This window comes from Cynocephalus volans, chromosome 4 (genome assembly GCF_027409185.1).
Source record: "Cynocephalus volans isolate mCynVol1 chromosome 4, mCynVol1.pri, whole genome shotgun sequence".
In the NCBI taxonomy this organism is placed as follows: Eukaryota; Metazoa; Chordata; class Mammalia; order Dermoptera; family Cynocephalidae; genus Cynocephalus; species Cynocephalus volans.
The window spans coordinates 153,859,827-153,931,915 of NC_084463.1; the positions used below are offsets into that span (position 1 = coordinate 153,859,827).

The 72,089-nt window shown below is 38.0% G+C and overlaps 2 protein-coding genes and 1 pseudogene across 5 annotated transcripts in view; 2 read left to right on the forward strand and 1 right to left on the reverse strand.

Annotated features, from left to right (window-relative positions):
• Positions 1–8,719: 8,719 nt before the first annotated feature.
• GLYATL2 (glycine-N-acyltransferase like 2) lies at positions 8,720–19,145 on the reverse strand. Of its 4 annotated transcripts, none has more exons than XM_063095413.1 (6): positions 18,930–19,145; positions 15,705–15,822; positions 14,162–14,269; positions 13,155–13,281; positions 12,881–13,061; positions 8,720–9,477 (listed from the first exon to the last, which is right to left on the reverse strand). In XM_063095413.1, the coding sequence occupies exons 2-6, from the start codon at positions 15,780–15,782 to the stop codon at positions 9,069–9,071; spliced, it is 903 nt and encodes a 300-aa protein (XP_062951483.1). In that variant the 5' UTR covers positions 15,783–15,822; positions 18,930–19,145; the 3' UTR covers positions 8,720–9,068. The 4 variants fall into 4 exon arrangements, with proteins under 4 accessions (XP_062951483.1, XP_062951481.1, XP_062951484.1 ...); XM_063095411.1 differs by having other exon boundaries at positions 15,705–15,841; XM_063095414.1 differs by having other exon boundaries at positions 15,705–15,845.
• Positions 19,146–34,598: 15,453 nt separating this feature from the next.
• On the forward strand, positions 34,599–35,174 carry LOC134376620 (thyroid transcription factor 1-associated protein 26-like; annotated as a pseudogene).
• Positions 35,175–71,306: 36,132 nt separating this feature from the next.
• Positions 71,307–72,089, forward strand: part of FAM111B (FAM111 trypsin like peptidase B) — a 3,854-nt gene continuing 3,071 nt past the window's right edge. Inside the window, exon 1 of the mRNA XM_063095108.1 lies at positions 71,307–71,354. Within this exon, the coding sequence (XP_062951178.1) occupies positions 71,307–71,354 (48 nt within the window). The remainder of the gene's footprint in view (positions 71,355–72,089) is intronic.

Sequence of the window (72,089 nt, forward strand, 5' to 3'; positions counted from 1 at the left end):
AGGTGCTACTGGCATCTAGTGAAAAAAGGCCAGTGATACTGTTGAACATTCTACAATGCACAGAACAGTCACAGCAACAAAGAATTAGCTATTCTAAGATGTCAATAGTACTTAGGTCAAAAAATTCTGACTTAGTCTAAACAATTTAGATGCATACATGCTATTCCATGTATCAGTAATGGTTCCTTTTCATTGCTTGCTAGTATTACAATAAGCAGATACAAAATTTATTTATTTATTTAAATTTATTTTTTCTTAATTGACACATAATAATTGGATGTATTTATGGGGTACATTGTATCGTTGGATATATGCAGCCAATGTGCAATGATCAAATTAGAGTAACTTGTGTATTTATCACCACAAACATATGTCATTTCTTTATATTGGGAATATTCAAAATCCTCTCTATTAATTATTTGAAATTTTACAATAAATTGTTAACTGTAGTCTCCCTACAGTGCTATTGAACACTAAAACTTCTTATCTAACTGCAATTTTGTATCCATTGACCACCCTCTCCTTATCTCCCCCCTGTTATTTGTCTCTAGTAACAGTTATTCTACTCTCTACTTCTATGACATCAACTTTTTTAGCTTCCACTAAAAGTGAAGCAAGTTATGCCGAACATCCTGCTTTCTGCATAGCAGGTACTCAGCTTATTTTTTAGTTTATTGAAGAATTTTGTCTAATATTGTGTAGTTATTGTATTCAGTGGTTTCATTCTTTTACAAATATTTTTTATTGAAGCATAATTGATTATACATATTTGTGGGGTACCGAGTTGGCTATCAGTATTTGTGTACAATATGTGATGATCAAATCAGGATAGTTGGCATATTCATCATTACAAAATATAAAATGTAGTTTTTTTGGGGGGGCACAAAATAGGTCTTAAAACATTTAACAAGACTAAGATCATAGAAAATATGTTCTCTGACCACAGTAACAGAAGGAAATTTAGAAAACTCACAAAGGTGTGGAAATTAAACAACACTCTCTTAATTAAACCATGGATAAAAAGAAAAAAATCACGGGGAAATTAGACAGTACTTTGAGATAAAAACTGAAGTGGAACATATCAAAAATTATAGTATGCAGCGCTCACGCAGTGCTTAGAGGAAAATTTATACTTGTGAACACCTATATTAAAAATAAGAAAACATCTCAAATCAGTAATGCAAACTTCTACCTTAAGAAAATAGAAAAAGAATAAACTAAATCTAAAGCAAAGATTACAAAAAAAATAAATGAAATAGGGAACTAAAAAACAATAGACAAAATCAACAAAACCAAAAGTTGATTTATTAAAAAGATCAACAAAATTTGCAAACCTTTATCTAGATTGACCAAGAAAAAAGAGAGAAGACTGAAATTATTAAAATCAGAAATAAAGCATGGCATTATTGCATTGTCATTATGGCTTTTGTGGTGTCAAGATTGAGTTTCTTTCTCTTTCTCATTTGCATTTTTTGTTTTACCAGTGGGTTTTGTTCTTTCTTGTGTATTTGTGGTAGTGATTATTGTTTTTCAGATTTCAGATTCAGTATGTCCTTGAGAACTTTTTATAGGGCTGGTTGTGTGGTGGTGAACTCCCACAGTTTTTGTTTGCCTGGAAAATACACTATTTTCCCCTTATTTCTGAAGGATAGCCTTGCTGGGTATAGTATTCTTGGTTGGCAGTTTCTTTCTTTTAATATCTTGAATATATAATCCCATTTCTTCTGGCCTGTAGAGTTTCTATTAAGATGTCTGTGGGTAGTCTGTTAGGAGCTCCTTTATATGTGACTTGACGCTTCTCTCTTTCTGTTTTTAAGACTCCCTCTTTGTTTTTGCACTTTGCCAGTTTGACTATAATGTGTCTTGGAAAGGATCTTTTTGTGTTGCATCTGTTTGGGGATCTTTGAGCCTCCTGGATCTGAAAGTCCATTTCTCTCCCCTATACCTGGGAAGTTTTCTCACTGAATAGGTTTTCCATGCCTTTTCCTTTCTCCTCCCCTTCTGGAACACCCATGATTTGAATGTTTGTGCTCTTAAGGTTGTCTGTTAACTCTCTTAGATTTTCTTAATTTTTTAAAATAATTTTTTCCTTTTTTTTGTCCCCATGGGCTATTTCAAAAGGACTATCTTCAAGATCATAAATTCTTTCTTCTGCTTGTCCTAGCCTGCTGTTTAAGCTACTGGTTGTGTTTTTTATTTTGTTGAGTGGATCTTTCAGTTCCATGAATTCTGCTACATTCTTTTTTAAGGTATTTAATCTCTTCGTAAATTTCTTCCTTCATAGCCTGGATTTTTTTTCTTGTTTTATTATGTCATCTGACTGAGTCTGCTTGTATCTCAGTGATTTTGCTTAAGATTGTTGCTCTGAATTCTTTTTCAATCAGTTCAAGGGATTCCTGCTCTATAGGGTCTGGTATCTGAGAATTTCTGTATACTGTACTCTATGGGCGGTGTCATATTTTCTTGGGTTTTTGTATTTCTAGTATCTCTACATTGATGTCTGGTCATCTGGTAGAGAAGTTGCTTCTTCTATTACTCTGGAGTGGGCTTTAAGGAGAGAGACTTCCTCTTCTTTTCCCATTCTCCGCTAGTGATCCTCCTTGTGTCACTGCTGTTGAGTGTCTGGCAAGCCTCCTGCATGGTGGATGTGGCTACTGCTCTGGCATCAAGCTGCTTTTGTGGCAGCTGTGGCTGTGGTGGGCCATTAGTATGGAAGTGGTGTTTTTAGCCTGTTTCTGGGAAGAGAGTGCTGCCCTTGGTTCCTGTCCTGGACATTGCTCTCTTGCCTGCTTCTGTGCAGAGGGAGCTGCCATTGTTTCCTACATAGGACCCTGGGCATTGCTCTCTTGCCTGCTTCCAGGTGGAGGGACTTCAGTGGTTTTATTCTAATCCAAGTAAGGCAAAATAAATAAAAAAGAAATTTTGTTAGTTTTTGTTTTTTTCAGACCAAAATTGTTTATTCTTCTCTGCTAACCTCTTTCCTCAGCCACTCTGTTATACCCACAGGGGCACCAGGGAGTCCCAGTATACATGCACATATACATATACGAATATATACTTATGTATATACTGCATACATATGCACATCTGTGTATACATATAATATACACACATGTAAAATCTACACAGTGTATGTGTGTCTGTGTATATATACACATATACATATATATTGTTGCTTTGCCTCCCATGGATTGGTCACCCCTTTTCCCCTGGGCGACAGAGCCACAAAGGATTACTCAAAGCCCATCTCTTCTGAGCAGTGAGAAGCCCCAAAGTGGTTAATCTCCCATAACCCTCAAGAGAGAGGCGTTCCTTTCATTTGGGAAGTTAACCATGAATTGGGGTTCTCTTCCCACATTTATTCTCCAGACCAGGAAGTTACAGAAAGAGAACATAGGTGGGGTTATAGTTTAATAATATAGGCCGGTAACATTCAGTAAAACAAGCAAAGTGACATTCCATAAGGTAATTTAAGTGATCCACCAACAAAAGCTTGATCTTAGCAAACATTCTCTTCTTACAGCAATTTCCCAGTATCTTTACGTATCAATCAGTAACTTGTCTGTCTTTGAACCAGCAACCTTGCTGTGTTACAATTCTTTATCTTACAACAGAGACTATAGCCTGGGGAAAATTTCCTGTTTTTTGAAAGGTCAACATTTTATATATACTTGTAAGAAGTTAAGCTAAACCTGAAAGTACAGGAAACTAGGCCCTGTGAAATATATTTGCTTTATAGTATACTCCACAATATATATTTATGTACACATATTTAAATCTGTCTTTCCAGAGAAAACAAATATAGAGAAAGTGTCATCTTTGAGTCCCTGGAATCTTTCCATTTCTAGGGTCTATTCTTTTTCCTAGAATCAATATATATTCTTCCCTTTATATTTTTTTACTTATACTTACATAAATAAAACATTTTACTGTAGCTCAGAGTAGCTCAAGTTGATCATTATTCCTTGGACCTGAATAATCTCAACCAACTTCGATAAACTTTTAGCAACCATTTGTTGTTTTTGAGACTGCTCATATTCTTCTCCTAAGTGTTAGCTAGGTTCCAGAGATCAAAGACAACACAAAGCAATTTCTACATTCCCGTATCTCGTGTTCCCTAAAGGAGCAAGGTTTGGATCATCTTCTAGTTTTAACTTTACATGGAATTATTGACACTATAAGGATCCCAGGGAAGCAGAAATACCAATAAATGCTCTATTTCTTGGTTCAGGATTTTGTGTTGACACCACCTACTGAAGGCATCCACCCAATGAAAGTCTAGCATGTAGCCTAGGTTATTGGACTGAATACCTGAGTTTTGTGCAATAGATTCTAGAGCTATTTTTATCTATGGAATCCATCAGAATTGATTGATTAAAGGGATATGCTACAGGTCAAATGTGTCCCCAAACAGTTTATGTATTGGAAACTTTATCTCCACTGTAACAGGTTAAGAGGGTGGTAATTGAAAGGTGGGGCTTTTAAGAGGTGATTAGATTTTGACAACTGCACCCTTGTGAATGGATTGATCCATTCACGGAGTAATGAGCTTGGTTCTAATGGCTTTATAAGGAAAGCGAGTGAAAAGGTTAACTCTCTCTGTTCCTCGGGCCATTCTCTTCATGTGACACCCTTTGTCACTATAGAGAATCACCAAGCAGAAAAAGGCCCTCCCCAGGTGTGTTCCCTGAAGTTTGGACTTCCCAGCCCCCATACTGTAAGCAACAAATTTCATTTCTTTATGATTTGCCAAGTTTCAGATTTTCTGTTACAAGCAACAGGAACAACTAATACAGGGTATCAACTAAGTTAAATGACTCCCCGGTTTTTATTTCTTTTTAGAAATGGGGAGTGGTGGTATAGAATCACACAATGGATCATAGTCCACAAGAGAATATTGTTGTTCAGAGCCTGATATCACTAGAATGTAATTATTCCAGACCCAAAAAGAAAGAATGTTTAAGAAGTACTTTTAATCTTCCAAGCTATACAGTGGTAAGCACTTTATTTGGTTTTTTTCCTTTAATTCTAACATGATTCTACAAAATAAAATTATACTGTTATTCTTATTATTCTTTCCAATTATAGATCAGACACTGAGACAATGGTCAGAAACCCCTACAGCATTTTCAGAAGTAGCCTCATATATCTGTCATGAGACATATCCCAGAGGTTCAGAGTCCTAGCGTGGGAGTCATAATAACTGAGTTCAGATTCTGAATTGGCCACTTACTAGTTGAGTGGCCTTGGACAAAAGGCGTAAATGCTCTCTAGTGTGGTTTTCTTTTCTATATGACCATGTCTACCCTCAGAGTAGTTATCAGTACTAAATGAGTTAAAGTTTGTGAAGCACTTAGAATGCTGCTGGAACATTTTAAGTGCTGTCTAAATGGGAGCTATTATTATTGTGTGGCCATTTCTCCCTCCCTTTATTGTGTCTCTGTGATTCCTTTAATACTGTCTTAAATCAGAGCTTTCTGCTTTGTTATACAACCAAGTTGTGTCACAGCTGCCAGAGGAGTTGGTCACAAGGACCAATTCCTGGATTGTAAATTAGAATAGGAAAAGTGGAGAACAGAGAAGAGCTAGATTCCTAAGTTGCTGTCTCAATGTGAAGGCAGGCTGTCTGAGAGCCTCTGTTTATTCAGAGAATGAGCTATTGAGGCAGTGGTCCACTGTTATAGGTTGACAACGACATCATTTTTCAGCCTGGCTGGGCACCTGTCTTCAAACACCACCAATACTTTGAAAATGAAGTAGTTGATTTTATTTTGCCTAAAGTTATTTATTTATTTTAGTTGAAACATGAATAATTATACATATTTATGGGGTACACAGTTGACTACTGGTATTGGCGTACAATATGTGATGATCAACTCAATATTACTACCATGTTCATTATTGCAAATTTTAATTACTCTTTGTGTCCCTTACCCAATTTCTCCCTCAGCCCTCTCCACCCGCTTTCCCACCTCTAGCGTTCTCTCCTTCTGAAAGTTCAACATATTATTGTGGTCTTTCTTTCTTTCTTTCTTAGCTCTCAGTTATGAGTGAGGACATGTGGTACTTCTTTTTCTGTGCCTGGCTTATTTCATTTAATATAATTTTCTCCAAGATCATCTGTGTTGCTGTGAATGTCAGAGTTTCATTCCTTTTATGGCAGAGCAGTATTCCATGGTGTATATATACCACATTTTCCTTTGCCAGTCATCCATCAACAGACATTTAGGTTGGTTCCATATTTTAGCTGTTGTAAATAGAGCTGTGATGAACATGGGAGTGCAGGTATCCCTTCGACATGATGATTTTCATTCCTTTGGGAATATACCCAGAAGTGGGTTTGTTGTATCATATGGTAGATCTGTCTGTAGTTGTTTGAAAAACCTCCGTACTGTTTTCCATAATGGCTGTACTAATTTATAGTCCCACCAACAGTGTAGACGATTCCCCCTTTCTCCACCTCCTCACCAGCATTTGTTAGTCTGTCTTTTTTATTATCACCACTCTAACTGGGGTGAGATGATATCTAAATGTGGTTTTGATTTGCATTTCTCCAATGATTAGTGATTTTGAGCATTTTTTTTCATGTGCCTGTTGGCCACTTTTATGTCTTCTTTTGAAATAAAGGACATCCAGATAGGAAAAGATGAAGTCAAGTTGTCCCTATTTGCAGATGACATGATCCTATATGTGGAAAAACCTAAAGACTCTAACAAAGGACTCTTAGAGCTGATAAACAACTTCAGTAAAGTTGCAAGATACAAAATCAATACCCCCAAATCAGTGGCATGTTTATTCTCTAATAACAAACTTGCTGGAAATGAAATCAAGAAAGCAAGTCTATTTACAATAGCAACCAAAAAAATAAAACACCTAGGAATCAATTTAACCAAGGAGGTGGAAGATCTCTATAATGAGAACTACAAATCATTGCAGAAAGAAATTAAAGACACAAAAGACAGATATTCTATGCTCTTGGATTAGAAGAATCAACACTGTGAAAATGTCCATACTATCCAAAGCGATCTACAGATTCAATGCAATTCCCATCAAAATACCAATGACATTCTTCACAGAAATAGAAAAAACACCCTAACATTCATACAGAACAACAAAAGACCCCAAATAGCCAAAGAAATCCTGAGCAAAACAAACAAACAAACAAACAAACAAACAAACAAATAAATAAATAAATAAAGCCAAAGGCATAACACTACCTGATTTCAAGTTTATACTACAAGGCAAAACAAAACAGCATGTTACTAGCATCAAAACAGACACATGGACCAATGGAATAGAATAGAGAACCCAGAAATCAACCCACATACTTATACAATGAACTGATCTTTGACAAAGGCAACAAGAACATACACTGGGGAAAAGACTGCCTTTTCAATATATGGTGCCAGGACATCTGGACATCCATATGAAAAGAATGAAACTAGACCTGTACCTCTTGCCATATATTAAATCAACTCAAAATGGATTAAAGAATTAAGTATAAGACTGAAAACTATAAAATTACTAAAAGATAATACAGATGAAATGCTCCAGCAAGTAGGACTTGGCAAAGACTTTAGGATTAAGACCCCAAAAGCACAAGCAACAAAAGAAAAATTAAATAAATGGGATTATATCAAACTAAAAAGCTTCTGCATAGCAAAAGAAACAATCAACAGAGTGAAGACAACCTATTTTGCCTAAATTTAATAAATTTCATAGATTAAACATTATCTATGGTGTCTTTTCCCCAAATTCTTTACATGAATATGCTTTGACTACCAATTTCTATACATGTCTTAACCCTTAAGTCATAGTTGATAGGATTTGAGATAGACAAGGACTCACTTTAAGTTTTTTCTTCCATGAATTTGGGCCTGGAATATAGAAATGCTAGTCAGTCTTGGACTGAGAACATGTAAAGTGTGAGGTAACTTGGCTCATGGAGAAACATATACTCTGGATATTCATATGTGACAGGCTGCATAAAACCCCTCAAAGATATCCAGGTCCTAATCTCTAGAATCTTTGTGTGTTACATTATATGGCAAAGGGACTTTACAGATGGGATTAAGTTAAGGATTTTGAAGTGGGGATATCATCCTGGATTATCTAGATGGTCCCTAAATATAATCACATGTCCTTATAGGAGGGAGGCAGAGGGAGATTTGGCTGCAGAAGAGAAAAAGGTGATGTGATAATGATGGAAGCAGAGTGAGGAAAGGTAACATCATGTAGAGTCACAAGCCAAGGAGTGAAGGCAGACTCTACAAGCCAGAAAAGGCGAGGAAACTGACTCTCCCTTAGAACCTCTAAAAGAAACCGGCCCTGTTGACCCCTTGATTTTAGCCACATTTGGACTTCGACTGCCATAAATATAATACATTGTGTTGCTTTAAGTCACTAAATTTGTAATAATTTGTCATAGCAGCAATAGGAAACTAATATATCAGAGATATAAAAATCATATTGAAAATCTAATGTTAAGCCACACAACTCAACCTAGCAAACCCCCGTGAGAAAAAACTGGTTAGAAAACCAAACTTTCACTGATGGTCACATAATTTAATTTAATAGAATGGCTCAAAGCTCCTCAGAGGGTACCCAGGATCAAAAGCAATGAAGCTAAGGGATTTTGACAGATCCTTTGGAGCACTTTGTAGGAGAAAGGGAAGGATACCAGAGAAGACACTTTTCAAAGTAGACTTTATTTTCAGACACATAAACAAAGCATAAACAAAGAGAATTCTTTCATCAAAGAAGTCTTCAAGGAAAGAAAGTATTCCTTTTAAAGAGTTCTCTTGGTACTCATGATTGGCAGTGGGTGATTTGAAATCCAAAATCTCTGTAACTATAAAGGAAAAGTATGACCCTAAAGAGGGGCGCTTCTAATTTTCTGTGAGCATATGAAAAAGGAGGACAAAAAATGTTATATAAGGGTGGGCTTAAGGAACACACAGACCCCAGATAATTGGATGCCGTTTGTGGCTAATGTAGATCACCATGCTCATGTTTGTATGAATATGTTTCCACTGATAGGAAAGGTGTGAAATGAACAATGGCTCTAATCAACAATATTTCTCGGGGGTACATTTCCACTGATGCCAGCCACAAGGGCTAACCATTAACCCGAAACCTTTCGCTATATCTTGCACTTTCTCTTTATTATCTGCTACATGTAAATAAATTGGTGACTTCTTCTGAAAAAAATACTTTTCCAGCTGACAACCTATTTGCCACATGTTGCCTTGTCCTCGATATTTGGGGACAGTGTAACCCATTCTCAATTCACAGGACTGTTCCATGACAAGCCAAGAGATAGGCTGCCCCTCCGGACCCAGCACACCAAATCCTGGAAAATTCTGGAGGCAGCGTTCAATGTATTTCAAGCTCCTCTCATTTTTCCCAAATTCCCACTGTTGATTTACAAGGCCTGCATGTGAGGGATCCAAGAAAATATTCAGAGAGTTTCCCTTCCTGTCAAGAAAAAAAGTGCATTTATTCGGTCAATATTTACCAAATACTGGGATTGCAGAAAATAAACAAGATGCCATCCATTCACTTGAGGATCCTACAGCCTAGAGGAGAAATCATTTATGTGTCACTTAAAGACAGGAATACATTCTGAGAAATGCATTCTTAGGAGTCTTCATAGTGTGCCAACACCATACATCATACTTACATGAACCCAGATAGCATGGTCTACATACCTAGGCTGTGTGGTATAGCTTATTGCTCCTACATGAGTAATGCATTGCACTACAATGTTATAACTGCTATGTTGTCACTGTGTGATAGGAATTTTTCAGCTTCATTATAATTTTATGGGACCACCACTGTATATGTGGCCCATTGTTGACCGAAATGTTGTTATGCAACACATGACAGCAGTGATATGTATGCTTCTAAATGTCCCCAAATAATTGAAGGCAGGGAGTGAGACACTGTGTACCTTACATTTGATAGCAGACAGTCAACATGACATAGTAGAGCACATCTCAAAAAGTCCAAATACCCTAAGGAAGATGAACACATGTTCCTAAAGAAGCTAGGATATAAACTACGTGGCTGACTCTTCTTTGAAGACCTATGTATGAAATATGTGGATTTCGAATCTTACTTCACAAAGTATCTAAATATTCAAGTAATATTTCTTTCAACAGATATTCCAATAAAATGTACGCCACAGGAAGGTGAGAGGCATGTTGATCTTCATGTGTACCAAAGGCCATCACCATATACCTCTAGGGAAGTAGTAAAAATGCATTTAAGAAACACCAATGTAGGAAAAAGAATATTAGATTTTTGGCGCTAACTACTGGGATTCTAACCACTGATTCTCTTATTGGACAAGTTATTTGAGACTCAGTTTTCTCATCTGTAAAGTCACAATAACATCCGCTGAGTGGAAAATGGAGAAAATCTCAAAGGTTTACCCCTGTCCGGGGAGGAAGAATTTTGAGAAATTTGTCCATTTCAGAATCACTCCATGTTTGCTAGAGGGCAGTCACAAGACACTAAATTTTCTACATGTCGTGAACCTTTTTTTTTTTCTCTTCCATGTCTGACCTGATCCTGGACCTGCTTCCTCAAAGATCTTAAGCATCCTCACCTGCCCTCCCTCCTGCATAACTAAATGTAGAGTGGCAAGATATCAAGACATACGCATTTGGGCTTAGAGGAAAGAGTCACTTTAGAGCAGGTACTTCATTACAGATTTCCAGATTTTTAATGTTAGGTATTATTTAATTTCAATTTACCATTTTCTCCTGTGCATATGTTTCTCTTAAGAGTCTTAGGGGAACACAGGTGGGCCAAAGCAGAATTTGAATATTGTTAGCTCTCCTGGCTAAATCAGTTGAATGTGTGACTGTGTGTTTAGATTTTAATTAACTTTTTTGAATTAGTAATACAACTATTTAGCATAAATAGACTGTTAATGTGAAGTATGTCTCTCTTCTTTCTCTCATGTCTTATTATCCAGTTAGCTTCTCTAGAGGCAACCACGAATACCAACATATTTTGTGTAAACTTCCAGATGTATTTTATGCAATTTTAGATGTGTACATAAATTTGTTTATTTATACAAGTGATAACATGCTATATATGCTATCTGTCCACCTTAGTCATCTTTCTTTTCACTTGGCAATATATTTTGGAAGTCTTTTTTTATAAGTTCACATATTGCTGCTCCATTCTTTTTGATGGCTGCATAGTATTCCAATTTGGTGATATACCATAATAAATTGTTTTCATTTTTCTATTAATGGATATTTAGGTTGTTTCATATGTTATGCTATTGCATATCAAATTCATCAAAGTCTCACCATCTAGTTTGGTAATATCTTTCATTTAATATACATATTCTTTGACCCAACCATTTCAATTCTAGGACTTTGGCTTTTGGAAATATTTATACAACTCTACAATGATCTGTTTACGAGTATATTCATTGCAGAAGTTGCAGTAAAGTATATTCATATGTTGTGAAAAAAATAAAATAAAAACAACTCACACACACAGAGTATTAAAAACTTACATACCAGAGTCAAGAATATTTACTCCTGGCAGTAAGAAGGGAACCTAAGTGGACAGACTTCTACATTTTACTTTGTATACTTGTGTATTTTCTGTAGTATGTAGTACATTTGTAAAACAGAAAATTTCAGTAAACATTTTTAAGTGTCATCATAATGTCCAATACCCTCTCAGAAGGACTCTTGTGAGGCCTAAGTGAGTTAATATATGTAAAGGATCTTATCTAATGAAGGCTTTGCCCATGCTCAGCAAACATTAACTAACATAGTTCCCTTCTTTACCTATGCAACTGTATACCCCTTCATAATTTAGTCTCAGATACTACATTTCCAAGTATAGTCTTTATGCATCTGTCAAGGGATTAATATGCATAATATATAAGGAACTCAAGCAATTCTACTGTAAAGAAAACAAATAAAGTAAAAAATGGGCAAAGGAGCTGAATAGACATTTTTCAAAGAAAGACATACAAATGGCCAACAGGTACATGAAAAAAATGCTCAACATCACTAGTCAACAGGGAAATGCAAATTAAAACCATATTGAGATGCCACCTCACACCAGTTAGACTGGCTATAATCAAAAAGATGGTGAATAACAAATACTGGTGAGGGTGTGGAGAGAACTCCTGCACTGTTGGTGGGACTGTAAATTAGTACAATCACTATGGAAAACAGTATGGAGTTTTCTCAAACAACTACAGATAGGTCTTCCACATGATCCAGCAATCCCACTGTTGGGTATATACCCAGAGGAATAGAAATCATCATGTCAAAGGGAAACCTGCACTCCCATGTTCATTGCAGCTCTGTTTACAATAGCCAAGACATGGAACCAACCTAAATGTCCATCAATGGATAATTGGATAAGGAAACTGTGGTATATATACACCATGGAATACTACTCAGCCATAAAAAAGAATGAAGTACTTCTATTTGCAACAACATGGATGAACCTGGAGAAACTTATGTTGAGTGAAATAAGCAAAGCACAGAGGGATAAATACCACATGTTCTCACCCATATGTGGAAGCTAAGAGAGAAAGAAGGAAGGAAAGAAAGACCACAGTGGTACATTGGACCTGCAGAGGGAGAGAACGTTCCTTGGGCTACAAAGTGGAGTGGGGGGTAAAAGGGGACAGAGAAGGAGGTTGTGGATAAGTGGGTGGGGGACATGGGTAAAAATGCAATTTGTGGTGATGGGTATGCTGCCAGTATGAATCTGGCCCTTACATCATGGGCATGAGGTGTGACAATCAGCTTTGTATCTCATGAATATTCATAACCAATAAAAAAATGAATTAATGTATCTGGAATTTGGGAAGTAAAAGATAAAATCTCACTTCTTATCTTCATCCACTTTATGCATTTTAAATAGCTCAGTCAATTCCATCTTTTCATCACTTGAAGTCTTGTGTTTCCTTGGTGTTTCTAGCCTGAAGAGTGCAGTCTTCAAGTAATCCACCTGCACTGATTTTGAGGCTGAAATCTTTCTTATTGCCTCACCCAAGGTCCCCTGGCAACCTGGAGAGAGAAGAAGGACAGGTACTGCTTCGCCCCTTCCACAACTGCTCTGAATGGAACATGGGTCTTTGCCTTTTAACTTGGACTAGTTACCTTGGATCTGGAAGACTTGTTCCCAGTTGATAACCTGGGGGCATGCTAGGACTTCTTCTAACTTGTCAGGAGCTTTGGTGAAGATGTGGTAAGTGTTGGTATAATGATCCAAGTCATCCTTCATCTCCTGATATAACAAATATCAATTATATTTACATAGCACTATAATTCACAAAATGTTCTTGCATAGGTCTAGAGTGCTAGTGATGTTTGATACCCTCTATTTTTTTCTGATAGAGGTGCAGAAAACGGCCTTGGAATCACTTGAAAAAATAAACTGCTATTGATACACTGAAGATGGTTCCTTTCTGATGAAGTACTTAGGTCAGCCATCCTTGGGAGGGTGAGTAAGTAGCTCCATTGTCTGGGATGGAAAATGTACCAGAAATGGTGTATGTTAAGGGTCTAAAAGAGAGGGAGCCTAACATCATACAAGAAAAGTACAGGGATAAGGGTTGGGCTCAAGGCTCTGAGCTTTTGATGAGCCAGCACCTGGGAAAATTCTGACTCAGCACTCTGGGGCTGGCACAGTGATTGGCTCATGTTTTGCATGTGAATAGACAGAGTGGACTTTTGGAAAGAGCCATCCTGCCAGAACTCACAGTAGTACCTGAGCCCAAGTCTGCCTTCAGAAGCCTTTTTACCCTCTGCTGTTGGCACTTCCCCTTGGGAGTCCCTGCGCACAAAAACACTTCTTAACCATTTCCAACTACAGGAGTCTATGTTGAAATATATGCCTATGATCAGAACCATGATGGAAAAGATTGACCATATGCGATCCTAATGTTATTTACAAGTCCTGGATTATTGTCCACTGAATCAAAGTCCAAGCTTTATCTCACTATCTTACACCCTCCCCCAAGCATTCCCCAAACAGCTCTTCCAAAACCTGTATGCATCAGAGGTGCCAAGGTTCTTTCTCCAGCCCCAAGCTTCAATTCCTTCATTGCCACACAGATAACATCCTGTGAGTGACTGGCCTGGTATTCAGTAACTATTGCTCCCACCTCTTTCTGAGGCCGAGTAATGACCATCTGATAATCTGGCCAGGCATCCACCAGCACCTCCATGTTGAATGGGTTTTTATTTTTAATGTTGAAAATGGCACCATATACCTGTAAGAGCAACAGAACAAAACAGGAGAAGATGAATTTTTTCTCTGAGATAACCAAGAGCTAGAAGGACTTGACAGGACAGAGCCCAGACTTCCAGGTTACCTAATTGGTCTCCTCAGTGGAAGGTGTTGTGCCACAAGAAGGCACAATGAGTGTCCACAAAAATCCAAATTAATACTTGGATCATCAGGAACTGGCTTTTCTGACATTCACTCATTCATTTTTTAAAATTCACGCCATTTTTTCTCTTTTAAAAAAATTTCATATCATACAATTTATTTGCTATCTGCTATATATCAGACTTGTGTTAAGTAGGGTGAATGCAAAGATGAATATAAAATGGTCACTGCCTTCAAGTTAAGTTTAGAAGTATAGAGAGACACATGGTTCATTCACAATTGGACACGTGTTCTGATAGATGGATGCACATGGTGGTGTTGGATCCCAAGAAGGAAATGCACTACTTGTCTAAGAAGTGGAGAGATTTACATAAGAAATTATATTTAATTCACTTAGGGTAGATAACATATCTATCCCCTGAACATTTATATTTTCTTTGAACAATACATGCATGTATTGAACAACGCCTCACAAATATGTGCAATTTAATTTTAAATTAAAAAAAATAAAAAATTAGAAAAAAGAAACAATATTTGAATTGGGTCTTGATAGAGAGCAAAGTATTTTCATGACAAAATAAAGATAGAATGAAGGAAAGTTATTTTAGGTAGTAAAAAAAGCATGAGTGAAATACTTGGAGGTGTGGCCCATGATATCATAACTGCTGAACTGTGAGGACTCCATGGTGGTAGCATGTGGTATAAGGCAGGGGAATGTTGGGAGATGAAGTATAAAAGGCTGGGGAATTTTATGACAAACTCTGTAACCCAGCGAAAGAGGGAGGACTTTATGACTTGGAGATGAACTGCAACTGTAAATTTTTTTTTTTTTTTTTGTCTTTTTCACGACCAGCACTCAGCCAGTGAGTGCACCGGCCATTCCTGTATAGGATCCGAACCCGCGGCGGGGAGCGTCGCTGCGCTCCCAGCGCTGCACTCTCCCGAGTGCACCACGGGCTCGGCCCTCAACTGTAAATTTTAAAACAAGGGAGTGCTATGATCACTTTTGTGTCAGAGAGGTGACTCTTATCACCAAGCTGCAGGTGGGCTAGTAAGATTAAAGACAGGGAGATATTGCAATTACATGGAGGGGATAAGGAAATCTGCTAGAGATAACAGTAAAATGGATTCAAAAGATGATTAAAAGTTCAAAAAAGAAGCGACATAGGTGATTGACTGGATATGAATGTTGACATCATCCATGCAGACAAGTTCTAACTTTACACTTGGATTTCCATCTGTCCAGGATGATTCTGAGCCCTGAATCATCCTCACAGCTCAGCCCTCTCTTCTCAGCTCTTCCCCTTCTCCCTTACCTTCAGGGACTCAGGGATGTTCTTTTCCAAGGATTCATACAGAATCTGAAGATTCTGGGATCCACGAAGCACAAACATCTTGTGTGGCACTTGGGCTTCCTTCCCTTGGGAAGATGATCTAAGAAACACAAACAAAACTGCCTGGAGAAATAAGACAGGTGTCCAGGAAGAGGAAGAATAAAAGTAACTTGGGACAACATTGGTAGTGGTGAGGGGCTTCAGAAATTACCTAGTGCAAACTTTTTATTTTACAAATGAGAAACTAACTCCCAGAGCTGCAACAAGACCTCAGGACTCCTTAGTGATCTTGCAATCCCATGGTAAGAAGTATCCTAACATGTCTGGTGAAACGAATCTCCCCATGCCCATTCGATTCAAATCAGGTCAAGAATCTGAGAATTAAATGTCTTCAGCTGTCCAGATGCAAACAAAAAGTGCATCTCTTCAGGAAATGTTTTTGGGGACCCTAGAGGTCCCGAGGCATTGAAACACTTGCTCTAATGTTGCCATAGCAAGGGTGGTATTTTCAGCCTTTATGAAAGAATGCAACCACCTGTAAAAGATCCTGAAGACCATATTGGGGCTAGTCCCTTTATCCTGAAGGAAAATACCATAGGAAGAAATATTGTTGATTAGTGGTGATACTATCCAACATAAATTGGCAAAATCTAGAAACTGGGATTATATCTAAGCCACTTTAAAAACAGAGGAAACCCTTTTATTCAATAATTCCACATGTAGAAACTCATCCCAAGGAAACAATAATACATATGCATAAAGATGTAAACACAAGGAAATTTATTGTAGTACAACATTTGGCATAGTGTAGACATTAATAAACTTTTTTTCAGTGAATGAATCGATGGGATCAGTGAGGAGTAGAAATGTGGCCCTTGGAATACTTTTTCTTGAAGCCTAAGAAATCAACTCTCTTTGCTTCAGATATAGTCAGCTCTCCAGATTTAGTCAAAAATGTGGCTGCTAACAGAATCTTTAAAATAAAAAAGAAAATGTCCAACAGTAGTTTTATTTGAACTCCTAAAATCACATAGGTAAGATGTGTGTGTGTTGGGGGGGGGTGTAGTTGCACAAAAGGGATGGAATAAAGGTTGGGCATAGCCAATATTCCCTGTTTCCACCATCTATAGCACATACTCTTCCACCCCTTTGCCATGCCACAGTCAGCTTCCCTCCATGCAGGACCCTGGCCCAGCTCCCTCCAACGGGATGCACCTCTTTCCAACTCACCCTGGAACTCCCAGGTAGTAGAATCCTTCTGGCTTAACCTGATCCAATAGTCACCCTATTATAATTATCCACTAAAATATATTGGAGAATATAGATGTTTAACAACATCAGAGAGGAAGAGGCTGGTACATGGTCAGAATGTGAAAAACAAGAGAAGTATCATAAAAGTAAAATAGGAAAAACTTTCAAGGAGAAAGTGACCACAGGAGAAAAGTCTGCTGAGAAACTGAGAGATGAATATAAGAAAGCCAGTGTCTTTTGGAGTTAGGAGTTTATTACTGACTTGGTAAGAGATCTGTTTGGAAATGATGGAGAAGAAACCAGGTTAAGGGAATTGGGGACTAAATGAAATGTGAGGAGATGAAGATAACTTTTTCAAAGAGCTTGACCAGAAATGGAAGGAGAAAAACATGAGAATATTAAGGAGGGAAAAAAGGTGCAAGAGCTCAAAGAAAGGCTTTCTTGTATTAGATGAGACAATTAAGCATATTAATGTAACTATGGTGAGGATGTAAAATGGAAGAAATTGATAGGCTAATGGATATAATAGGAGGTGCAACAGGGAAAGAAAAATCATCTACCTCTTACAAAGTGCCAGCCAACTCAATTAGTCTTCAACCATAATTCTAAGTGTAGGTGTTAGGGTTAGCTCTAGACAGGGAAAAAAATACCTTTTCCAGTGAAATATCAGAGAAAAAAATTAGGATGGGTGTAGATGCAGGTATGTAGGTACATAGGTGAGTACTCAGGGTTAGGAAAAGAGCAGAAAGTTGAGAAATTATCTTTGAACATCTATTTCCTAGAAAATTAGAATTCCTTTCTTTTCCAAAAGTCTCCTTTTGGAAGTGAATGGGAGACAGTGTGCCAGGAAAGTGTAGGAAAAAAGTAAAATTTGATGGGAAATGGTTAGGGGCGTGAAAAAGTGGACTCGGAGGAGAGGAATTGTCAGACATTTCTTAGGACTGTGTGAAGATGAGAAACCATTATTTGGGAGTGGTACTAATCCACATGGGCAAACTCAGCCCCCAGTGGAAAGAAGCAGAGAAGACAAGTTGAAGCAAACCAGAGTTAGGTTTTTCAAGGCAGGAACAGCAAAAAAGATAAGGAGCAAGGTATTTGACAACATAAGAAAGAGATATTTTAAACTGACAAATTGTGGAACCTAGGAGAGAGGGGGGAAAGAAGTAAAGTAGTTTGGGGATCGATCAAGTGGGAAAAAATGGAGAAAGAAGGGATGAAAGTACTTTATAAGATCAAGGAATATCAATGGTAATAGAGAGTTAGAGACTGGGGTCAGAAGTTAGGCTTCTGATGGTCAGAATTTTAGAGGCAGATCAGTTTTGGATGTATGTCTGTTGCCTTCAATTCAAGTCAGTAGAGCAGAAGCCAGTAAGAGACTGGGAGTCTCAGGCATCACAGCCATCACCAGGATGTAACAGGAGTTTGATGGACAGAAAAGTCTGGGAGCCAGGCGCCAAATGCAGTGATTAATGGAGAGGAATTTGGCAGAGAGCAACAGGAAAGGGTGAAGTTTTATTATAGCCATATGGCACCGACTCAAAGAAGGAAGTTTTTTCTATGCAAATAGACAAGTAATATTTTAGAGGCATGGATTGAGGGTCGAGAAAATGATGATTCTTTTCTTCATTTTCAGTGTTATGATGGGGGTCTAGAGGGTGGCAGAGAAAGGTACATGTATATTGATCATTTGTGGCTCAGGAAGCATTTGGACATCTACTGGTCCACAAGGTTGCACACTGACTTTGTTGATTCCTAAAGTACTTCCTAGCTCCAGAGTCCTAAACATTTTTGAAAAATTAGTTCTCAATATTAAGACTCTGGTGAGTGCTCCTTCCAAGGGTTTGCCGGGAAAAAAATGAATTTACAAATAAAAATTGTTTAGAACTAGGATCCTAATTAATTGAAAGACTGAGAAAATAAAACAAGACTCTGTCTGTCCAAACTAATTCTGCTTACCTGAAATTTCTTTGTAGAGCTGTATACACACCACTTCCTGCACTTGTTCAGTCAGGCAATGGAGAGGCTTCTGCAGACACCACCTTGTAGACTAAACCACACGAAACTTGAACTGACTCAAGTTGTCACTGTTTAGCATAAACTTTCAAAAAGTTGTGGATTCTTACAGAGCAAACTGCATGTCCTGTCCATTAACACTGAAGTCAAAGGCTTTGGATCAGAGGAAGACTGTGTTCTCTGCTGAGCAGCCTCTATGGCTATAAGAAGTTTCTCACCGGAAGCTTTTAATTTGTACATTATCACTTGTACCTGATTGGTTATGCTAAAATAATATTAAGGCAACTGTATGGATTTGGCAGAAATTGCCCAACTGCAGCATTATTCAAATGGTGCCATTAGGGCAAACAAAAGAATTGAACATTTTGGCCTCACTGCAAAGTAACTGGACTAATGCCTTTAATCATTTGTGACCTGGAAAAGCCATGAATGCCTCATGGAAATCATTGTAAGTATGAGAATTGAGTTTTATACACTTTGTCTTCCAATGTGAAGGGGCAAACTAGAGGAAGGGGGTTGTAGATGCATGAAAAAGAGAAACAGTTACTAAGACAGAAGTCTGAGGGGAACTAGAATTAGCTTAGGAAAGGAATAGAGGTAAAAATTATTTCTCAATGTGTGCTCCTCAGATTATCCACAACAAGATTAATTGGACTTGCTTGTTACAAACACAGGGACCTCCCCAGAGCAATTGAATCAGAGTCTCCCTGAGTACCTAGGAATCTGTATTTTATAAAAAGCTACCTAAAAGAGTCTGATCTTCATTAACATTTTGAAGACATTGAGATAGAAGAAAAGGAAAGTAAAAGTTATCAGTTTTTACCCACTATCTGCATGGACCAACTACACAAATTTTAATTATTTATGAAATGAGAAACGCAAGAGGAATACCATGCTGAGGGAAAATGAATATCTTCCCCAAGATCACAAAACTAGGCTGCAGTGACACCTGTATCTGAGGCCAAGGATCTTATTTTATTAATAACCCCATTATGCCTCATAGACTGATTCCCTACACTTAGGCAGTTTATATCTTCTTACAACCCTACTTCACTCAATTCTAAGGTCATATTAAAAATTATCGATGAGTCCTTCTTAGCACAGTGATGAGAAGACAAAAAAAAGTTAAAAGAAAAAAAAATCATCAACGAGGATTCAGCACAATCTAGGTATATGCTTGCTATGTAAGGCATCGGATTTAATAGTTTTAGTGACTGTTTTTGAACCGAAAATGGTTCACACAATCTATCAAAGAATTTTTACATATTTAAAATTTTATATAAGTAATTCGTTAATAAAGCTATAATATTAAATTGCATAGAGTTATACAATCAATTAATTCTTCCTTCTTTTTAAAAATGTTGGTCTATTTCCTACCAGTCAATATATAATTTTTTGCATAATTGAGATCACACTGTGGATAGTTGAGATCACACAGTTTTGTATCCTATACTGAGTATTGCATTTTATAAAAATAGCTTATAAAGTTTGTACAATTGAATTGCCCACCTTAGAAAGAATTGTGTTACGTGACATTTAGACTCTTCTAGAAACTCCAGACATGTAAGGGACATAATTGCTAATGTGTGGTTCCTGGATGTATTCTTCCTAACTACCATAGAATACAGAAGTAAATAGGTACCAGGTGGAAAAGGATTGCCAGCGTGTAAGCAGGTGTTGGCAAGCCATTGGGAAGTTGGGACTGGAGAAACATGGTGTGGAATAGGATGTCTGTTAGAGGGACACACACAAGTGATGATGGCCACCGGAGCTAGTGCAATAGCCCACTGAGATGGAAAGAGGTGGATAGATTTGAGATAGTTCAAAGATAGAATTGACAAAATTTGGTGATCGATTGAGACAGAAGGAGAAGATTGACATGTAGTCTCTAGATTGATCTACTAGAAATATTAATAATTTAAATGTAAATAAGATGCCAATTGGTAACAGTTATTTCACTTGAAGACTTTATCATGTTATTGTAGTGAATATAAAACCAAAGGGCTCTCTATATTTATGAATGTGCTTACTTTTGACAGGGCTCAGTGGTCGGTAGGCTCACTCTTTCTAAATTCAGTTCTCCTAATCCTATTTTTCCTTGATGTTTCTTAAGACTAAATTCTTCAGTAAGAATTATTAGATGCCAGCCCCATCTCCATCCTCCTCTCATGCTTCATGAGGAAGAATTTGCTATTTACCAAGGAAGTCTTTTAAATATGCTTATGGATATTCAATTAGCGGACAGTGAGACTGTAACTAACAGAAATTCAAAGATGTCCCCAAGTTGCATGACTACAGGCTTTGAATGACAATGGCTAACATTTCTTCTGCTTCTGATTGCCATCAGCTGTTTGAGACCACGTTATCTGCCAGTTTCCTTGTTGATGTAAAAGCCTGAATTTCCTGAGAGACCATGGAAGGTAAAAATAGATAAATAAATATTCAGTGGTATTTTTTATGCAATTATTAATGAAGTGCCAAAAGTATAAGACAGCACTTGACTCAGGGGGTGGGAAGTAAAAGAACACTTTTGAATCAAGCTGGCTAAGAAAAAAAATATATTGAGGTCCACAATATTTAGGGTTCAATATTTATGGGAGATTCGCAAGTAAACTGTCAGGAACTTGGACTGGAGAGTGCTGCATCCTTCCGTCCTTCCGTGGGCCTCCCTGCCCACTACTGTAGAGATGCAAGATAAGATAATAGTTATGACCAAGAGCTTTGAATGATTGGGCCTGGGTTCCAGTCTAGGTTCTGCAACTTACAATCTGTGTGACTTTGAGCAAGCAATTTAAATCCCCCTAGCACCGATTTACAAAGTTATAACATACAAACAATAATACTGTCTACATTCCAGGGATGTTGTGAGGATGAAATGAAATAATGAATGGGAGGCACTAAGCACACTTTCTGGAACCTATTGCATGTTTTAAAAGTATTAGTATTATCTCTGTCATGATGCCAAGGTGGTATTTATTATTTTATTAGTAGTATTTTCTCTGCCATGATGCCAGGGTGGTATTTATTATCTGGTTGCCCATCATCCATTCTTTCTTCCTAATAATGCCACATTCTTATTCAAGAAAATGATTTACTCTCCAAGTCCTTGGTATGCAGGCAATATCAGCCAATCAGGGGCTTTCCACTATAGATATTGATTCCTGAGTAGGTGATGCAATGACAGAAACGTGCTTGGTAAAGTGCTGTTCTGAGGAGTCTATCGTTGTACTTTTTGCTTCCTGGGCTTCTAGAATTTCCTGTAGTTATTACATCAGGGTACTTCAAAAAGTTCATGGAAAAATAGAATTAAAAGGTAATATGAATCTTTCCATGAACTTTTTGAAGATTCATTGTATTAGTTTGCTTTGGATACCATAACGAAATATCATAGGCTGGGTGGCTTAAACAACAAAAATATTTTTTTTCATAGTTCTGGAGAGAAGTCCAGAGTTGGTTTCTGGTGAGGCTCTCTCCCTGGCTTGAAGACAGCCACCTCCTCATTATGTCCTCACATGGCCTTTTCTCTGTGCACTTGGGGAGAAAGAGATCTCTGGTGTCTCTTCTGTACCCCAAAGGACATTGGTCCCACGGGATAAGGCCCCACCCTTATAACCTCATTCAACCTTAGTTACCTACCCAAAGGTTCAGTCTCCAAATACAGTCACATTGGGGGTTAAACCTTCAACATACAAATTTTGGGGAGACACAATTCAGTTCGTAACAGTTACTCTGTATTCCCAAGCTGAGTTCTAAAGTCTCTTATGCAACAATGTATCTTTATATAATAGCAATACATTTGGTATTCATTCATTTGTTGTTCATTTGATTTAAATATGTATTCAGGACTTCCATTCATTCAGTCGTTTATTCAAGCATACCTCTGCCACATAATTATCTGTGTGACTTCCCACAAATTAATCTAAATCTCAGCTTCTTTTTTCTGTGAAATAGGGACAATTATACCAACCCTGCAAGTTTGTTTGCAGGGTTTCAGGTTATATGAAATATTTTTCAAATATTATTAATCTAGAGCATCCACAGATTGGGAGAGATATGTCTCTTGCTGGAAAGGGAATGCAAAGAGAAGAAAAAACTAATATTTAGTTTCTGGTTTCCAAAACTGGGACTCTCAAGCCAAGCTGTTTTTCTTCTTTTTTTCTCTTAGTGACTTTTAAAAAAAATTATTAACTAATTTATTATTTGACAAATAAAAATCATATATATTTATTGTGTTAAACATGGTGTTTTGAAATACATATACATTATGGAAGGGTTCAATTGATCTAATTAACATATGCATTACTTCACATACTTTTCATTTTTTTCAGTGAAAACACTCAAAAATGTATTTTCTTAGCATTTTTTTATTGTAACAAATTTGATTGTACATATCTGTGGGGTACAGAGTTGAACATCAATACTCGTGTGCAATATGTGATGCTTACTTCAGAATAATTATTATATTCAGTAATGTACACTATCATTGCTATTTGTGGCTTTTTACGCATTCCTCCCTCCCCCTGCCTTCCTGCATCTCGTAACCTCAGTTGTCCTTTTGAAAGATCAATGTATTATTGTGAATGTTGTCTCTTTCTTTATTTATTTTATTTATGTTTACTACTTTAGCTCCCACTTATGAGTGAGAACATATGGTATTTCTTTCTGTGCCTGGCTTATTTCACTTAATATGATTTTCTCTGAGTTCATCCATGTTGCTGCAAATAGCAATATTTCATTCTTTTTTTATGGCAGAGTAATATTCCATTGTGTAGATATACCACATTTTTTTCCTTACCCAGTCATCTGATGATGGACATTTAGGTTGATTCTAACTCTTGTCTATTATAAATAGATCTGCAATAAACATGGGGGTGCAGGTATCTCTTCAACATGATGTTTTCCATCCCTTTGGGTATATACCCAACAGTGGAACTGCTGGATCATATGGCAGTTCTATCTGAAGTTGTTTAAAGAATCCCCATACCATTTTCCATAACAGCTGCACCAATTTACAGTCCCACTAGCAGTGTAGGAGGGTTCCCTTATCTCCACATCCTCACCAGCAATTGTTGTTCTCTGTCTTTTTGATTATAGCCAATCTAACTGGGGTGAGATGCTGTATTAATGTGGTTTTGATTTGCATTTCCCTGATGCTGAGTGAAATTGAGCATTTTTTCATGTGTCTGTTGGCCATTTGTATATCTTCCTTTGAGAGATACCTATTCAGTTCCTTTGGCCATTTTTTAATCGGATTATTATTATTATTATTATTATTATTTTACTGTGTAGTTGTTTAGTTCCTTGTATATTAAGGATATTAAACCATTGTTAAATATATAGTTTGCAAATACTTTATCCCACTCTGTAGGTTGTCTTTTTGCTCTGTTAATTTTCTTTTGCTGTGCAGAAGCTTTGTAGTTTGATTTAATCTCATTTGTCTATTTTTCCTTTAGTTGCCTGTGCTTTGGGGGTCATATTCATGAAGTCCTTGCCCAGTCCTACTCCCTGAAGTGTTTTCCCTGAGCTTTGTCTTAGGAGCTTTACAGTTTTAGGTCTTATATTTAAGTCTTTAATCCATTTTGAGTTGATTTTAGTGTATGGTGAGAGGTCTAGGTCTAGTTTCATTCTTCTGCATATGGATGTCTAGTTTTCCCAGAACCATTTATTGAAGAGGCAGTTTTTCCCCCAATATATGTTCTTGTTGCCTTTGTCAAAGATCAGTTGGCTGTAGGTTTGTGAGTTCATTTCTGGGTTCTCTATTCTGTTCCATTGGTCTGAGTGTCTGTTTTTATGCCAGTACAATGCTGATTTGGTAACTATAGCCTTGTAGTATAGTTTGAAGTCAGGCAGTGTTATGCCTACAGTTTTATTTTTTTTAGTTCAAGATTGCTTTGGCTTTTCGGGGTCTTTTATTGTTCCATATGAATGTTAGGAGTCTTTTTTCTATTTCTGTGAAAAATGTCATTGGTATTTTGATGGAGATTGCATTGAATCTGTAGATCACTTTGGGTAGTATGGACATTTTCACAACATTAATTCTTGCAATCCAAGAGCAAGGAACATCTTTCCATCTTTTTGTGTCCTCTTTAATTTCTTTCAACAGTGATTTGTTGTTTTCATTGTAGAGATCTTTCACCTCCTTGGTTAAGTTGATTCCTAGGTATTTTCCATGTGTGTGTGTGACTATTATAAATGGCTTGCTTCCTTGATTTCTTTTTCTGCTAGTTCATTGTTGTTGTATAAAAATTATCAATTTTTGCATGTTGATTTTGTATCCCACAACTTTACTGAAGTCATTTATCAACTCTAAGAGTTTATTTTGTAGAGATTTTAGGTTGTTCTATGTATAGGATCATGTCATCTGCAAACAGGAACAGTTCGACTTTGTCCTTTGCAACCTGGATGCCCTTTATTTCTTTGTCTTGCCTGATTGCTTGGCTGTAATTCCAGTACTGTACTGAATTGGAGTGGTGAGAGTGGACACCCTTGTCTTGTTCCTGTTCTCAGGAGGAAAGCTTTCAACTTTTCCCCATTCTGGATGATATTGGCAGAGGGTTTGTCATATATGGCTTTTATTATGTTGAGATACTTTCCTTCTATACCTAATTTGCTGAGAGTCTTTATCATGAAGGGATGTTGAATTTTGTCAAATGCTTTTTCTGCATCTATTGAGAAAATTATATGGTTGTTGTCCTTGATTTTGTTGATGTGGTGTATCACATTTATTGATTTGTGTATGTTGAACCATCCTTGCATCCCTGGGATGAATTCCCCTTGATCATGATGTATAGTTTTCTTGATGTGTTGGTGTATTCTGTTTGCTAATATTTTGTTGAGGATTTTCGTGTCTAGGTTCACCAAGAATTTTGTCCTGTAGTTTTCTTTTTTTGTTTAATCTTTGTCTGGTTTTGGTATCAGAATGATACTGGCCTCATAGAATGAGTCTGGGAGAATGGCCTCTGTTTCAATTTTTTTGAATAATTTGAAAAGAATTGCTATTAATTCCTCTTTAAATGTTTGGTAGAATTCAGCAGTATAAGCCATCTGGTCCTGGGCTTATCTTTATTGGAAGACTTCTGATTAGTGCTTCAATCTCTTTCCTTATTATTGATCTGTTCAGGTTTTCTATTTCTTCTTGGTTTAGTCTAGGTAGTTTGTATGCATTCAGAGATTTATCAGTTTCCTCCAGGTTTTCAAATTTGTTGTTGTATGGTTGTTCATAATAGTCTTTAATGATTCTTTGTATTTCTGTAGTATTGGTTGTTATGTCTCTTTTTTCCTCTCTAATTTTTGTTATTTGGGTCTTCTCTCTTCTTTTTTTTTTTGTTAGTCTGGCTAATGGTTTGTCTATTTTATTTATCTTCTCAAAAAACCAACTTTTTGTTTGATTGATCTTTTGCATTGTTTTTTCTGTTGCTGTTTCATTTAGTTCTGCTATGATCTTAATTATTTCTTTGCATCTACTATATTTGGAATTGGATTGTTCTCGTTTTTCTAATTCTTTGAGGTATAGTGCTAGGTTGTTAATTTGAAAACTTTCTATTCTTTTGATGTAAGCATTTAATGCAATAAACTTCCCTCTTAGAACTGCTTTTGTGGCATCCCACATATTTTGGTATAATGCTTCCTTATTTTCATTAGTTTAAAGAAATTTTTGGTTTCCTGTTTAATTTGTTCTTGGACCCACGTGTCATTCAGGAGCATGTTGTTTAATTTCCATGTGTTTGTATAGTTTCTAGAGTTTTGCTTGTTGTTGATTTCTAGTTTTAATATATTGTGGTCTGAAAAGACATTTGAAATGATTTCAATTTTTAAGAATTTGTTGAGGCTTGATTTGTGACCTAGCATGTGGTCTATCCTGGAGAATATTCCATGAACTGGTGAGGAGTATGTATAATCTGTAATTGTGTGGAATGTTCTGTAGATATCTGCCAAGTAGAATTGCTCTAAAGTGTGTATTTATTTATTTATTTATTTATTTATTTATTTATTTATTTATTTATTTATTTATTTATTCATTCATTCATTCATTCAATAAAGTGTGGTTTTTTTATTATAGTTTTAATAATATAATATGGGAGCACTTCAAAAAGTTTATGGAAAGATTTGTATTTTATTTTAATTCTATTCTTCCATGAACTTTTTGAAATGCCCTCGTACATTTTTACTAACTATAGTCAGCATGTTGTGCAACAGATCTCCTGAATGCATTCCTTCTAAGAAACTGAAGTTTTGCAACCTGTGACCAAGATCTCCCTAACTGTCATTCCCCACCCCAAGCCCCTGGTAACCACTGTTCTACTCTCTACTTACATGAGTTTCTCACTTTTCAGATTCCACATAAAACTGAGATCATGTGGTATTTGTCTTTCTGTGCTTGGTTTATTTCACTTATTATAACATCATCCAGGTTTATGCATGTTGTTGCAAATGACATAGTTTCTTTCCTTGGAAAGGCTGAACTGTATTCTATTGTGCATATATCACATTTTCTTCATCCATAAACCTGTTGATGGGGACTTAGGCTGATTCCATACCTTGGCTCTTGTGAATAATTCTGTAATGTACATGGAAGTGCAAATATCTCCTCAACATATTGATTTCATTTCCTTTGGATATATACCCATTAGTGGGATGGCTGGATCATATGGTAGTTCTATTGTTAATTGTTTGAGGATCCTTCATACTGTTTTCCATAAGGGCTGTACAAATTTACATTTCTACAAACAGTGTCCTCGAATTCCTTTTTCCCCACATCCTCGCCAGCACTTATGTTTCATCGTCTTGGTAACAGTAATTCTGAAAGATATGATGTAATATATCATTGTGTTTTAAATTTGCATTTCCCTGACGATTTTTGACATTGAGCATTTTTTCATATACCTGTTGGCCATTTGTATATCTTCTTTTAAGAAACATACATTCAGCTTCTTTGCCTGTTTTTTTAATTAGTTGTTTGTTTTCTTGCTATTGAGTTGCATGAGCTCCTTATATATTTTGGATATGGACCCCTTATCAGATATATGGTTTACAAATATTTTCTCCCATTTCAGGGGTTGACTATTCACCCTATTGGTTGTTTCCTTTGCAGAAAAGTATGAAAACTTTTTAGTTTAATGTTATCCTATTTGTCTATTTTTGCTTTCATTGCCCAGACCAATGTCATGGAGCTTTTCTTCTAGTAGTTTTGCAGTTCAGTAGGTATGATATAAACTGCCACACTTTCAAGCATTCACTCTGCTTTTTTAAATTGCCCTTATTCTCTCTTTATTTTACCAGAAAAATACTTTATGTATCTATCAAGACACAGACCAGATATTTATTCTTGTGTGAGTCTCTCCACCACTTCTTACAGGTAATGCATTTCTCCCTTGTGATCCCACACCATCATGTGCATCCATCTATCAGATCATGTGTCCTATTATGAATGTACTATGCATCTCTGTATCCTTCAAAATTTAACTTGAAGGCCGTGGTCATATCATATTCACCCTTGAATTCTGCATACTTAACACAAATCTGATATGTAATAGATGTCAAATAAATGGTGTGGTATGAAATGAAAAGTATAATGAGAAAAATAGCATGAATTAAAAAAAAATCTGACTATCAGGGGAGCCAGTTCCTAATGATCCAGCTATTAACTTGGATTTTTGTGGACCGTTACTGGGCTCTTTTGCAGCACATTCTCCAATGAACAGTCCAGCAAGCTATCCTGGAAGGCCTGGATCCATCCTGTCAAGTCCTCCTAACTCTTGGCTTTATTTTCTATGTCACATCTAAGACCCTATCTCAAAGAAAAGCTTCATCTTCTCCTGTTTTGTTCTGTTGCTTTTGCAGGTATGTGGCACAAAGAGAGACACTCTCTGTGTGTGGGAAGAATAGGGAAGGGATCACTGGACCTTAACTCTAACCTGTCACTGGGGTACACCTGAAAACCAAGTCCACCAGGCAAGACTGGAGCCTGGGCTGTGGCATCCAGTCTGGGTCAGTCCGTGAGTACCAGCCTGGAGTTTGTGGCCAAGGAAGCCTGCCTGGCACTGGGTTTTACTGGGGCAGGTCAGTGTTGGGATCAGAGGCAAAGTCTGGTGCTCACTTCCTTTCCCTTCCCCCACAGAGAGGTATCTGTCTCAGAGCTGTGATGCCTGGGGTTGGGGGATGGAGGACATGGAGACTGCAAAACTGTGCTCTTCAATGCCTCTTTTCTTATTTCTCTGTTACACGCAGATGCTATGATCTCTCACTTAGTTTCCTTACTTCGTGTGAAGTTATTTTTGTACATAGATAGTTCTTAAATTGATGTCTGTGGGGAAATGAGCACTGGAAAGTCCTATTCTGCTATCTTGCTAACATTCAAGCCTGTGTGCAATCAGACTTCTACATAACAATTCACAAAGTACCTCAATAGCACCAGAGAGAAGTCTCCTACCAATTTGGTAAGTAAAACACACACACACACACACACACACACACACACACACACACACACACACACAATTACTATTAATAATAATAGTAATAATAATAAATAGAGAGGGCAGGAGAAAACTTTAAAGATTATGGACATGTGTTTTAGTCCGTTTTGTGTTGCTGTAACAGAAATACCTGAGACTGGGTAATTTATAAGGAAAAGAGGTTTATTTGGCTTATGATTCTGGGACAGCTGCATCTGGCACAGGCCTCAGGCTGCTTCTCCTCATGGCGGAAAGTGGCAGGCAGCTGACGGGTACAAGCAGATCACATGGCGAGCAGAAGCAAGAGAGAGGAAGCAAGAGCAAGAAAGAAGGTACCAGGGTCTTTTTAAGCAATGAGCTCTCACAGGAACTAATAGAGCAAGAACTCACTCATTAATCCCCCCTCCCCAGGGAGAACATTAATTCATTCATGAGGGATCCGCCCCCATGACTCAATCAGTTTCCAACACTGCCACATTGGAGATCAAATTTCCACATGAGTTTTGGAGGGGACAACACATCCAAACTCCATCAACATGTTTATCGTATAGATTGTGGACTGTGTATTTTTCTCCAAACTCATCATTTTATACATTAAATATGTACAGCTTTTGATATGCCAATCATATCTTAATAAAGTGGTTTTTAAAAAGAAAGCTAAGCACAATGAGGAAAAACACCTTTGGTCTCTTGCTCCAAAAAGTACAGCTTGTTGTATTTCAATTTTCTGATGGTTACTTAATCTTCCAAATTTTCTGGTGATAACTAAAATAAAAAAAAAAATGTCTTGGGTTAGAGAAGACAGAATACATATTTGAGGATGGGTTAATCAAATATTCCCTTGACGTAAGATGAAGATGTTTTTCAAGTTATTCAAACCGGGATCAGGCTAGAGGGAGAGGAAAAAAACAGACCCAGAATAAATAATTGTGCCAATTAATTCAACTAAAGCCTCAAGAGGAAGAGGCTCATAATGAGATGTTGAAGGTGTTTTCTGAAGCCACAGCATGCAAAATGCATCTCAAAGTGGGAGCCAGCATCTTGCAAAATAAGGAAGAGTGTCGTGGGATTCAGAGAGTCTGGGTGCTTGTCTCAGTTTTGTGCTTAACTGTGGAATCATGTGTCCACTTTCTGGGACTTAGTTTCTTCACGTGAAAATGGGAGATTGAGACAGGCAATTTCTAATCAACCTCCTTTCTGATTCTCCTCTCTTAGAGAAAAGATGGGCAGGGGCTGAGATCAGTTGCATCCCAAAGAATGAAGGTAGCAGGGTGCTTCTTTTACTCACAGTTACAGGACACAAATTTTAAAAATGCATGGCTCATTCGTTATGAGCAACCAGACAAATAATGAAAGCTAAGTTTGGGGAAGAAAAATAGGGAACAAGGAAAGAAAGAATTAGGGAAGAAAATATTTAGGAGCAACACAGAAGGTCCCCTATTGCTTTGTAGTTGATGGAGTTTGGATGTATTGTCGTCCCAGAACTCATGTGGAAATCTGATCACCAATGTGGCAGTGTACCCAGAGATGTCTTAATTTGTTCAAGCAATGAAACCACAACTGGTACAGCAGCTGCAATTGGAGTCACCACTTGTTTAAGCTTATGATAATCCACTTTCATCCTCTGAGATCCATCTATCTTCTTCACAGGCCAAATAGGAGAGTTGAATGGGAATGTGGTGGGAATCACTACCCCTGCCTCTTTCAAGTCCTTGATAGTAGCACTAATCTCTGCAATCCCTCCAGGGATGTAGTATTGTTTTTGATTTACTCTTTTCCTAGGTAGAGGCAGTTCTAATGGCTTCCATTTGGCCTTTCCCACCATAATTGTCCTCACTCCACAGGTCAGGGAGCTAATGTGGGGATTCTGCCAGCTGCTAAGTATATCTATTCCAATTATACATTCTGGAACTGGGGAAATAACCCAAGGATGGGTTTGGGGATCCACTGAACCCACAGTGAGTCAGACCTGGGCTAAGACTCCATTAATCATTGGACCCTCATTAGCCCCTATTGTAACTGGAGGGCCACTGTGATGTTTCAGGTCTTCTGGAATCAATGTCAATTCAGATCCAGTGTCTAGTAGTCCCTGAAAGCTTTGATTATTTCCCTTTCCCCAATGTCATTTACTATGGTAAGAAGTCACAGGTCTCCTTGGGGGATAGTGAGTAAGTTCTCACTCTATTAGTTCCCATGAGAGCTGGTTGTTTAAAAGATCCTGGCATCTCCCTCTTTCTCTCTCTTGCTTCCTCTTGCCATGTGATCTGCTTATACCCACTGGTCGCCTGCCACTTTCCACCATGAGTAGAAGCAGCCTGAAGCATATGCCAGATGCTTCTGTCTCAGAATTACAAGCCAAATAAACCTCTGTTCTTTTATGAATTACCAGTCTCAGGTATTCTGTTATAGCAACACAAAACAGACTAATAGAGTAGTATAGCCTATAATGTTTCTGCTTCTTTAAACTCTAAGAGGACCAGAACATATCAGAGAGCTATAGAGCTCTAAAATTTTCTAGTATGCCCCACGTCAAAGAAGCATGTCCTGTACAGCCCACATCTTCCCAAATCCCTGATCTAGCGAAGACAGTATCCCACTTTTCTATTTCTCAGGAGTCACTGAAACCTCATCACCTCCCCAGAACAATCTATAATGATTTGTCCTCTTTACGAAGTCCCCATACATCACTTTCTTCCCCTGTGAAGTCCTCAGAATTCCACTCTAATGTTTTAAGTTTTTCTATAAGGGCAGGCTGTTGTTTGTCTCAAGCTCTACGTGACACACTAAAATTGGCACTATCAATCTTTTTGACCCAAAGGAAATTGCATCTATGGCCCTTCTATGCCTTGTTACCTGCCACTGGTAAGTTGGAACAGCATTTTTCTGTCACAGAGAGGTACAACCACATCTAAAGTCACCGGCATTCCAGCGTTCTCTGACTGTCTGAGTTACCCCTCCCTGACCGTCCATAAGTACATAATCTACTCGATCACCAAAGCTCGTGAATTGAGAGTCAAGCTGCTCCTTTGGACCACCAAGAAAATCACTAGGAACTTTGAGACAAAACAGGTATTCCTGAATAAACCCCAACCCATGAGTCCTCCTGTCATTTCAGAAGCCAGCAGAGAAGGCCCTGGCAAAAAACTACCCTCAGGTTTGAGAGTGAAAAGGGCTTTTGGTGAGTTCCCTGCTGAACTGAGACAACGAATACACTGTCATGCAGAAGTGTGGAAGTGTTTAGTAATTGACTCAAGGTAACTTTTAACGGGTTGATTTTAACCTAGGTTAGAGGTAGAGCGACCCTTTGAACTTTAGGTCTCTCCAAAGTCCTCCAAGAGATCTTGCAAAGGTAGGTCTCCTGAGGATCCCTAAGCAGCTTCCAGATTTTATGGGTAGATGCTTCTGCCACCAGCTGTATACCCCCTTGTTCTAAGGTAGCTGCTGCATCCTGGTCTCACATTTCTAAGGGTTAATGAAGGACATTGACATGAAAGGAGCATACCAGAGACCCTTGACACACCATGACAAAATGTAGAGGGTGGGCTGCATTAGGCCCCGACAGTCACCCAGGCCTGCAGTCCCAATGCCCTGCCCTGAGCAAGAGTTTCAGGGCCTCATAGAGGTTCAAAGATGGCCAGCTCATGGCCACTTTTTGTGATGCAAGGTATATTAAAAAATTCAAACCAAAACATAGATAAAGATTAAAATAGCTATAAAATGTGTATATTTTATAAATTTATGCTGTAATAACCAAAAATACCGTACAGTACAATTGTCCTACTCACAAGATCAGTACAGGAATTATAAAGCATTAATTTAGAGTGGATTCTTGGCAATGTATGACTTTTATGGGGAATGTTTTCCTTCACTTCTGTCAGAGTCCCTTCATATATCCCTCATTGGGAGATAATACCAGGAGCTCAAGTTTGAGACCCTTTGTGAAAGTGGGGCCATGCCCTAATGGCTCACCCTGTCCTCTACTCCACCGTGATCCTATGATGAACCTGCAAAGCCTCGAAGGATGGAAGGACATTCAAGGCTAGCTAGCAGTGAGGGGCCCCAAATCAGAGGGGAATGGGGTCACCCTGAAATGCAGCCTGAAAAGCCTAAAGCTGATTAGCATGGACTCAGCACCTGTGAAACCAGAATTCATTGCTGCCATTCAGAAAGTCCGCCTTTCTGCCAGAGGCCAGGCTGCGTGTTTCAGAAGTTACCCTGTGACTAACACTGGGTAATATGGGATGTCAGAACTGAGCTGTACCCGGACAGCCCTGAGGCAGTGACATATAAAGATAAACCTTTCTGTTTTGATCCACAGACTAGATGCATCAGGGTAATTGACTTGGAGAAGTCCCTGCTGGAGTCCTTCATAGTGACTACTTTCTGTCAGGTGGAAGATGTTCCTGATGGAGGAAGCAAAAGAGTTTGGGTCCAGCCCTAGCCCTGTGCACTGCATGAATCTGAGGTGAGCTCTAGAGAGACTTCAGAGCTGATCCTAAAGGCTGATGCAATACAGGCTGGTCTGGAACTGGCAGGTGCTCAAGGCAACTGGCAAGCGTAGCAGCCCTACAGATGGGAAGGGAGCCCACAAGGAAGCTGCTCTCCTGGCCCACGTCCTGAGAAAGAGTTTGCCAGAAACCTCAGCAGTTTTAAGGCAGATTTGAGCTAGCAGTGGAACTGGAGTCAGACCAGGGGGTGCAGATCGTCTGCCACTGTCTTAGCTAAATGACCTTGAATAAATCACATATTGAACTTTGGTCTCCTCATCTGTAAAAGGAAGATAACTTAGACTATTGAGATGGGCTTCATAAAGCCTGGATCTTACACATTTCTAGAACAAAATATTAACCATTCATGATTCTCAATTTTAAATCTTAAAATGTAATCTAAGGAAATAACTGTCACTATTCACAAAGACTTGAAAACAGGAGAATAATCACAATGATATTCAAAAAAGTGAAAAGTCAGAAAAATACTTAAATGTCCAACCACAGGGCAGTGGTTAAATAAGTTACGTGATACCCACTCAAAGGAACGTTGAGCAAAAATGCTGAGCTTCAGGGGAGAACGTTGGCCGGTGAGGCCGGCAGCGAGGTAGTGGATTGGAGCTTTGGGGAGGTACGGTGAAGGGTTTTTTTCCAGTCAGATTCAGTAATAAAATGTGAAACAGAGGACATGGCAGCCTAACCATCCACAAGCCTTCGTGGGGAGCATTCACAAAGGACAAGGCTTTGCATTTCAAAGAAAACTGAAGATTCAGCAAAATTACAAGAAACTAAGGAAGAAAAAAATAGTTCAAACATCACAGGAATCCCAGTTCACAGATCAGTATCCAGATCATCTGAAACATCTCTACTTAGCTGAAGAGGAAAGACTCAGGAAACAACTAAGAAAAGTTGAGCAGCCTTTGTCAGAGCAAGTTGACCAGACTTTGCCTGAGGAACAGTGTAGCATTGACCAGCCTCAGCTAGAAAATAATGTAGCAAAACAGTAAACTCCTGTACTATTCCAAAGAAAGAGAAAAAGAAAACATCAAATCAAAAAGCACAAGAAGAATATGAACAGATACAAGCTAGGCATGCTGCTAAGAAACAAGAATCAGAGAGAAAACAAGAGAGAGAAGCTCAAAGATGCTACAAAAAAGAAGAAAATGGAAGTGTTCAAAATATTGAGCAAGAGAGTATGTTTACGAAAATACTGTCAAATGAAGAAAGCAGACTGCAAAACAGTATGATGATTATATCAGTCTTCTAAATATGTTATCCATGTGATTTTTATTTCTCAACAAGGACTCATCTCTCCATCCTGTCTTACGTCCAGCACATTGCCCCACCAGCAGGATTAGGTAGCTGCTCATGTGCAGCTGGGCTCCACCTGGACATATCCTTCTTGTATGCATCTTCACTTGGCCCTTATTGCAGAAATATTTATCTGTGAACAATTCTGCCTCTCCCACCAAAAGACAGGCCCACCCGAACATGTGTGGAGCTCTGGGCAGAAATGAAAGTCCACATACCATTCTCTAAATATTCAGGATACAAACCAAGCTGAAAACTGTTATATAAAATATGTCCTATTCTTTATCTTGACAAATACACCTTCATGAATAAGTAATCAATCATAGAAAATAACAATGGAGAAATATGCATTAAAATGTCAGTAGTATCTATCTCTAGACAGTGGAACTGTGGTTGCTTATTGTCTGAGGGTTTTATAAAATGTCTATAATGTAAATGTAGGACTTCTGTGCTATTCATTCATGGATACTTACTGAGTGCCTACTTTATATGAAGAATTTTTCTAGGCACTTAGTGTATATCAAAACAGACAAAGATTCCAGCCTTCACTGGGCTCATAACTTCACACGGGATGATAGACAATAAAATAAATAAAGAAGTAAATTGCATAGTGTGGTTGAAGGTGATAAGTACAGTCATGTGCCACATAACAATGTTTTGGTCAACAATGGACCGCATTACAATGGTCCCATAAGAATATAATGGAGCCAAAGAATTCCTATGGCCTAGTGAAGTTGTAGCTGTCTTAACGTTGTATCGCAATTACTGTTTTTAAAAAAATAAATTTAGTGTAGTCTAAGTGTACAGTGTTCATGAAGTCTACAGTAGTGTACAGTAATGTCTGAGGCCTTCACATTCACTCACCACTTAGTTACTGATTCACCCAGAGCAACTTCAGTCCTGCAAGCTCCATTCATGGTATGTGCCCTATACAAGTGTACCATTTTTTTTTTATCTTTTACACCATATTTTTACTGTACCTTTTCTATGTTTATATATTTAGATACACAAATACTTATCATTGTGTTACAATTGCCCACAGTAGTCAGTAAAGTAACATGCTGTACAGGTTTGTAGCCTAGGAGCCATTGGCTATACTACATAGTCTAAGTATGTAGTAGGCTCTACCATCTACATCTGTATAAGTACACTCTAAGATGTTCACACTACACTAAAATCATCTAACGACACATTTCTCAGATTGAAACTCCCCTGTAAAGCAACACATGACTGTGACTATGTACATAGAAGAGTTTTAATGGACCTGTCAGTCAAAGATCCCTATTCTTCCCTGATCAAGTGGTGGTGGTTATGAGTCATATACCAGACTAATCAGATCTTTGGAAGGTGAATCTCAAGGGTTGTGAAACACTGATGACGAGAACTGAACTGATGATTAATTTTCCTTTCTCACTCAGGTCAGTCAGAGCCACTTTCGGTTACTTGGAACCGGAAGGCCCTACGTACAGGTACCATAATTCCGATTTTTTTATGAAAAACTCGAAACTACAGAGGTCAGATGGTGGCTAGTAACTGGTGGAGCTGGGATCTCACCCCGTGCATACAGATTCCTGAGTCTGTGATTTTACCCACTGTACTGAGTTTACAATGTGAGAAAGGTAGCTGCTAGCTGGGAGAGGCTCCATTCTGCTGAGCTGTTAACTGCTAGCTAGTCTAGAATTTTGATAATTTTGTGGGAGAAAGGAGATTCAACGGAGCAAGATTATAATTTTTTTTGTTTTTATATTTCTCATTTTTCATTTTAATTCTAATGTCTTACATGTTTTTTCTAAATTGTATAAAAATAAAAACATGCCAATTGTATTAAAGAAAATTCTGAAGTAAGAAATAAATCACCCATGTTTCTACCACCCCAAAACCATTTTCATGTCTGTCATTCCTTCTGGTCTTTGTCCACATGCATACATATTTTGGGTAGATACCTTGAATAAGTTATTATATATTTTGCTTTCTACTGATATATTCATTATCATTGCTTTCTTCTATAATGTTCTCAATGACTACTGACCCTGTGATACTCATGTTTATTAATTGCTCCTTAGAATTTTTTTTTAGTGGGCTTTAAATTCAGTAAGGAAACTGTCTACTCTTTTTTCCCCTCAATATTGGAAACTCTTGTGTTTTAGGTGGCTGGTTTATTTTGCAAACTAGTTTATATCTTTAGAACATGCTAAAGTCGATAAATGTTATTTGGTTTAACCATTTATTTAGGAACCATCAATTATTTTATTGGTTTAAACTTTCCCTGTTTACTTTGGGTTTTGTCATTGAAAGTGTTATCACTTGATAACTTGATATGTGGTGTTCACTATTCTTTCAACAAGTTCCTCTAACTCTGGATATAATCAGGAGGATTTTCAATGTAGTTCTGTGCCATCTGCAAATGTTAACATCCTAGGACCTGAATTCCAGGAGTTAGAGACTGGTAATGTGAAATGGTGATAGGATTTTACCAGTTGGGAACGGTGGGGAGATATGTCTTCCTTTGTGCTCTTTGTTTCCTGGGCTTGGAAAACATATGGTGTGTAATAAGAAGCGTTCTCTTGAAACAGGTAGATAGGGAATGTAGATAGAAAAGAAACTACCATAATAGGTTAAGACCTAGTTGTGATGGCCTGGAATAAAAAATCAAAAGATTAAGATTCAATGCTGACACAGAAAAAGTTGGGGGTGGAGAACAGAGGATAACTTTATGAACAAAAATATTTTTAAAAAAAGAGTTAAGAATAAATGTAGCCAGGGAGATAAGAGATTTGCACACTGAAAACTACAAAGCCTTCCTGAAGAAATTAAAGAAGACTTAAATAAATGGAAAGATACCCCATGTTCATGGACTGGAAGACTTAATATTGGCAGTATTACTCGAATACTACCCAAAGTGATCTACAGATTCAATGCAATCCCTATCAGAATTCCAATAATGTTTTTGCAGAAATAGAAAAACCTATCTTAAAATTCATATGAATCTCAAGAGACCCCAAGTAGCCAAAACAATCTTGAAAAAGAAAAATAAAATAGGGAGACACACTTCCTGCTTTCAAAACTTACTACAAAACTACCAAGCAATCGAAACAGTGTGGTGCTGGCATAAGGACAGACATGTAAACCAACGGAATAGAATAAAGAGCCCAGAAATAAACCCTATGGTTAACTGATTTTCTGAAAGGTTGCCAAGATAATTCAATGGAGAAAGGGCGATCTTTTCAATAAGGTGCGGAGAGAACTGTATATCCACGTGCAAAAGAATGAAATTGAACTCTTACCTTACAGTATATAAAAAAGAATTCAAAATGGATCAAAGACCTAAACATAAGACCTAAAACTATAAAACTCTTAGAAGAAAACAGAGAGGAAAATTTTCATGGCGTTTGATTTGGTAATGCTTTCTTGAATATAATGTCCAAAGCACAGACAACAATAAAAAAATGGATAAGTCAGACTTTATCAAATTTAAACATGTTGGGCATCTATCAAGAGAGTGAAATGACAACCCCTAGAATGAGAGAACATACTTATAAATCATATTTTTGATAAGATGTTAATATACAGAGTACATAAAGAACACCTACAACTGAACATTAACAACAGCACCAACAAAAACAATTCAAAAATGAGCAAAGGACTTGAACAGACATTTCTCCGAAGTATACATACAAATGGCCAATAAACACATACAAAGAAGCTTAACTTCACTCATCATTAGGGAAGAGCAAATCAAAATCACAATGAGATACCAATTCCTACCCATTATTGTGGGACTCAAACACATACTTGAATACCAGTGTTCATAGCAGCATTATTTATAATAACTAAAAGGTGAAAGCCTCCCAGGTGTCCAGCAGAAGGTGAACGATATAAACAAAATGTGGCATATATGCAAAATAGAATATTATTGTGCCTTAAAAAGAAAAATTCTGACATATGCTATAACATGGATGAAGCTTGTAAACATTATGCCAAGTGAAATAAGCAGGACACAAAAGGACAAATACTGTATAGTACCACTTATGTTAAGAACCTAAAATAAGTGAATTCTTAGAGCCAGAGGGTAGAATAGAGAGATTCCCAGGGGCTAGGGAGAGAGGGGATGGATTATTGTTATTCAGTGGTATAGTTTCTGTTTGGGACTGCAAAAAAAGCTCTGGAAATGGATAGTTCTGATGGTTGTATAACATCATGAGTGTAACTAACGCTGCTGAATTGTCCACCTAACACATGGTTAAAAAGGTGATTTTATGTTATGCATGTACACTTCACCACAATTGAAAAAATGAGTGGGAGAGGGGTTTACCCGATTTTTAAAGCAGTTTTCTGATTTAGAAAAGCAAATTTGATGGTGAGGGTAGAGAAGAAGTTTTATTGAGGTAGATACTAGAAGCTGAGGCCAGTGTGAGGTGGTAACAGCAAATATTCTAACCTGAGGAGCAGGAGGTCCCCGATCTGAGGTTGTGGCAGAGGGGATGAAGGACGGACGGCATCCTCCATATGAGAGGTATTTTGGAGAAAGATGAAGCAGCTGCTCCGTGTTGGGGGACAAAGGTGTATTCTCCTATTTGTCAGTCCAAGCCACCGTGTTCTCAGGTCAAATGAGTACAAGTTCTCGCAGAGGACTGATAAAGCATAGTAGCCTTGAATGAAAGCTTCTAAAACCTTAGTAGAAAACAATAGTGAAAGACACCAGTACGGGCAATTTTAGATAAATCAGGGGAGAAAGAGACCATATGTGTTACCCCTTTGCTGTCCTGGCTTCCTGACAATTTAAGTTTGAGGATTAAAGCTTAGTTCATTAAATTCCATAGCCCCATTTCTTCAAAATGTGGTATGCTAAATAACTGTATGTGGTCAAATGCTTCTTTTTATTTCAGTGACTTTGTAGTTATTTTGTGTGTTTGAACAATGTAACTATATCATCAAACCCATGTTTTCATATTTTTACTGCTACTGCTTTGAACAAGGCTAGTTTTTTTTTTGTTGTTGTTCTAACGACACTTTATTTGTGGAGCTGAAATTTTAATTTCATATAATTTCCACAGGTCATGAAACATCCTTCCTCATTTGATTTTTTTTTTTTTCTGATTCTTTAAAAATGTAAAACCATTCTTTGCTCACAGGCTGTCCTGTACTAATTTATTGCCCTAAGGGGAGGGAAGTTGGTGACGGTCTCTCCATTTCTACAGTGATCTCACTGTAGCTGGCGGGGGTGGGGGAAGGTGAGGTATTCAGCTTGGGGCACCAGTTTTAAGAAGAACACTAACCAGCTAATTAGAATGTCATCTGTCTGGTGCAGGGATGGGAGGAATTGGGGCAACTGATCCTAAGGAAAGACGACTTGGGATGAGGAGGCTGCACTGAATGCTGCCGTCAAATAAGTGACAGACTGTAGGAGAGGTGGCCAGTTCTTAGTGGACAAGAGCAAGTTACAGGAAAGTAGACTTGGGGCTTTACCTAAAGGAGAAATTAACAACAAGTAGAGTTGCCTGCTAGTTTTTTAAAAAAGCGAGTCAATAAATATAAACGTGCCATGGTACACATACATGACAAAAAGTGGAAAGATTATAAAATAATGCAATTTACTCTGAAGTACATTCACCTAGCCTAATTCCATTGTATGTCCTGTTTCTTTCAGTATTAAAAGTCAATCTAATTTTGAATAAGAAACTTTAAGGGTGGGAGGCAGGAGAATTTACCTAAAAAGGATTTAAATTTTTTTCTTTGTTGATTTTTAATCACAAAGGTAATATATGTTAATTATGCAAGTGGAAGAATCTAACCTTGTTTTAAGAAGTTAATAATCTCTGACCTCCTTCCTTTTCCTCCTTTCCCCCTCCTTGAGGTCATCAGTGTTCTTGCTCACACTAACATATAGGATATTGGCTACGTCTTCTCTCATCACTTTTTAATTTGCCTTTAACATATTATGGACATCCCTTTAAGTCAAGCAATACAAGTCATTCTTTTAATAGTTTATAATATTATGCCATGGAGTAAATGCATAATTTAGCAGTTCAGCACTAACTCATTCCTTCTCATAACTGTGTGATATTTCATAGAGTGAATGCACTCCAGTTTAGTCAGGCCTTCTCCTATCGTTAGATTCAATTGCTCACATTTCTTTGCCACTACAAACAATGCTTCAATAAACATCCTTGTATACATGTCTTTACATCCTGGAACTTCTCTCAAAATGATTAATTTCCAAAAGGGGTATTACCGAGTCAAAGAGCATTAAAAAATAAAAAAATTATCTTAGGCACTGCTATATTACTTTCCCAAAATATTGCTTTTATTTATTTCTGTTTTCAGTAAATAAAAGAACTGTTTTCTCCTCAGCATTGGATGTTGTCTCTCTTACGCCAAACTCATGGGTGAAAAATGGCTTTGTACTGTAGATTTAATCTGCATTTTCCTGACTAGCAAGACTGACCTACTTTCATGTGTTTACCAGTCATTTGGGGTTTACTTCTGAACTGTTGGCTTATATCCTTTGTCTATTTTTATACTGGGTTTTTGTGTCATTCTTAAAATTCTGTAAAAGTGCTTTGGATATTAAGGATACTAACATGAGGTGTATGCTACAAATTTGTTTTCCAAATATAATTATTTTTATTTTATTGACGGAGATTTTTACATGCGGAAATGTTTAATTTACATGTAATCAAATACGTTATCTTTTTCACTATGACTTTTGAGTTTTCTTTATAAGAAAGATTTTTTCCTACTCCAAGATTATGCAAATATTTTCCTGTTTTGTCTTAACATAGGTTAATTTTTATTTTTCATATTTCAATCTTCATTTCATCTAGAATATATTTTTTAATAGAATGAATTAAGATTCTTTTATATCTCTCTTTCATATGGCTAGTTAATTATGCTAATACTATTTATTAATTAAATCATTCCAGTACTAAAGTTTAATGTTTAATGTTTCTTTTGTCATTTAACATGTTTATATTTTTGTTTCTACTTTTGTATCTTTTCTTAGGCTAGTTCAGTATCTTCATGGTAAGTTTTAATATCTGATAAAGCAAATCTCCTCTCACTATTCTTTTTTTTTTCATTTTCTTGTATTTCTTATGGACTTCTGAGCTATATGGACCTCAGCTAATTTTTTCAGTTCCCCACCAACTACTCCAACTACCTATTGCAATTGAAATTGGAATTGGATTAGTTTTTTAAACAATTGTGGAAAGACTGATATTTTTGTGATACTAAATATTTTTATCTTGAAATATAGTACATACTAAGGTTCTTCAAAAAGTTTATAAAAAAATAAAATTGAAAGATAATATGAGTCTTTCCATAAACTTTTTGAAGTATCCTCACATCTCAATTTTCTCAATTTCCATTTTATTCCACTTGGTAAAAAATTTAGTGGTTTTTTTGGGGTAAGCCATATACTTTCCATTGAACTTATCCTTAGGCATTTTATGCTATTAGTCAATACATTTGAATTATTTTTTCTTTTCCATTTCTGAATATTATTATTTTGCTATTGATTGTGTGTGTGTTTATAGAAATTCAAGTTTTAATTAGCCAGTGCCCCCAGGTCACCAAGGATAATAATAAACAATATTTATCATCACTTCAGCACAGTGTTCAGGGGTGCATAGGGCAGAGAGCAGCCAATCCAACCCTGGCAATTAATAGTTAGATGAAGATCATAGTCAGACATGCTTACCATCCAGTAGCCAGTAAGGAATACTGTCATTGTCAGAAACACCCAGTCATAATTCTTCCACTATTATAAAAAAATAATAATTAACAGATTAAAATCAAACTTAAAGTTTCCAAGATGGTAAATTTTCCATAGTTTCAGTGTACACTTATTTAGACTTTTTTTTCTTTTAAATTGTAACAATAATTCCTAGTGAATCTAATTTTTTTTCTTTTTTATTATGGATACTCATAAGATACAAAGCTAATTGTTATCCCTCATGCCCATGATGTGAGGGCCAGATTCACACTGTTAGGATACACATTATCAGAAATTGCATTTGTACCCCGTGTCCCCCACCCAATTATCCCCAACCTCCCTCCCCCACTTACCCCCCCACACTTCACTTTGTGGCCCAAGGAATGTTCTCTCCCTCTGCAAAATCAATGCTATTGATTTTTATTTGTATTCTTACTTTCCAAATAAGCCAAACGATTCTTTAAAATCCTTTTTTTGTGGTTTTATTTTTTATTTTTTTGTCAAAGTCTCTTGGATTTTCTAAATGCATAATATTGTAATCTACAAATAAAGATAATTTGCTGCTTCTTTTCCAATATCTATATTGGATGTTCAGTTTCTTGACTTCCTGTATACCATAGAACCTAAGAAAACAATACCAACTAACAACAGCAATAGTTCTCTCCTTGTCTCATCATGATTTTAATGAAATGGCTATAATAACTCATATTTGGAATTATGTTTGATTTTGTCTTTACATGTTTAGAGTATTTTTCTACTGTTTCCATATTCTTAGAAATTAATTTTTAATTGACAAATAATAACTGCATATATTATATATTTATGGGTTACAGTGTGATGTTTTGATGTACGTTTACATGGTGGAACAATTAAATTAAGGTAATGAACAAATCCATCACCTCACATACTTATTATTTTTTTTTTGGGTGGTGAAAACATTTAAAATCTACTCTTTTAGCAATTTTGAAATATACAATGCACTATTATTACAGTCACCATTCTGTGCAATATATCAGTAAAGCTTATTCCTGTTATGTAATCTTGTATCCTTTTAGTCAACATCTGTTCCTTTCCCATCCACCGTCAGACCCCACCTCCAGCCTCTGGTAACCACCATTCTACTCTCTTCCAGATAGGAAGGAAATAATTAATTCTCCTATATGAGCAATCAAATCAAATCAAATCTTCTGCATATCCAATAGGCCTACACTAATGGAAAAGAGGGTGTGTTGGGAGGGGCTAGAGTCCCAAAGAAGTGAGAGAGGAATTTCCAGCAGAAATAGTTGTGTTGGGCAATTCCACTGTAAGTGTCCCCATGAAGGAGTAATGATCTGGTGGTGAGAGCCTGGGATATGCTTCCTTGAGATGATGGCAAATAAGTAACACTCAGTGTCCGGTTGAAAGTGTTAGTTCATTCACGTAAAGAAACAAGGATTTTATAGGAGCAATGGGTTCAGACAAGGTGAACCTCAGGATGAGGTGATCAGAAGATATGTTGAACTGTGGAATGGAGTCAGGCACTGAAGTGGTGAAGGAATGGCATGGTTAAAATCAAGAAGATACTGACCAAGCAGATGAGTGACACTAGGAAGAGAAGAGCATTGGTGTGGTACCAAGTGACTCAAATTTGCCCATCCCCTACGTAGCTGAGATAGAGAGGAATGTCAGCAAAGGGTAATGTCTTTCAGTATTTGCTTAGCAAATTATTCAGTATCCATAATGACAGTCCAACAGGGAGATCCAGGAGAGAGTATTTACGGGACTAGACGTCTTGTTCGTGTAATTTACCTCAACTATGCGCAGTATATCTTTTCAAATTCTGCCATGTGCTAGTAACAAGAGTTACACACTTGGACAACTTTAGGGCTGTTTTTGTTGCAAGTGGAGTTCAGCGTTTGGACAGAGTGTGGGCGCTGGAGTCAGGAAGACCAAGGCCTGAATCAGAGTTCTGCCCCTTACTTCCTCTGTGATCCTGAGCAAGTTAGTCTTCCTCATTTTGTAACACAGGGAGAGTGCAATGTGCATCATAGCACTGCAATGAGTATTTGGTTAAACAACTTTTGTGCCTGGTACATATTGTGCCAAATCAAGGCTAGCTAGTTATTGTGATTATTGTCAGGATAGGCTATCCTGGGGAGGTATTTTTTTGCTGAAGAAGTTCCTTTCCCTTTTTGGCTACCCATGGTGGGATCACTAGACAAGCAACCATGAAGAACGGTGAGAGGCATCTGGTGGGAGGAGCCTCCATTTTCAAATATGAGCACACACTCTCTCCTTTGCCTCAGGCAGAGGTGGAAGTGATGCCCCGAATCATTTAAGGTCTCCATCAGTTTGGAGAAACATGTTTCCACTTGTGACCTAGAAAAACACTTTCTTCTTGTCCAACACCTTCCATAGGGCATCCTTGATCTCTTTGTTCCTCAAACTGTAAATGAGAGGGTTCAGCATGGGCATCACCAGTGAGTAGAACACAGACACCACCTTGTCCCTGCCAAGCGAGTGGCCTGGAGCTGGGTTGCAGGCACATGACAAGGGCCGTCCCAAACAACAGAGTCACCACCCTCAGGTGCGAGCAATGCCCAGGAGCCTGGACGCTGGTGTGAGGCAGCCCACCCAGATGAGGAATCTGAGAGGTACAAAACACATGTGCTAATCTTTCCTGTGATTTTCTTTAGCATTGTTATTCTTTACACATCTTCGTAATTCTCATAAATCAGTTTTGGAGTGAAGAGAGGACAAACTCATTCATCAGGACGAATAAAAGTCATTAATTGTGAAAATGAGCAATTTTGCAATAGTGAGTTTTAAGCAAGGAGAGGAGTGTCTGGGAGCTCTAGAAGGAAATGGTATCTCCAGAAATTACAGAGGTGGAGATAAAAGTTTTTGGATTTTGTTTTTGTTTTCCACAGTGAGGATCCCATTTTTAAGTTTTCCCAACTAGAGTCTCTCATTCAGGGCTGGTAAATGACAGCTGGAATCCAGGTCAGAATGAGAGAAGCCTGCCTTACATCAGTGCTGTACACAGACCCTGCCAGCATACTGTCTGCTGGGCCCAGGAGGGAGCCCAGTGACATAGGCCACCATGGACTCCACTTGTGAAGTGAGAATGACCTACACCCTAGGTACATAACCGAAGAGAGGGCAAACTGAGACAGCTTATGGTGCATACATCAAACATCTGCATCAGGAGAATGCTTCATTTTACCTGTCTGTGCTGGAAGAGAATGAAAAATCCTGCAGATCTGTGATGCAGTCTGCTTTGTTTACAGCCTTTTGTGGCTGGCACCAATACTCCTGCTACCCACAGAAATTAGTTCCATTTGTTTAACCAATGAAGCTGCGTAGCCATCTTGGGCAAGCTCTCTTTTCATTTTGAAGCAGAAGTCACAAAATAACTTTCTTCACTCACAAATGTTTATTGGGCATTTATGATGTGCCAGGGAGACCTCTCACATGGAGACATGATGTTAAAAGACACAATCACGCTCTTGAGAAGCTTACAAACTGGGGGGGGGGGGGAGTAGAGGCTACAGGCTTTCAATATGCAGAGTAAGTGTTGTCGTGGAGGAGGGGGTTACCAGTAAACATGTAACTGGAAAGCTGCTGGGAATCAGAGCTCCTTATAAAACTTGATTGATAGAATCATCCATCTGAAAGATAATGAGAGACTTCAACAAAATTGTCAATAGAACACATCTAGTCTGTATGAATTGTTTATTGCAAATACACTTGCTATTTTTTTTTCTTCTTAAAATGTATTGATTATACATATTAGTGGGGTACAGATCTGAATATCAATTCACGTATACGATGTGTGATAATCAAATCAGGATAATTAGCATATTCATCATTACAAGATGTAATCATTACTTGGTGATGAGGACATTTGAGTTCCTCTCTTCTGTCAGTTGGTAACATGCAGTAAATTATTGCTAAGTATGGGTTTATGAGGAGTACTAAAGAATGGAGTCAGTCTTGTAGTTTAGTGACTAGCAAGATTTACAAGGTGAAACCCCAAACAATTGACTTCTCTAGGCTAACTTTCATCACTGCAATGTGGAAAAGAGAATCCAAAGAATTGAGTCTGGTGGACTTGTGGCCTCCGGCAAGGAAACGGCATTTGCTGTTTCTCTGTTCTGATGCTCCTTTCTCACTAATCATTAGTGAAGCTTTGTGTTGGGTAAGGTGTTTCCTGGGAGTCTGGTTATGAGTTCAGCCCTTTGGGTCTGTGCCGCTGCTACCTTAGGATATAATCAGGATCAGGAGGGTCCTGGGAGAAGTGTCAACTAAGGTGAGGATTGGAGAGAGAGTGGGAGTGAACTAGGCAAAAAAGGGGTGGGAACTCAGTGAAGGAAAGAATACATGCTAAGTCTGTTATAAGTACCTTTTAATCGAAGACTTGTATTACCATTCCAAAATATTTGACCTAAAAAAATGCACTTCAGACATAATAATGGCCTCTTTTGGCCCTGCTCTGCCACTGGAACTTGGACCACCATGGATACTGCAGGTATTGCAAAAAACTTTGGAATTTTCATTCTTTCTGAGAGTCCAGATATGGATTGAGTTTTTTTTTTTTTTTAAAGTATTTAAAACAAGAAGTCTTAATAGTATTGTCTTTGGGGTAAATTCTACCAGTTATTAGCCAGCACCCTCCCTCATCCCTCCATAAAAAAAAATAAAACTCCACAAAATTTAAAGTTTATATTTAATATTATTTTAAAGTGTACAATTCCAGCAATTGAAGAATTGTGTAGGTGAATGAGCTTTTTAAAAAATTCTAGTTCATCTTAGAAGGTTGTGGTAGATCTGTTTTGCCTTAGTATGAATCAATCTAATCAGATTGTTAAACTCTTAAGACCTGGCTGATTGTTATCTAAACTTAAATGAAAGCATGATCTGAGAAAGAGAGAGAACACATCATTTTGGATTTTGAAGGGTGAATAGGTCTTAGATAACAAATACAGTCAGTAACTTGGGATTATATAAAAAAGCTGTATTTTGGCACTCAATGCAGGAGAGGATATAGAAGGTGAAAGAACAGAAAGCAAATAAAATTTGCCTATTTCAAAATGGTGCCTCAGGCAGGTCCTGTATCCAGAAGAGAATGTTCATCCAGGGTTTGGGTACAAGTCACCTCAGCACAGTTCAGCTGGCAGTTTCCCTCCCCTGACCATTACCTGAGTACAGTCCAGGTTCCTTTATCTAACCCTACATAACTCTGTTAACACAATCATTCCTAAACCTGATTATGTACCTGGTTTGAAGAAACAAAAAGAAACCATGGGAAAGAGGAAGGATGATTTTTTAAACATTGCAAAAATAAGTCAAAATTATCAATAATCACAATAAAAATGAATGGTTTAATTTTTCAGTTAAAATATCCATCTTTCATATTGAGTTAAAAATAGTCCAAGAAACATATGTCACTCTGCTCTGGCTGACTGAGTGGCTTAAACAACAGTATTTATTCCTCATTGTTCTGGAGACTGGGAAGTCCAATACCAAGGTGCTAGCAAGGTAGGATTTATTCTGAGGACTCTTGACCCAGCTTGTAGGTGGCTGTTAACTTGCTATTTCCTTACATGGTGGAGAGAGAGAGAGCTCAGTCTCTCTTCCTTTTCTTAGAATGACACTAATCCCATCATGGGGCCCCACCCTCATAATCTCATCTAAACCTAATTACTTCCCAAGGGCCCCACCTCCAAATACCATCACATTGAAGATTCTGACTTCTACATATTAATTTGGGGGTGGCAGGGTACACAACATTCAGTGTATGCACAAAGCATATCTGAAATAAATAACAAGAGTTAAAGGAACGGGAGAAGATGTACTAGTGAATGATAAACTGAAAGCAGAGTATTAAAATCACTACTAGGTAAAACAAGACTTAAGTTGAACATCTGATAAGTACAGAATCCTCCCACAAGATAGGCCATGTATCTTCTTAACAACACAACAAGAAAACAATAAAACGTGTATGTCAAAAGCTGATAGATATATATACAAAGAGAGACTGGCAAATTCACAATCATAGTGGGATATTCAGGAAACTTCCCCAGAAAGCAACAGATCAAGCAGATTAAAAATAAAAACATTTTGGATTTACACAATGACATTTCTTCTTGATATTTTTGGTGGTTTGGGGTTATCTGTATGTTTTGTGCCTGAGGACTCCTGTTCATCTCTTGTTCTGTGTACCTTAGCTGATTAACAGGGACTATGAGGTGCTGGCAACTTGTTTCTACGTCTAGAGGCTCCTAGTCCCTCCTTGTGATCACTAGCTTTCTACCAGGGACAAGCTCTGCATCTCCAGCCCTAGCACCAATAATCACCACTTTAGCTTGCAGATAAATGCCATAGCTGCCATGCTGCTTACCACGAACAGAGATGAAAGGATGGAGGGGTGACAAGAGCTGACTAGATAGGACACAAAAAAAGCATAACCTAGGCCACTTCCCACCACTTCTTGCTTCTGTCATCCCAGACTTGAAGATTCTTTTTTACAGTCCCTATATCTGGCTCAAAGATTGCGCTTTTCTTTCTTTCTTTTTTTTTCTTTTCTCTGCTATTATAGACTCATTATTGGCTTTTTGTTTTGTTTTGTTTTTATCTTTTCTAATATTTCATATAATTATAGCTGTGAAGAATGATGTGTGTCATTCACCACCTGGATCCCCTCTCCACCTAGAATTCTCTCTCTTTCCTCTTTCTCCCGGGAATCCCAGCCCTCACATTCTATCAGTTTCCTTATACTTGCTTCATACAGGTGCCCCTGTAGTCATTGCACCTTGGCCAGTTCTACTTTACTATAGGCACTAACTCCACTGAAATATTACCCAAGTTTTGGGCTTTGCATGTAAATCTTCCTTTGACACAGCAAAGTCTTTCCTTTAGTCTTCACTAAAGGTACTAATTTAGGAATAAGGACAACAATAAAATTCCATTGATTCCAATGGACTGTCTCTGAAAGTAAACTTGCTGTGCCTTTTTAAGATCTCTTGGTGCTCACTTTGGCAGCATATATACTAGAAAAAAAAAAAAAAAGATCTTCTGAATGGGCAGAGGGTGCAGATTAGGAGGGACTGTTTCTCTGTCCTTCCTCACCCTGAAGGAGCTTCTGTTCTCAAAGGGAAAAATAAGGGACAGTCCAATAGAAGTTCTTGGCAACCAAGCCTTCCCATATCACCATGAGAAGAGTAACCTGTGTGCCCAGGGGTGAGATTTACAAAAATATAACAATGATGTCCAGGGGTGATAATGAAAATACATAAAAACTGGTAAGGGCAGCAACCTTTCAGAACAGGACGTCTTCCCAAAGGCCTGCTCCAGGACCTAGAGATCATGGCACTTCACTAGCAGCCTACAGGCAGTCCCAAAGGTTATCCACCTGTCCCCACCCCAACACACACACACACACACACACACACACACACACACACACACACACACACACACACACACACACACACACACACTTCTGCTAACCTCTTTAGCCCTTGATCTTATCTAAATTTATACGACATCTTTATTTGTCTGTGCCCCCAATTTCATGTGTGCTTTTGTGAACCCCTTTTTGGGCATGTTCTCTGAGTTCCTAAAAACTATTTCTGAGAAATATATCAGAGGTAAAACTATTCATTTCAGGCCAGATTAGCTACTCTTCTTACATAAGAACAGGGAACTTTTTGGTTGCCAGGATAATATATTGAAAAGAAGTTATCATGCTTCTATAGCCCTAGATTATCTCGAGAAATACTGAGTGTCTGGAGAATGGGGTGAAAATTAATTATTTCCCTTGTATATATTTTTTTCTTTTGAAAAGTATGTTCTGTGTATATTCAAAAGTAAGTGTTTTTTAAAAGGGAGTATTGCCATAACTACGGGATCTTATTAATTCACTTATCCATCATGTTCCCTTATTAACTTTTTATTCAATCAGTAGTATTTTTCCTAGTGCTGATAACTGAAGACAAATTTCTTTACAATGATATGGAATAAAGTACCATCTATGCTTCCTCTGATTCCTCCTGCATCCCAATAAGGTGGCATCTTTCAATAGATTTATTTCCCTATTCTACTCCCTCCTCACATCCAGATGAGTGTGATAAGCGAGACAAAATGTTTCTGTTTTTCTATCCTTGGTCCCCTGAGCCCAAACCCTGGGTGTTTTGGTTCCAGGTATCGTAGAATTTCCCTCACAGTGTGTCAATTTTATTTAAAGATTCATTCTTTAAAACTGTTATTACACATACCCAGAGACTCTATCATCGTCCATTTAGATTAACTGTATACATAAAATTTGCCAGAATTTTTGCTCATTGCTGCTACCTCTCCTTTTTATTTGAGGTCTCCATTTCTATTTCTTTGTTGTTTGGTTACAATTTTTTTCTCCAGTAATTTCCAACTGTAAGTATGCTTCTGATACAACCTCTGAAGCCTTCCAAATTCACAAATATCTTTCTTTGACCCTCATGGGACTGATGCGCTATGACCCCACATTTTAGGCTGACCGAATTTTAATTTCTTTATTTTATGCATGAGGAAACTGAGGTTCAAAGAAAGAAGAAATAAGGTAACCTGTTCAAGTTCATGCAGCTCGTAAGAAGCTGTTAACTAGCAATGGGGGCTTCAGGTAAGGATTAACAATCAGCATCACAGGATAAAATAGGGGTTATCCCAAATTCAACTTTATAAAATGATGTCCTGGCAAAGAGCTAGTACAGAATGTGCATTCTCATCAGAAATGCTACAATGTCCCAGGTGCAGCTCCCAGGCCCAGCCACAGCCAAGAGTGTGCTTATTTGCTGAAGATGGTGCCGGCATGGTGTGTGCCATCTCAGTTCAGGGAGGGGCTGCATCTGCACACTATTCTTTTTCTTTCCTAGTTACATTAGCTCTTCAGGGGTGTGTGACTGGTTCACATTCTCAGTCCAGATTATAGATCAAATAGTAAGTAATATCTTCACCTAGGTGTAGGTTTTTTGGAACATTCTCCTTACGTTACACAGAAATAGACAACCTCTCAAGATTCCTCTTTTACCCTTCATGCAGGACACCATTTGGGTAACAAGTTTAATCCAGGGTCAACTCCCAAGTGTCCTTGGCTCTCCTGTGTATGACCAAATAGTGTGAGGACAGGGTGTTCAACCATCCTGTGCACTTCTTTCATCTTAGGGATTAGATCTTTTGGTTCATAGTCCAGAGCACTTTCTATAATGCCACAAATGCCTTACGTGAGAAGAAACTGAGAAAGCCAAACAGCAGAGTCTTCCTCTGAACTATAAGTGAGTCTTACAAGAGGTCTTTGTGTATCTGACACTTGCCTTTCCTGCTTGAGGGGCTAGATACTGAAAATGTGCTATTCCCCACTAAAAGTCAGATAGTGGAGGAAGAAGCACCTGAAATAGTTAGCTGCTAAGACAATAAAAGGTACAATGCTGGCTCTGCTCCCACATGTCTTTTACAAGACTGGGATAGGAACAAAGAGAGGAGCTGGTGATCCTGGCCCTCAGGACTAAAAGAATACAGGAATCAAGAGAGGGGTGAATAAACATTCCCCCATCTTCCCCCCACTCCCACCCCAGGCGGATTTCAGGATGCACTGAGCAAGCCTTTCACGGTCCACCCCTAATGCTCTTGCAGTCACCAGTGTTGAAGAATCTCTCTTCTGCCTCCTGACCCTGCCTCTCTTGAAGTGTGCATTCTAGGGCAGGGAGACAGAAACTAACCCCCCCCCAAATAAATAAATAAAGTAAACATATTTCCTCTACAGTGAGATGTAGTACATAAAAAATAAAATAAAACAGGATAAAGGACCAGAAGATGACAGAGGGGGAGAGGGTGATATTTTATAAGAAGCAGTCAGGGAAGGTCTCCGAAAACCTAAAATTTGACAGAAATCTGAAGAAAGAAAGGAGAACCAAGTACATCCCAGGGGTGGAGGGTTTCAGACTGAGGAAACACTCCAGAAAGTGTCCAAGATGGTCCATTGAAGTGAACAAAGAAAATATTTGAACCTTATTACTATTCATTTTTATCTACAAAAATACAAAAATTAAGTGTTCTTAATAATCCTTAATGTATTAATTATAATATAAAATATATACTATCCATTATATATATGGATATATGATGAATACTCAATTTGTTAACAATTATGCGTGTGTGAAATTAAAAGTTCACAGATTGCTACTGTCTAAGGCAATGAGCTCCTGAAAGACAAGGGTAGAATTTTATGCATCTCTGTATCTTCGGACCACATCATATCATGTGGAACAAAGTAGGTACGTTGGGGGAAGAAGTGAAACCATGCTGAGCATAGAAATTCTCTGTATATCTTTTTTTTTTTTTTTAACCTGTGCTTTACAGCAGAGTCACTATTTTTTTTTGTATTTTTAGTAGCAACTGGACCCAGGCCTTTCAGACAGGCCCCTAAAAAATGTATGGGTGAATGAATGGGCAGAACGATGGATCAGTGAGTGGGGAAAGGAGATTCACAGGACCCGCGTGCATTGCAATGCTGCAAAGGCAGCCTTGGCACGATAAAATACCTTGGGCTTTGGAGTCTGACATGAGTTAAAATCATCCAAGGACTGTCCTTGAGCAAAACTTGTTTCCTAATCTGTGGACAGATGAACCTCTACGCCCGCCCAGCAGCTCCCCATCGTTAACGCAGGAAATACTTAGTTAAGATGATGAAAAGTGCAAAACTGACTTTGCCCCAGTGATGCTATTTACAAAATTCCAAGGAGCCACAGTGATGGAGAGACAAGTTTGCCCAGAGACAGATGACACGGCCTCAGTTAACTGAGCGGAAGGTATGTTGACAAAAAGGGTTGAATCAACATGAGCTATAGCAACCGTGGACTAACAGGTGTACATTACGCGGTTTCCCACTCCGGTCCCCTCCGTTCAGTGCCACAAACGCAGCTCCTTAAAGGGGTGGGAAGCTCTTAGACTCCAGAAAACGAAAGATTGGCCTGCCATTGGCCTTAGTGGATGTCAGTCCCCTGCTTTTCCCCGCCTCCTTGCCGTCCCTGTTCCAGCAGGCTCGTTCTCTGTCGCCATCTGCAGGCAGCGCCCGGCACTACATCCAACGCGAAGAAGCGGAGCTTCTGCCTGCCGAGTACCCGCAGGTGGGGGGCTGGGGAGACAGCGCTGCAAGTAAAGGAGCATCGCGGGCAACGAGGCAAGGCCGCCGCTGCACAGACGGGGCCGCCGACCAGCTGTATTGGCATCACCTCTTGAAAAATGCAAATGATCAGGCCACCTTCCAATTCTATCAAATCAGGATCTTGCGGAGAAAGGCGTTCCCCATAAGATTCTAATGAATCTTAAACTTTGCAAAGCACGGGTCTGAGTTTCTCAGACAGGTAGGGAGGTAAGATCCCCCCAAGAAGGGAGGGAATTTACCCAAGGTCTCCCTGCAGGGTCCTGAGAAGCTGTGAGGGTCTAAAGTTAAAATCCTCCAGGACACCCTCCCCAACCCCAGCTAGTTCTGTGGCCTCAGGCAAACTGACCTGTTTCTTACTTTGTGACATGGGGTGAAAAGTCACACCTATCCCAAGAAGTGACTGCGAATATCAAATGAGACGAAGAGGAGTCAACTACCAAGCACCACCCCACTGAATATAGGGGTTGAACTACAGTGTCATCGCTTTGTCCCATCCATCCCAGGGCCACCCCTGTATCTTGGCCCCCAGGCCATGTCCACTCGTGCCTTACTGGAAACTTCTTCCTTGTGGCCTCTGGAGTCCAGGTAGAGCAGGCATTAGTCTCCCTGAGAGTGCTTTGTCTTCCTAGGATAGGATGGGCCAAGGGTCCAGAAAGGAAGGTTAACTGCTGGGGCTGCAGGGCTGGTCCCTGAGCAGTTCCTGGAAGCTTAGAGATCCCACCACAGTCCTCTCTCAAATGGGGCCAGCTTCAGTGAAGTGATGGGAGATGAAGGGGAAAAGACCATTCCTTCTACTCTTTTCTTATTCCATTGCAAGCTCTGAAATAGGATGTTCAGGCCCTCATCCCTAGTCCATCTCCAGAAGCCAATTCTTAGCTCTTCCTGCCACTTTTGGCTTTGTACCTCTGATGACAGTTCTCTTCTTCTCCTCTATCAAACTCCTACTCATCCCTCACCTATCAAGTCCAAATCCAAACCTCTTAGTCTGTGATACATCCCTAGGTAGAGGCAGTGGCACCTTCCTCTTAATTCCCAGAACATGTTGTTTGCAACTAAATGCAGAAATCAACCTACTTTGTAAGGAGTGGGTGAGCATCTTTCAGGGGCTCATGAAAGAGTCACTGTCCAAAAGCACTGGCCTTATCCCCTACCGCCTCCAGACCTGGCCTTAATATTTGATCCATTCCCACCTCTCCCAACTGCGTGAGCGGTCTTTTCCTCTGTATGGGGTTGACAACAGCAAAGTGACTCAACCACCTGTCACCTGCCCAAAAGTATTCTTGTCACATTTATAATAAAATCCAGACTCCTTACTACATACAGCCAACAAGGTGCTTACTTCCAAAGGAACTACTTCTATAAGAACCACTTTTTTTTTTTAGATTCTATATATGAGTGATATCATGTGGCATTTGTGTTTTTGTGCTTGACTTCACTTAACACGATGGTTTCTAGTTCCATCCAGGTTGCTGCAAATGATAGGATATAATTTCTTTTTATAGCTGAGTAGTATTCCATCGTGAATATATACAACAGGTTTTGAGGATTTTTTTATCCGTTCATCCATTGATGGGCTTTTAGGTTGACTCCATTTATTGGCTATTGTGAAAAGCATTGCAATGAATGTGCAGTGCAGATGTCTTTTTAACATATTGATTTTATTTCCTTTGCGTACATACTCAGTAATGGGATAGCTGGACTGTATGCAGATCTATTTTTAGTTCTCTGAGGAACCTCCATACTGTTTTCCACAATGGCTGTACCAATTTACATTCCCACCAACAATGTAGCAGGGTTTCCCTTTCTCTGCATCCTCACCAGCATTTGTTATTTTCCGTCTTCCTGATAACAGCCATTCTAACTGGGGTGAGATGATATCTCATTATGGTTTTAATTTGCATTTCCCTGATGACTAGTGACTTTGAGTACTTCTTCATGTGCTTGTTGGCCATTTGTATGTCTTCTTTCAAGAAATGTCTGTTCAAGTCTTTGCCCATTTTTACTTTTTTGTTTTTTCTTGCTGTTGAGTTTCTTATATTTTCTGGATATTAGCCCATTGTTAGGTGGGTGGTTGGCAAACACTTTCTCCCGTTCTGTAGGTTGTCTCTTCACTTTGTTGATAGTGTCCCTTGTTGTGCAGAAGCTTTTTAGTTTGATGGAGTCCCATTTGTGTGTTATTGCTTTAGCTGCCTGTGCCTTTGTAGTCTTGCTCATAAAAGTGCTGCCCACTCTCATTTTATATAACGTTCCCCCTATGTTTTCTTCTAGAAGTTTCATAGTTTCAGGTCTTAAAATTTAGGTCTTTAATCCATTTTGAGTTGATTTTTGCATATGGTGAGAAATAGGGGTCTGGTTTCAATCTTTTGCATGTGGATAGGATGTCAGACAATTTCAACAGCCCCATATAAGCATCAGCAGAAGGTGAGGTTTCCTTGGAGGCTTAACAGATTCCCTGAGCTCCCCTCATTCTGTTACTGCTGCCAAGTTGCAGTGGGTTTGCATCGAAGCTTTCAGAGCACAGCCGCAAAAGGGAAAGCAAAGCCGGAGTTCCATACCAGACCTACAGTCATGGCCCAGCCGCTGTGGGCAGTTAATTTCTTTGTGAGGGTCAGTTTTATATTTAAGGCAGAAATGGAAGACTGCCACCTAACATGGCAACAGACTAATTATTCCAAGCATGCGGTTCAGTTGCTATTCTAGTGACTAGCAAATAAAAAGGAAATATGAGCCTCAGCTATTCCTTAGACTCAAGGAGCAGGGGAACTCTGGGAGTGGCAGAAAGCATGTGCTGATTTGGGTCCTATTATGAATGGGCAAGAGTGGTCTACTAGGAGGTAAAAATACATGTCACCTAAGAAACAGGAGATCTGAAATATAAGGCAGGCTTTTATCTTTATCTTCTGCTGAGGTATCTTCATGTGAACATTTTTTCCCTTTTAATTTTCACTATACTTCAGTTATACCTCTCAGTTAATGGCCAACCTAGTTGCTATTATAAATCCCAGCCTCTCTTTCTTCTATTTTGTCCTATGTTCTTCTCTCCCATGTTCAGTCCCTTGTCCCTTCTTACTCCTTCCTGGACATTCACTACCATGTATTGAATGTGAATCCTTCCATGCCACTCTTTATCTTTCAGTTGCAGCGGATTAACATCTCCAAGTCAACGTGTCAAAAAGTAGAAGCATCAACACACACAAACACACACACACACACACACACAGCACTGTTGCCACTCACAGCAGCTCCTTCCTCAGACTTCCTGGTATCAGTTATAAAGACATTAACTATAGTTGCTCAAGTAAAAAGCCCAGGAATCATCACTGAGCCCTCTTTTTCTCTTAATTATGGAGCACACCATGCATAAGCAAATTCCATGAGTTCACCCTGCAAAATAAATGCAGAATCCAACTATTTCTAACACCTCCACAACAAGGCCATGTCTCTGACACCTCCAGGATCCTGGGATAAACTCCTAGCTGCTTTCTCTCTTCTGTATTTACTTGTCCTTCCCAGAGTTTGTTGTCCACACAGCCACCAGAGTGAATTTTTAAAATATAAATCAGGTTATACAAGTGTACTTCTAAAAGTCTGTGGAAAAATAGAATTGAAAGATAATACAAATCTTTGCATGAATTTTTGAAGTCCCCTTGTATTAACTCCCTGCTTCAAATTCTCCATTTCAAATAAATTTGACATTTATAATAAAATCCAGACTCTTTGCTATCACCTACAAGGTGCTTAGTGATAATGACACGTGCAGATGCTCCTTAAGGTTCGTTGTTTTCCAGGGCAAATTCTCTGTCTTCAGAAATGTCAGGCAATTTCAACAACACCATTCTCTACCATCTCTTGCTTTTCATTGGTTTTTAAGTTCTCCAAATTCTACAGTGAAAAGAGAATCATCCAGTCTCCTTGAGCAATGATTTATTCTCCACCGATGTGTATGCTGATGAGTCACATGTACTGCTTGCAGATGACTTAAGGACTAACAGTGAATTGAGAAAGCTATCATAATATTTCTCTTTTTTCTAACTTTTTGATATTATTTTTACAATTACACTTTGAAAGTTTACTCTCTCCAAACCTCACAGAGCACCTAGAATTTAAGTAGTGATTGTGGCTGGCGTCTCTGTGTATATGTCACTTTAAGTTAGGTTAGGAAAAGCACTCATGATTACTCCACCAACATCATCAACTTTTACATCAACACATTCTTCTATGACTTTCTAAAGGCTTGTCACATCATCACCTCAATCGACTATAGTCTCCCCTTCTTTGTCCAACTTCTCAAAAAAAATAGCACCCCATACTAAAGGCATCTGCTCTTATTCAGGTTCTTAAACAGTAAGATGCTTCCTCAAGCCCCATGCCAAGTACTTCTTTGGTCATCACTTTGGAGATGGCTCACTGGGGAGTCCTCCAACAGGCCAGTAATTCTGCACATGCTAATGCGCGTCCCGGCAACCAGACGCTGCAAGTTCTGGTGTCTTCCTCCTCCTGCATCTGCCCCTCAGCCAAGTTGGCTCATTTGCCAGAGGCGCCCAGCCCCACTACACTCCACCCAGGAGCAGGCTGCAGCCTGCTTTGGGTCTCTTGGTCCCCTGGAGGCTGGTGAAACGTGGGGTCTCAGCGAGGTTCCGCAGCGGCCGCCCGGCCCCGCCCGGTTGCTCTTCCCGCCGCCGCCACCGTCCACACCGCAGCGGCAGAACCGCGGCGGCCCGTTACCCGCCCTGCAGCTCAGGACGCTCCGCACGGCAAGTGCTGCGCGTGCGCACTGTGCAGTCAGAGCCCCGGGAAGGCGGGAAGGCGCGAAAGCACCAGGCGCCTTTCCCGCCCAGCGCTCGCTCAGCTCCTCCCTGGTCTGAGCGGCCTCCACCAGAAACAGAGAACGCCCACGAGCGGGAAAGGGACAGAGGGAAGTGACTGCTCAAAAGTTTATCCCGGGCCACGGAATAAGCTGGCTGTGCAGGAAGCAGGATCAAAGCGCAAATTCCGTAAGTGCACCTTAAATATACTAAATCTGAATCTTTGAGCGTAGGGTCAGGAATCTTTTACGAGCTCAGAAGGCCTAATTCACAGGAACAATAAAAGCTTGATGTGAGACAAACTCCCTGATTTACAAATGAGGAAACTAAGATCCCTAAAAGGGTGGAGGGAGAGGTTTCCAGGAAACTGCCCTCTAATCATTTTGGGGTGGTTCTTTCCTGGCATTGGAAAGCGTCCTCCGTTGTTGCTGCTCTCATCAGTTGGCAGCTGAATGCCTTAGACAGGCCTTCTTAATATATCTGGAGTTCTCTCTCTGTGCAGGTCTCTCAGTTCTGTGTCCTGTGACCTCTTTTTGCCTCCTTCGTCTCTGAGCTCTGTCTCCTCAAGTCAGGAGTTCCAACCAGCTTTGCCCTGCTGCCCTGCATTGCTCCCAGACCTGGAATCTCTCAAGGGAGTCAGCTGGGGTGCATCACAGGATGAACCTCATCTATCACTGTTTTTTATTGCTTGATGTCCAGCTCCTTGCAAACCATTGTTTTGTATATTTTACCCATTTTGTTTTTGCCTCATTTTCAGACTAGGAGATAAATCCGGTCCCTGTTATTCCATTTTGGCCAGAAATCCAAGGTAATAACTGTTTTATTGTTCTTGACTACTAGTTCTGTCACCTCTGTCACATCTGGATCTGTTTGTATTCACTGATTTCTCTCCTCATTATGGGTCATATTTTTCTGCTTCTTTTTATGGTGGGTAATTTTTGATTGGACATCAACCTTTGTTAATTTCACATTTTGGGCTGTTAGAAATATTTATGTTCCTATCAATATTATTGAGCTTTGTTCTAGTACATAGTTATGTTATCTGGAACTATAATTATGTTATCTGTTATGTTTTCACTTCTATCTCATTTAATACTGAATAAAACTCTATGAAATAGATATTATTATCATCCTTATTTTACAAATGAAACCATTTTATACTTTCAAGGCTTACTTTTAAATTTAAGTGGGACCAGAGCAGCTTTTAGTCTAGGGTTAATTTTATCCTACTGTGAAGGCAGTGCCTTTCTGAGTATTCTACCTGATGCTTCATGAATTATGAAGTTTTCTAGCCTGACCTTTGGGAACAGAAACTATTCCGAACCCTGTGTGAACCTCAGGAGCTGTTCCATTTGCTTCTTTTGGGTGGTTCTTTTCCTGCTCCCAACAGTTTCATCACAGTCATGCACTTACTGATATTTAGCTGAAATTTCATGGGGCACCCATTACCTCTGGCACCCTCTCTATCTGTGTAGCTGTAGCTCTCTTCTCTGTACTACTCCTAAAACCTCCAGCCATCTTGGCCTCCCAAGACTCCCAGCTTGTCTTCTCAGCTCAGGGAAACTGCCAGGCTCTACCTGTTTCCCCTCCCTGAGATATTCCTTGGAAACTCTATCCATGTAGTAGGCTAGACAGCTGCAGGGCTTACCTCATTTGACTTTCCTCTCAGATATCAGAGATCACTGTCCTGCACTGCCTGATGTCCAGTGTTTGAAAGTCATTGTTTTATATATCTTCTCTTTTTTTTTTTTTAAAGTCATTTCTGGTGGGAGAGAAAATCCAATCCTTGTTTCTCCATCTTGGCCAGTAGTAGAACTCATCATGAATTCCATGAAGACTGAAGATAAGTTATTCCCAGCTACAGAAAATGACCAGAGTACCAGACCTGAAGTTTTAATGGTATATCTACTTTTATTACACCTCCTCACTGGAGCAATACTCTAAGCATAGCACTATATCAGTTTCTTGAAAAGGGATAAGTTCTTAAAGAATGGTAGTTATAATCCCTTCTCTTGTGTTATTTAAAATGTATTTGGAGAGATTACACACACAACTGCTTGTGAAAAGCAAAATGATAGTGTATGAGTTAATGCAAAAGGTGTCTTAAGACAACAAGGTGACTAACCAACAATGTAAATACTTAAAATCATTGTAAATGTGGACAGGCAAAAATAATAATATAGCTAATATTTACTGAGAAAACGCTATGTACCTGGAATTATGTGTGCAGCTTCACATGGATTATTTCATTTAACACTTAATAAAACTCTGTGTAATAGGTATTATTATCATTCTTCTTTAAAAATGAAGAAACTGAACCCCAGCTTGCTTCATGTTGCAAATGTAATGGACTTCAGAGCAAGGATTTGAATCCAGGCAGTCAGACCTCAGAGACCAGTTTTTGTCCACCACACTATTTTACTCAAAATATGCAAAATGATGATACTAAATTGAGATATAAACAAGTGCTTTTAAAGAGAAGAATGCTTAATTCAGACTCAAGAAATTAAAGTAGTGTCATATAAGAAAGATCTTAAAGAATAAATAATTAATCTAAAATAATCAAATTCATAGAGGCAGAGGTGGTTGCCAGATCACGGCGGGGAGGGGTTAGTCAAAGGGTACAAAGTTTGGGTTATAGACAATTAAGAAGTTCTAGAGATCAAGTGTACAGCATCATTCCTATAGTTAATAATATTGTATTGTATGCTTAAACATTTGCTAAGAAGATAGATTTTATGTTGTGTTCTTATCACAAAAATAATAATAATAATAAGTAAGAGAGCAGGAGGAAACTATTGGAGGTGATGAATAGGTTTATGGCATAGATCGTGGTGATGGTTTCACAAGTAGATGCTTATCTCCAAACTCATTAAATTGTATACATTAACTATGTACAACTTTTTGTATGTCAAAAATTACATTTTTAAAAAAAGAATGAATAATATTTCTCCAGCTAAGTGAATCAAGGATGAGGAAATAGCTAGAGTAAAGTCATGTACACATGAAAACATATTTGAAGAACAGTATAGCTGGATTTGATGATACATATCTGTATATAAAAAAGGAGAATTCAAGAATGTAGTAAGGAAATAATGCTTCCTATGCTGGGAAGACAGTTTAGTACAAGATCACAGTAGGCTTTATATTAGAAAGAACTTTTTATTTGTTAAATTATTGTATTTTACTTTATTTTTTTTGGTGGCTGGCCATTAGGGCGATCCAAACCCTTGATCTTGGTGTGGTAAATACTTTTTATGTTGCCAGGAAAAAAGTTCTGTAACTGTGAAATACTAAAAGGAATTCATTGGTTCACAAAGTGGACAGTCCAAGTTCTGCTGAGCTCTAATTCAGGGGTACACAGTTTCTTCAAGGACTTTGTGTGTTCAGTGTCTATGTTTCTCCTTTTCATGTCATCCTCTGGCTGACTTTCTGCCTAGTGACAATGGAGCTGCAGTGTCGCTTTGCCTCACATGGGGTGGCAGAGATGCAAAAAAGATTACTCAAAGCCCATCTCTTCTGAGCAGTGAGACACCCTGAAGGGGTTAACTTCCCAGAACCCTCAAGAGAGAGGCATTCCTTCCTTAGGAAATTAACCCTGAACTGGGGTTCTGTCTCAGTATTTATTCTAGAGGCCAGAAAGTTACAGAAAAAGAACATAGGTTGAGTTATGGTTAAGTATAGTTTAACAACAGAGACTGGTAACAACAGTGAAATTACAAAGTGACATTCCATAATGCAATTTGCAAAAGGTTAAGTTGATCCACCAACCAAAGCTTGTTCTTAGCAAATATGGTGTTTTCCTACAGCAGTTTCCTCAGTATTTTTACATAACAATAAAGCAACTTTCTTAACATATCAATCAGTAGGTTAACCTGCTCCAAGGGCATCTGTTCTTGAAAGCCAGCAACATTCCTGTGTTAAAATTCTATATCCACAGCAGAGACTTTAGCCTGGGGAAAGTTTCCTGTCTTTTGCAAGCTTAACATTTCTGTATGTAATTTTAAAAAGTTAGGTTAAACCTGAAACTACAGGGCTTTGGAAACTAGACCCAGGGAAATACATTTCCTTTTAAATGTTAGTACACTCCACACTGCAGTAATTTCAGAGGCTTCAGTATTCAGATATTGTCAATCCTGGTACCCCAAGAAAACTTCTTGACATCTAATTGTCCCCAGCTAAGTAGCTCACCCATTCCTGCACAAAACCTTGTGGTGAAGGGGCCATTTACACCTGTTCCTAAGCTGGCATGAATTCATTTCTATACACATTTATGTCTCCTAAAAACTGAGAGAGAGACATAATAGCTTTTTGGAAAATGGATGCAATATCTTTTTCTCCCTTGAACTTTATGCTTGAGTATTTGGATTTTATTCTGTAAGCAAAGGAGAAGTATGAGGGGAGTTCATAAAGTTTATGGAAAATGAAATTAAAAGATAAAAATAAAAAATATAAACTTTATTTTTCAACATAGTCTCTGTCAAGTTCAAGAAACTTTTGTAAGTGATGATACCAGCTATTTAGTCCATCCCTAAAGATCTGTGGGTCCTGGGAATTTAACACTGTCATGCAGAATTTTTTACATTTTTACCTGAAGAAACATGGGTGCCCTTTAAAGACTTTTTCAAGATTAGGAAATAAGAAGTCAGAAGAAGCCAAATCAGGACTGTAAGGTAGATGCCTAATGATTTCCCATGGATACTTTTGCAAAATTGCCCTTGTTTGATGAGAAGAATGAGTAGGAGCATTGTCATGGTCAACTCTGGTGAAGTTTTCCCAGGTGTTTCTCTGCTAAAGCTTTTTCTAACTTTCTCAAAACACTCTCAGTCTAAGCAGATGTTACTGGTCTTTGGCCTTCCAGAAAATCAAGAAGCGGAAAAGCCATGTTTCATCCTTCTGTTACAGTTCTTTAAAGAAATGCTTCAGGATCTTGATCCCACTTGTTTAAAATTTCCATTGGAAATTTTGCACTTGTCTGTAGCTGATCTGGGCACAACAGTTTTGGCTCTTCAAGTAGGAAGTTTGCTCAACTTTAATTTTTCAGTAAGAATTGTGTAAGCTGAACCAGTTGAGGAGTCTCTGGTGTTGGCTACTGTTTCTGCTGTTAATTATTGGTCCTCTTCAGTTAGAGCACAAACAAGATTAATTTTTTCCTCACAGGCTGGTGTGGGTGGTCTGCTGCTGCAGGCTTCATCTTCAACATTGCCTCGTCCCTTCTTAAAATGAGTTGTCCATTTGTAAACTGCTGATTCCTGTTGGCATTTTTGTTGTCCACATAAACTTTCTGCAAAGCATCCATGACTTCACCATTCTTCCACCCCAGTGTCACCATAAATTTGATGTTCTTGATTCAATTTTAGCAGAATTCATGTTGCTCATTGATAGGGGCTCTTTTCAGACTGGTGTCTTATCCTCAGTGCCTTAAACTAGATCCTGTCCAGACATGTTATAGCAAATTTGTAGGAATTTATTTGGTGCAGAAAAATTTTGAAATCCAGGTGTAGTTTTTTCATCATACACATTTTCCATGATCTTCTTGACAATCCCTCATGTTTTTAGATTATATCCTGTGTTACTTAGGAGGAGAGAGTCAATTTAGACTTCATTGAGTTACATATTCATGTTAAAATGCCTAGGACTATGTTTTTCAATATGGTAGCCACTAACCATATGTGACTATTTAAATTTAAATTCAACCTAACTAAAATGAGATAATAAAAATGTGAATAATGCAGATCTTTAATTGAATTAACCACATTTTGAGTACTTGGTAGCCTCATGTGGCTGCCATGTTAATTAATGCAGGTGTAGAATATTTCCATCATTGCAGAAAATTCTGTTGGAAAGATTTAGTTTGGGGCACCACCTACAGAACTATAGTGTAAAACTTCAAACTTTGTGCAGGGAGAAATGGAATGGGAGGTCGGGGGGGGGGGGGAGTTGATCTAAAAGAAGGCAACAAAACAAGGTAATATAAATCTAGAAAAAGCGAGAAAAATAAAGGGCATCAAAAAAATGATAGAAATGAATACAAAAAAAATATCCGATTAGTTATCTTGCTGATTGCATGAAAGATTTTTTAAAATTTATTTATATTATATAAAATAAAATTCAGTCTTTTTGGTGTACAATTCAATGGCTTATGACAAATGCCTACGCTCATGTAACCACAACCAGAATCAAGATACAAAACAGTTCCATCACCTTAAATAATTTCTTTGTGCTCCCTCCTTGTCCTCCATGTACCCCAGTCCCTGGCAACCACTAATCTGTTCTTCATCGCTCTAGCCTTTCCCACAATGTCATGTAAGTGGAATCATACAGTGAATCAAACCTTTTGAGTCTAGCTTCTTTCACTTATAACACTGCATTTGTGATTCATTAATGTTGTATGCATTGGTAGCTGCTTTCTTTTTATTGCTGTAGTATTTCGTTGTATGAATGTATCAAAATGTGTTTATTCATTCATCCACTGAAAGACATTTGAGTTGCTTCCAGTTTGGGGATTTTATGAGTAGAACTGCTGTGAACATTTGCATACAGGTTTACGTATGAATATTAGTTTTCACTTCTCTTGTGTTCATACCTAGGAGTGGGATTGCTGAGTTATATGGAAAGTGTATGTTTAATATCACAGGAAATTGACAAAATGTTTTCAAAGTGGCTGTATCATTTTGCATCCTCACTGCCAATGCAGGAGAGTTCCAGTTGCTCCATATACTTGCCAACACATGATATTAAAAGTTTTTCTGGGCTGGCCCGTGGCTCACTCAGGAGAATGTGGTGCTGGTAACACCAAGGCCATGAGTTCAGATCCCTATAAAAGGATGGCCAGTTCGCTCACTGGGTGAGCGTGATGCTGACAACACCAAGTCAAGGGTTAAGATCCCCTTACTGGTCATCTTTTTTTGAAAAAAAAAGTTTTTCCAGTTTTATTCATTCTAATAAGTGTGTAATGGCATCTCCTTGTTGATTTACATTTTGCTAATGACTAACGACTTCAGAATTTTTTCATGTGTTTATTCATACCATCTATATATCTTCTTTGGTGAAATGTCTGTCAAAATATTTTGACCATTTTTATATTGGTTTGTTTCTTTATGGTTGAGTTTTGAGAGTGCTCTGTATATAACTTGGAAAGAAGTTCTTAGTTATATTATTTTTCTTGTAATATTTGAGGATATTTTATTTCAGTCTGTGGCCTGTCTTTCTATGTCTTCATACTGTCTTTGGGGAAAAATGTTTTCAATTTTGATGAAATTCAGTTTATCAGTTTTTTTATGGAGTGATTGTGCTTCTGTATTTTATATCAGAAAACTCTTTGCTAAGTCTAAGACCACAAAAAAAATTTTCTTCTGGAAGTTTTATAGTTTTAGGTTTAAAACTATGGTTCATTTTTAGTTCATATTTTTGTATCGTACAGGATAGGCCTCAAATTAGTCTGTCTATTAATTAGCTAATTTTTCTGTTTGCTTTGCATATGGCATCTAGTTGTTCCAGTATGATTTGTTGAAAAAGTTACCCTTTCCCCACTAAATTTTCTTTACACTTTTGTTAGAACTTCATTGAACTTATGTGTCTGGATTTATTTCTGGACTCACTATTCTGCTTCATTGGTCTATTTGTATATCCTTTCACTAATACCAGGCTGTCCTGATTGCTGTAGCATGATAATAATTCCACAAATCAGTCAGTGAAAGTCCTCTAACTTTGTTCTTCAAACTTATTTTGGCTATTCTCGGTTCTTTCCATTTCTATATAAACTTTAAACTCACCTTATCAGTTTCTGTATAGAGCATGCTGACATTTTATTGGAATTGTATTCACTCAATAGATCAGTTATGGATGACTGGACTCTTAGGAATATTGAGTCTTCCAATCCTGAACACAATATATCTCTCCATTTATTTAGGTCTTGTTTTATTTCTTCTAGTATTTTTTTAGGATAAAAATCTTGAATATCTTCTGTTAAATTTTTCCCTAAGAGTGTCAATGTTTTCTGATGTTATTAAATTTTTCCCTAAGAGTGTCAATGTTTTCTGATGTTATTGTAAATAGTATTTTTTTAAGTATCTTTATGATTGTTTGTTGCTTGTAGCCTGCAACCTTGCTAAAATCACTTATTATTTCTGGTAGCTTTTTTTTGTAGATTTTATAGGGTTCTCTACATAAATTATCATATCATATGTGAATTAAGATAATTTTACTTATTTCTTTCTAATATGAATGCCTCATTTCTTTCTCTTCTCTTATTGCACTGGCTAGAACTTCTACCACAGTTTTCAATAAAACTGGCAAAAACAGATATCCTAGCTTTTTTCTTAATTGTGGAGAAGGCATTCAATTCTTTACCATTAAGTATGATGTTGCCTGTAAATTTTTCATGAAGTTGAAGAAGTTCCCTTCTATTCCTAGGTTGCTGATCAATTTTATTAGAAATCGATGTCAGGGTTTACCAAATGCTTTTTCTGTACCTATGGAAAGGGTTGGATTTTTTTTCTTTTTGTTCCTCTAATATGGTAAATTACATAGATATATTTTCAAAAGTTACAACAACCTGCATTCCGGGTATTTACTTCTCTTGGTCATGATTTATTAGTTTTTGCATTTATGTTCATAAGGATTTTAGTTTTCTTTTCTTGTAATGTTTTGTCTGTATATTGTAGAGCTAATTTTGCCCCATTGTACAGACAAAACACTTTTCAGTATTCTACTCAATACCTCATGAATTATGATGTTTTCTTATGTCTGGTGGGAACAGCAGCTATTCCCAGCCCTGTGCAGTCTCCAGGGATTGGTGCTCTAATCTTTCTTTTTCGGTAGCTGGTTCACCTGACTTGGGTGATTTTCCCACATGCATGTGATGATCACTACTCATCTGAAGACTCAGAGGGGCTCTGGCAGTCCTCTTCTGCCCTTCAAAAGCTAAACTCATGGCTTCCCAGGACTCTTAGTTCCTTCTACTCAGCTCAAACACTAGTGAGCTTTGCCTGGATTCTCCTCCCTGCACTGTGGCCTAGATTTCTTTCCAGTCATATGGTTTGAATCATTTTTTTCTGTTTCTCAAGGGTCACTGTCCTTTCTTGCCTAATACACAATGTCTTGGAAACCATTTCATATATTTTTTCCATTTCTCTAGGTCTTTCAGGTAGGAGTATAAGTTGGGTCTATGTTGTTCCATCCCAGCCAGAGTAGAAGTTTGGGATGTTGCTTTTTGTATTCTTTCTAGATGTTTTAATTTTAATCAGTGGGCATAATAGGCAATAGTAAGCTCACTTCATCTTGGCTGCCTAGTTGTTATTAAACATTAAATATCAACATACCAGAAAGAGACTAAAGGCTTCTTAACCAGATTAAGGGCAACTTCGAAACTCCTACAGGAAACATCATGTTAAATAATGAATCATTATAAGCATTTTCTTTATAATCAGGGAGAACAGAGAAATGCTCACTATAGCTGCCTTTGTTTAGCTGCTGAGTATATAATTACCATTGCTTTATACTATACTAGTAATTCCAGCCAGTGAAGTAAGATTAAAAAAAAATAAGTAAAATACAGTATTTAAGGATTGAAAGAAGGGAACAAAATATATTCATAGAATATTCACAAATGATATCATTGCCTATTTTGGAATCCAGAAAGAGCTATAGATCAAATATTAGAATAATTATGATTTCGCAAGTTGAATCATATACATATACACACATACACCATTGGAACATAACAGAGAGAGTAGAGACAAACCCACAAAACATATTAAAATATCTTTGTATTAGTCTGTGCTATGGTCTGAATGTTTGTGTTCCCCTCTCTCAAAATTCATATATTTAAATCCTAACTTTGAAGGTGATGGTATCAAGATTTAGGGCCTTTGGGAGGTGATTAGATTATGAGGACTTCACCTCATCTATTCTGTCATAAAAGCCCAGATAGACCAGGACAGTTTGCTAGGGTTACCCTAACAAAGTACCACAGACTGTTTGGCTTAAACTACAGAAATTTATTATCTCACAACTCTGGAGGTTCAAAGTCCAAGACTAAGGTGTCAGCAGGGTTGGTGACGCATGAGGATTTTGAGGAAAAATCTGTTCCAGGCCTCTCTCCTTGTCTTGTAGACGACCATTGTTTTCCTTTGTCTCTTCACATTGTCTTCCCTCTGTGCATGTCTGTCTCTATGTCAAATTCCCTGTTTTTATAAGGATATCACTCATACTGGATTAGAGACCCACCCTACTGTAGTATGGTCTCATCTTAATAATTACATCTGCAGTAACCTCATTTCCAAATAAAGTCACATTGTGAGGTGCTGGAGGTTAAGACTTCAACATATGAATTTTGAGGAGACACAGATCAACCCATAACAATTGTATATGGCAAAACTGGCAGTACAGATCTGTTGCTTTGCCTCCCACAGGTTTGTCACCCCTTTACCCCTGAGTAACAGAGCTGCCAAAGATTACTCAAAGCCCATCTCTTCTGAGCAGTGAGAAGCCCTGGAAAGGGGTTAATCTCCCGGAACCCTCAAGAGTGAGGTGTTCCTTCCATTTGGGAAATTAACCATGAATTGAGGTTCTCTTCCTGCATTTATTCCCCAGACGAGGAAGTTACAGGAAGAGAACATAGGTGGGGTTTTTGCTAAGTACAGTTTAACAAGTTTAACAATAGACATTCCATAATGTAATTTTCAAGAAGTTAAGTTGATCCACCAACAAAAGCTTGATCTTAGCAAACATTCTCTTCTTACAGCAATTTCCCAGTATCTTTACATATCAATCAGTAACCTGTCTGTCTTTGATCCAGCAACCTTGCTGTGTTACAATTCTTTATCTTACAACAGAGACTATAGCCTGGGGAAAATTTCCTGTCCTTTGCCAAGTCAGTATTTGAAACTGCAAGGCTTTGGAAAACCAGGCCTTGTGAAGTACATTTGTTTTATGCATACTTCACACAGATCAATGGAGGAAAGATAAAAAATCCAACTAGTAGGGTTGGAATAATGAGATATGTATGTAGGAAAAATAAAATTAAAAAGTGATACCTACTTCAAACCATACAGAAAACATAATTCCCAATTAAAGACATAAATGGGAAGAGCAAATCCTTACAATTTTTAGAAAAAACAATGGAATTATTTTTATCCTATGAAAGATGTTCTTATGACATAAAAAGATTGTAAATTTGATTTCAACATTAAAATTAAGAACAAATTATGTTAAGTGAAACAAGTCAGGCACAGAAAGAGAAATAACACATGTTCTCACTTATTTGTGGGAGCTAAAAATAAATAAATAAATAAAAACACAAACAAACATAGAGATGGGGGTAGAAGACACAACAATCACAACAATTCCTTGAACTTTTTAAGACAAGTGTAGGGGGGAGGGGAGAGAGGGAGGGGAGAAGAGGAACGGGTAAAGGGTCATGAAAAGTGACTACTTTTCATGTATATTGAGAAGTTAAAATAAAAAATTAAAATAAAATAAAATAAAATTATGAACTTATATTTTTTAATGACACCTAATGAGAATCAAAAGTCAAGCCATAACCTTAGAGAATATATGTTTAACACATAGGATAAACAATTGTGTCTAAAACACATAAAGTAGTTCCAGAATCAATAATGAAAAGAAAAATAATCCAACAGAAACATGAGCAAAAGACATGAACAGGCATTTTATAGGCTGAAGCATGAAAAAGGATTCAATCCCCGTTAGTAATTAGGAAGCTACTGTTCTAACCATCAGTAAGATGCCATTTAACACCCACAAGGTTAGCAAACATTAAAAGTTGGACAATACCAAGTTTTGATGAAGATGTAGAATAATGATAACCCATTTCCCACTGTTCAAAGTGCAAGGTGGTACAACTATTTTGTAAACTAATTAGACAGTATATTGTAAAGGTATGCATTTATCCTAAAGTTGAGAAATTCCACTTTTATGTCTATACCTGAGAGGCATTCTTGCACGAGTGCACCAGGAGACATTCTCAAGGATACTGATAGCAGAACTGTGTCACTATTTTTAGTAGAGAAAACCCAGAAACAAGTTACATGTGCATAAACAGTTAATTTCTTCAGTGGATTCTATTTAACTGTGAAAGTGAATATAAAATTCCATCAACTAGGATGAACCTCCAGAATGTAGTGAAACATACTGGAGGCCTGTAATGATTTCTAATATGCTATTTCTTAAGCTGGATGGTAGATACATATATGTTTATTATTGTATAAAATACAGTATATGTCATATACCACCTTTGCATATATAATATGTTTCATAGTTTAAAAAAAACATGGTATAAAGAGATAAGATAAAACGAGAAACTGAGGATGATTTGCAGGTGCTAGGTTGGGTGGCTGAGTGGGTGATGACACTGTCAGATTCAGGAAACACAGAAAGAGGGGCATGGTCAAAAGTAAGTTTTATGGAAAAAAAGTAAGTTTTATGACTTTTTTTTTGAAGGAGTTGAGGGTGAAATGTCTGATGTATCCAAGAGTAGATGACAAACAGGCAACAAAATATTAATATCTGGACCTCAGAAAAGAGGACAGTGCTTCAGATTGTGCAATAAGTAGTTGAAAACGTGAAGGAATAAGAGAGCACCAAGAGAAGAAACTCGCTATTCCTAAAACCCAAGCTCATTCCATTGCACCTGTCTATTAAATCAACCAAACCCAACTGTCCCTCCTGATTTTACACTCTCCAGACTTATTCCTCTATCCATATGGACTGGATCCAATGCTTCAGATTTCACAATGATTCTCATCTAAGTTATTTTGACTCCTATGGTATAATATTTTTCACTTCTGCCATTGTTTTTTATTTCTGTTGCTATTATATTCTCAATATATTGTTCCCTGGACTACTACCAACTGATTTTATATGTATATGAATATGTATATTTATTTATATGTATATATATATGTATATATATATATATATATATCCAGTGTATATATATTTATATATCTCCAGTCATGTGATTTATGAGTCATTTTAATATATTTCCTTAGTGCTGTTGAAACCATGTACAGAATAGAAACTAAATATGTGTTTAAAGGGAATTTTTGAAAGGTAATGTTTCACATTTCCAGAAGATATATTAAATAAGTCCATCTTCACTAATAAGTAAATAAATGCAGGTTTTTAT

Bases quoted from the DNA above. Each gene is read 5' to 3' on its own strand.
- GLYATL2 (XM_063095413.1), bottom strand. From the start codon at position 15,782: ATGTTTGTGCTTCGTGGATCCCAGAATCTTCAGATTCTGTATGAATCC. The intron at 14,270-15,704 runs GTAAGGGAGAAG...TTGCTCTTACAG, and splicing joins ACATCCCTGAGTCCCTGAAG to GTATATGGTGCCATTTTCAA. The intron at 13,282-14,161 runs GTGGGAGCAATA...TTGTTATATCAG, and splicing joins TTACTCGGCCTCAGAAAGAG to GAGATGAAGGATGACTTGGA.